Source organism: Acromyrmex echinatior, chromosome 8, assembly GCF_024713525.1.
Source record: "Acromyrmex echinatior isolate Ae372 chromosome 8, ASM2471352v2, whole genome shotgun sequence".
Classification (NCBI taxonomy): Eukaryota; Metazoa; Arthropoda; class Insecta; order Hymenoptera; family Formicidae; genus Acromyrmex; species Acromyrmex echinatior.
In genome coordinates, this window is record NC_141859.1 from 13,298,833 (window position 1) to 13,370,921 (window position 72,089).

At 34.6% G+C, this 72,089-nt stretch overlaps 5 protein-coding genes and 2 pseudogenes across 6 annotated transcripts; 2 read left to right on the forward strand and 5 right to left on the reverse strand.

Moving 5' to 3' along the window:
* Positions 1-17,081: 17,081 nt before the first annotated feature.
* On the reverse strand, positions 17,082-22,513 carry LOC105146658 (alpha-tocopherol transfer protein-like). 2 transcript variants are annotated; one of them, XM_011057063.2, is made up of 4 exons: positions 22,445-22,513; positions 19,395-19,698; positions 18,895-19,258; positions 17,082-17,715 (listed from the first exon to the last, which is right to left on the reverse strand). In XM_011057063.2, the coding sequence occupies exons 2-4, from the start codon at positions 19,676-19,678 to the stop codon at positions 17,458-17,460; spliced, it is 906 nt and encodes a 301-aa protein (XP_011055365.1). In that variant the 5' UTR covers positions 19,679-19,698; positions 22,445-22,513; the 3' UTR covers positions 17,082-17,457. The 2 variants fall into 2 exon arrangements, with proteins under 2 accessions (XP_011055365.1, XP_087264718.1); XM_087408592.1 differs by lacking the exon at positions 22,445-22,513 and having other exon boundaries at positions 19,395-19,716.
* A 16,301-nt stretch (positions 22,514-38,814) lies between these two features.
* Positions 38,815-40,363, reverse strand: LOC147908811 (uncharacterized). The gene has a single exon (XM_087408603.1). The coding sequence runs from the start codon at positions 39,926-39,928 to the stop codon at positions 39,284-39,286; it is 645 nt and encodes a 214-aa protein (XP_087264729.1). The 5' UTR covers positions 39,929-40,363; the 3' UTR covers positions 38,815-39,283.
* Positions 40,364-40,475: 112 nt separating this feature from the next.
* Positions 40,476-42,622, reverse strand: LOC147908812 (uncharacterized). The gene has a single exon (XM_087408604.1). It carries the CDS (start codon positions 42,378-42,380, stop codon positions 41,769-41,771), a length of 612 nt encoding a protein of 203 aa, XP_087264730.1. The 5' UTR covers positions 42,381-42,622; the 3' UTR covers positions 40,476-41,768.
* Positions 42,623-44,878: 2,256 nt separating this feature from the next.
* On the forward strand, positions 44,879-47,056 carry LOC147908813 (uncharacterized; annotated as a pseudogene).
* A 1,437-nt stretch (positions 47,057-48,493) lies between these two features.
* LOC147908814 (uncharacterized) lies at positions 48,494-51,155 on the reverse strand. The gene has a single exon (XM_087408591.1). The coding sequence runs from the start codon at positions 51,110-51,112 to the stop codon at positions 48,497-48,499; it is 2,616 nt and encodes an 871-aa protein (XP_087264717.1). The 5' UTR covers positions 51,113-51,155; the 3' UTR covers positions 48,494-48,496.
* LOC147908815 (uncharacterized) lies at positions 51,155-52,819 on the reverse strand. The gene is given in 3 exon segments (XM_087408758.1): positions 51,155-51,276; positions 51,279-51,502; positions 51,505-52,819. Coding segments are annotated over 3 exon segments (1,617 nt in total). The 3' UTR covers positions 51,155-51,198.
* A 3,755-nt stretch (positions 52,820-56,574) lies between these two features.
* Positions 56,575-59,954, forward strand: LOC147908816 (uncharacterized; annotated as a pseudogene).
* Positions 59,955-72,089: the final 12,135 nt, after the last annotated feature.

Sequence of the window (72,089 nt, forward strand, 5' to 3'; positions counted from 1 at the left end):
AATCATCGAAAGGTGATTTTACTCCATGATAACGCTCGACCGCATGTTGCTATAGCCGTGAAACAAACACTGATAGATCTCGAATGGGAGGTTCTCCCGCACTCAGCGTATTCTCCGGACTTAACACCAAGCGATTATCATCTGTTCCGATCGATGCAACATGCTCTAGAAGATACACACTTCCATAATTATAGCGAAGTCGAAAATTGGATTGCTGAATGGATTGACTCAAAAGACAGACTATTCTTTCGTCGTGGAATTCAACTTCTGCCTGAAAAGTGGCAAAAAGTCATAGCTTCCGAGAGAAAATACTTTGATTGAGGTATTCATATATTTTGTTATTGAAATAAGTGCTCAAATATAAAGAAAAAACAGCGGCTTTTAATGCAAACCCCTAATAATTTACGCTATCTATAAATTTAGTGTTCTCGACCGTCATCACGATAATTTTCGTTTAAAATTACCCGCGGTTCTTCCATAATTACCGAGTTTTCGACTAAATATTTCAAAATGAATTGCGCGTCGAACACTTTCGCATTATGTGCTATACAAATGATCTTTTTGAAACATTTTGTTGTTCGCGTTACGAGATTAACAAATTGTTTAACCGGATAATTTCGAAATATAAACTCGCGCACTCCGCACCGACGACATAACGCTGACATATCCTCTATCCCTGCACATGTTTCGTAAATCTGTTGCATTACGCAAAGAGTCGAAACATGAATTTGTACGTTTTCGGTTTCTTCACATGTCTGGTCCTGTTGCGTTTCGAAATCGTAGAACACGAATGCGACGCGATCTCTTTTGTATTTATAATTTGCTCTACCTTCGGACTCATTCTCGCTTCTGTGTGCAGTTTCTTCCTATACCGTTGTACTACTCGTACCTTCCTCCGGATTCTCGGTAACGACTTTACATCGAAGAGAGCGCATGAAGCAAAAATGATTCGAAGGCTGCTGCGATCGGCAAGTTTTACAATACGCTGTCTTGCATTCGTGCTTCGATTTTGACTTTAAAATCGTCCGCAATTGTAACAAATTTTTATCGATTCGCAAACGCTTGCAAGGAGATTGCTCGTAAGATCTTTCTGCGCGATGACGTTCGAAACATGAAGTAAAACATACGATTACACATTTCGCACCTAATTAGACTCGCGTCGGGGGATTCGCACGACGGAATGGCATAATAGCGTGGGCATTTTTTTGTGCAGCGGTGACCTCTATCTTTACGATAGCCCATGTTACACGTGACGCAATATCCCCCGCAAGAGCCAGCAGTGGCTTTTACATTTAATATCGGATTGTAATGACTACCTGAACCTACATTCGTAATACATTATATTTAATCTAATAGAGAGCTTACGCCTTAAAGAGGTAAGTAATGCACAACTGTCAAATAACGGATTCTCGCCGCGTCCGAAAGTGCTAAAATTGTACACCATTATAGCAATATTTTCAGCAGCCAGATACCGTTGAAAACGCTCAAATTCCGCATCCCTCCTCGGGAATTGTGATTCCAGTGTTTGTCGTTAGTTTTCTCGCTAATTCGGATTGTAACAAAGAATTCTGACGTCTTATATAGTTCCATTTTTCATGGAGTTCATCCATTCGTAAATTTCCATGTTCGCAATGCATTCGCGCCACTACAAGGGAACGTGGAAAACACAAATTATCTGAATTATTTAATTGCAAAATGGAGCGTTTTGCTACGTTTTCGCGCGTTAAACGATTTGACTTTGCACCGCAGGTGCCGCGACGTTGAAAACATGTATGTCGAAATTTTCAATATCGATTCCTCCAGTACTTTAACCTACCGAACTTACGAGTCCCCATATATCCTCGGAAGTTAAGTCGCGTACCGGATGAAGCGACAGTCCTGCCGGATACACTAGATTCGCTGAATCGGACAATATTTCAACGTAATTGCCCAATTCGTACGAACGTATCGCATATGCATAGATTTCGCAGAACGCGTTTTCTAATGATATTCGCGCTTTCGGATATTGGCCGTATCGCGAAACTTGCCTCTCTTCCGAGAATACCGAAATTTCTGAAGCGTCGCGAATTTTCCGCCCGTAAACTCTAAGAAATTAAATTGTTCACCAACCTCGTGGCGATAATGACTGTTGCTGCTGTTGCTGCTGATGTTGATGATGATCCTAGATAACATTATGACATCCATTGTATATACATTGCATATACATCAGAGGATATGACATATCTTATACATATACAATGAGATATAAGCGACGTACATTCGATATAGTAGATATATGTAAATTCAATGTATGCGCATTATATTATTATATATATCCATGCAATACATATGTGTATATTTGCCAAATATTTTATGTTTATGTGCACATACAGAGAAGTACATAGCAAATACCTTCCTTCATATACACAGTGCGACAAATATGTTCCCGAACACGAACCACATTTCAGCAACCAGTGGCGACATCTGTGCGTTCAAACATGCATTTTAAAGGTTGAACATTTTGCTATCATCTGTCAAAGTTTCATTCATTTTGGTTGACATATAACGAAGATATGACAGTTCATGTTAAACAAGATTTTGGTCGAGGTAGAAATTTTAATATGGAACAAAGAGCAGTGATTAAATTTAACGCAAAACTTGAAAAAGTGCATCAGAAACATTCCGATCGATGCAACAAGTTTATGGCAGTCAATGTCTAGGTCGTACAGCTGTTTTTGAGTGGCATAAGCGTTTTTTGGAAGGCAGAGAGACCCTTGATGATGACAAAAAATCAGGACGGCCAATTTTGGTTCGAACACCCGAAATGATCGAAAAAGTACGTGATTTTGTTGCAAACGATCGCAATGCATCACTAAAAATGATGGAGGAGGCTTTAAATATCAGTAGAGAAACGATTCGAACCATATTACATGAAGATTTGGGTAAAACGAAGGTTTGTGCGAAGTTTGTTCCATACACATTAAAAAGCGATCAAAAATCAGCGAGAATCAATTATTCCAGAGACATCGTTGCAGCAAATAAGCCGCAGAAAATAATTCAAACTTCCTAAAATCAATTGTTACGGGTGATGAAACATGGTGTTTTCAATATGATCCAGAAACTAAGCGTCAAAGTGCGGAATGGAAGTCAAAAAATTCACTACAAGCAAAAAAAGTACGAAAAGTTCCATCAAAAATCAAGACAATGCTCATCACATTCTTTGATAGCAAAGGTGTTATCCACAAAGAGTTTGTTCGAACTGGCCAAACAATTGGTGCATATTATCTCGAAGTTTTAAAGCGATTGATGGGCAGAATTCGCCCCAAATATCGTGATCCAGAAAATTGCTCTTTGTTGCATGATAATGCACCGAGTCACACTTCATTGATTGTCCGTCAATGTTTGGCTCGAAATCGTGTCTCTGTGTTAAATCATCCACCATATTCATCTGATTTGGCCCCCTGCGACTTCTCATTATTCCCAAAATTGAAATTGAAATTGAAAGGATGCTTTTTTGATGACATTCCGACCATCCAATCAGCTTCTACACAAGCACTAGAGGCAATTCCGCAAACTGAGCTAGAACATGCATTTGAATCACTATAACAAGTGTATTGAAGCCAGAGGAGAATATTTTGAATAATAAAACCAAAAAATATGCATATTTGTTGTTTCAATTATGACTTTCAGGCCCTGTCCGGGAACATATTTGTCGCACTGTGTATACAATGAATATTTATTTGGCATGTATGTGCATTACATATACGTATATCTGTGGATGTGGCTTACTCTATGTGTATGGGGAGATTTACAAATGATATTATATATATATATATATATATATATATATATATATATATAATATATATATTCTATTTATATATACATTGGATATTCTATATATATATATATATATATATATTTTTTTTTTTTTTCAATGATATGTTTGTACAATGTGTATCCATATACATTTGAATTTAAACAATACATTATAGATAATTTATAATATACAATGAATATTTATTTCCAGTGTATATAAATTGCATATACGAGGGGTATCCAGAAAATAAGTTCCGTTTTTTTTTACAAATAAAGTTTTTATTGAAAAAATCTAAAATTTACATGGATAATACTTGACAACTTCTAGTCTTTTTCTACATAATTCCCGTCAATCTCAATACATTTTGTATATCTGGAAACAAGCTTCGAAATCCCTTCTGCATAGAAACTTCCCGCCAGTTCTTTAGTCCAGTTAGTTACAGCTGTCTGAACTTCCTCATCGCTTTGGAAGCGTTTTCCGGCCAAGGACTCCTTCAGTTTCGTAAAAAGATGGTAGTCCGATGGTGCTAGATCCGGGCTATACGGTGGGTGGGTCAAAACATCCCAGGGGCGCAAACCTTGCGAAATTCGAGTTTTTCTGAAACGATCTCATGGATAAGACTTCGGGATATCTCTGGAAAAAGGTTGTGGAGTTCATCTAAAGTTCCGCAGTCCTATTCCGGACCGTCTGATTTCACCCTAAGAATGCGTTCTGAGTAAACGCATGCAGTGCATATGTAACATTTATCTCTGTTCATTGAATAATAAAGAAAGATAAAATGATACATTATGCACTTCTTGCGTAACTAAAAGATGTTCATTGATCTAGCAGTCTTATGTTATACAGCTTATGTCATTTTGTGTGTGATGGTTTAGGATGTAGTCACACAAACTCGCATAGCCGCAAAAACGTATGCACAAAGAAAATTACTCAATTACATTTTATGTGCGTCTTTATAGAAGAAATGCGATTGGATAAATTTCCTTATGCATATGTCTATGCGACTATAATATGCAAGTTTGTGTGGATATGTTAGTCGCAGCACAGATTCTCGCAAAAATAATGCAGAGTGCATAAGTGAATCAACCAATCGAAATTCTTTTCTGTGAAATGGGAGGAAAAGAAAGATTGTGATTCCCTTTGCGGCACAGCAGACTTTGTGTCCTATATATATGGCACTTTTTTAACCTCAGTTTTTTATGTTTTTTATAAAATTTCTAATATATTACTACAATGAAAAGAACATTATTAGTTTTGTAGAACATCAGTTGTTATAAAAAAACTGCCCAGCAAACGAGAATGGATTGAATATTGGGTTCAGATTTTCAGAAATATTGATTCATGAATGTTAAAATGAATGCTTTTCAATCCTGAATGTAATTTTATTCATTTATGGGAATTGCATGGAGCATATTTCTATATAAAAATAATATTAACTTTTTCTGTGCACAACACACAATTATGAATACTGTTCAATTCAAAATTTTGAATAGGAAATGCAGTTTTTCAATACAATTGCATCCAATTGAATCTAATTGAATCCAATTGAATCTAATTAAATCTAAAAAAAGTATTCGCTATTTATATATAAAATACGCATTCGGATAAAAAAAAATTTCAATCCATTTTAATCCATTCTCGTTTGCTGGGCGTAGAAACATTCCTATTATTGACGAAATATTTTAATAATAAATAAACTTGAAAAATTCATCCCTTTTAAATGTGATTGTATGTAATCAATAATCGCTAATTAGCCGAAAAAAAAGTCTGAGAAGTTTTTTTGGGTCGCTGATTACGAATCTGAAATCAAAATTAAAAAATTCCAAATGGCAGATCGAATCATTTTGGATCCGCCATTTTTAATTTCGAAAATCTGAGGTCAAATTCATAATTAGCGACTTCGAAAACCCCCGAGTACCCGGTTTCATCCTGATCAGGTCACTTCTTGCAAATCGGTCTGCCATTTTAAATTTTGAAAATCTGACGTCAGATTTGTAATCAGCTACTTCGAAAATTCCCGAGTAACAAATTTCAACTCAATCCTACGTAAAAAGAAATATGTGCTTTAAAGAGTTAATTAGCTTACATATTATTGTTATACGTTATGTAAGAATCTGTGCTTTATGGATTTTCTACAATAAGTAATTATCTAAGTTTTAAATACGATAGAGAACGCCAAAATCGGTCAAATTTTGCATGTTACAAATAATACATTATATATTTTTTTATTAAATCAATTTATTCCAGATATAATTGCGAGCAAAATATAACATTCGATTTCAACACAATCATTCTGAAACGCTAATAATCTCCCTAAATTAAATTAGAAACAAAATAAGAAAGAAAATAAGAAATTGATGGCGAAAAATATTACCTCAGCCAGGCTCCTGAGCGAGGATCCTCTCAGAATATAAGAAGAATAATTAACTATGATTGATCGATTTCTTTTGGCTTAAGGCTTAAATCTTATGTAATGATCTTATGTAATGATCTTATTATACAATCTCCCCTCTCTCATCATGTTTTGAACTTAATTACTTACAAGATGTCAGGTAACACGTATTTAAAGAAAAGAAAAAATATATGCCAAGTGTATAAAAAAAATATTGAATAAATTCTTCTTAATAAAAAATGAATATAAAATAAATGTAATTAGCCAAGTACGAGGGGTATCCAGAAAATAAGTTCCGTTTTTTTTTACAAATAAAGTTTTTATTGAAAAAATCTAAAATTTACATGGATAATACTTGACAACTTCTAGTCTTTTTCTACATAATTCCCGTCAATCTCAATACATTTTGTATATCTGGAAACAAGCTTCGAAATCCCTTCTGCATAGAAACTTCCCGCCAGTTCTTTAGTCCAGTTAGTTACAGCTGTCTGAACTTCCTCGTCGCTTTGGAAGCGTTTTCCGGCCAAGGACTCCTTCAGTTTCGTAAAAAGATGGTAGTCCGATGGTGCTAGATCCGGGCTATACGGTGGGTGGGTCAAAACATCCCAGGGGCGCAAACCTTGCGAAATTCGAGTTTTTCTGAAACGATCTCATGGATAAGACTTCGGGATATCTCTGGAAAAAGGTTGTGGAGTTCATCTAAAGTTAAACGACGATCATTGCGAATCGCATTTTCAATTTTTGTCGTCAACTCATCCGTGATAAGGGAGGGTCTGCCTCTCCCACTTTCGTCTTCAAGCGAATGTCTTCCTGCCTTAAATTCTCGGACCCATCTCCGCACCATAGATTCACTCATCACACTCTCTCCATATACAGAAACAAGCTGTTTGTGAATATCAACCGATTTAAAATCCTGAGCAAAAAGAAACTGAATGATGCCGCGCAAAACAACTCGAGAAGGAATCGGAATGGAGGTGGCGGGACGCGAAGTGGAGGACTCCATTTTGATAACCTCTCCTGACCGTGTTTCACGAACTACTGACGCCGAACACCGCTCATTCTATTCGGTAGCTTCCCCTCTTCAATGCTGTGTTGCCAGCTCGCTCATACATCGACCTTACTAAACGTATAATACAAACGGAACTTATTTTCTGGATACCCCTCGTATATACAGGGTTGGCCATATTCGACGGAAAGATGTTTTTTTTTTTCAATCATGGGAAAGAGATGTTAGATCGAGTAACGACGTTTCCCATGATTGAAAAAAAAAACATCTTTCCGTCGAATATGGCCAACCCTGTATATATATATATATATATATATGTACATATATAGGTTTAAATTATTCACGCTTCTTCTATAATATTATTATAAAGCTTTTATTATTCTCATGGGCATGATTACTCTATTTTTAATTTAATTATTTATTTAATTATTTATTACTTATGAAAAGAAAAGCATAAAATCACAACACAAGATATTGTTTGTGATATTTAATTATCATTACATTAATAAAACATTAGACATTTCGGCCACAATCTGGCCATCTTCAGAAAATTCAAAAATATTCTTAAAACGCAGAATTACATATATTTGATATTAAATTCAGCGGTCGTGTAATACAGCTATGTATAAACGTGTTCTTTCATCTTGTGAAGGTGCCATAACAATGTTGCAGCGCCAATTGTCATATTGCGAATTATGTAGAACAAGAATTTCCAGATTCTAATATAAAAAAATTTAACCTATCATTAATATCTTCTGTTGTATGAAAATTGAATCGTTATCTGTTTTACAGAAAAAATGATGAATATGCGTCATTTTCCGGACACAACATCGTCCTTCATCATGGAATTATCGCACTCTATAGTGTATATGAACAATGGGAGGTTGCGATAAGCGAGGTTCAATTTCCCTGTACCTTTTTACATGTCATAACGAAAATGTGATCAGATTCGTCGATGTTAAACCCGATGAGGGGACGAATGGTGCGTTTACGGCAAAAGCAATTGCATTTTCAAATAGAATTTACAACGATATCCATAAGCTTATTGATGCGATTAATACCGCGTGTAAAGTTGCCGAATCGCATTTTTATTTCGAACAGCAAAAAGCGTCTGGTGGCAAAGTCTTGATAAATATTAACTGTGATGAGAAGTGCAAAATGCTATATCATATAAATTTTTCCGATAATCTTCTACGAATGCTAGGTATAATCAATTTCCTCAAATAATTACCCATTTTATTACAATCTCGCGATACATAAACTTACTTTCAATGAAACAAAAGAGAAAACTTTTCCTATTCACGGATTTAATAAGGAGACAGGAAAACGATTTGCAGACGGTTATTGGAGTAGCGAACTATAGTTTGTGGCGCGGTATCTCCGATAAAATGTTCATTCATTGCGATATAACAGACGATATACGTATTCCTTTTCTCAGGATAGTTCCGATACGAGATACGCAGTCATAATTACGCATTTAGTGCAAATGGTGAAGCATTTTTCATTTCCAAATTATATTCCATTGCAACGAACGAATTTTAGAACGATCGAGATAGATATAAGAAATCATCTTGGAAAAAAAATTTCATTCAAATTCGAAACGATCGCTAACAGTGACGCTGCACTTTAAACGTAAGCAATAACTTTCTTTCTTCCGTGTACGCGAGTGTGACGGTAGTGACAGTCTAATTAGGAACTAGCGATGGAATATGAGTATTTTGATGCTCGGACAGCGATAGCCGAGGTGGAATGTTTTCGTCGGCTCGCCCTACTAGCGCGGACATGGAATCGGAAGCTTTCTCAGCGGATTATTTAGAAAAATACTACGCTTACGCTTACTGTACGTACATCGAGGCATTATTAAATTATGCTTCACCCGCAAAAACTTCCCATCTAATCTCTCGCTTATGGGATGCGGATTACATAGACGATACGTTAGACTAGTCAAATCCAAATATGTCGCTCGAGAGACATGCGCAACACATTCGAGGAAATCGCGCGCTAGATCTCATAGGTCACCTTCACTGCGATGTTTTCAATTAAGATAAATTTTTAATTAATGGAGTGGAAGTTAGAATGAGACTCGTAAGAAGTCTTCGTTCGAAAGATTCATTTTGCCTTATGGAGAATAAAACGATATCAAAAATACGTATTCTCGATACCAGTTTATTTGTAAGAACAAAAATAAGCTGTGGTGTGCCATTCGCACACGCTAGAATGCTGAGTAAAACTATCGCCAAGTATCCCCTTACGAGAGTCGAAGTTAAAACATTCACAATACATGCCGGCGTAGTGGGGGAATCGATAGACAATGCAATACTCGGACAGCCAAAATGAATAATAGTCGGCTTTGTCGATAACAAGGCATTTAATGGCGATAGAAAATTGAATCCGTTTAATTTCAAAAATTACAGAATAAATTTCTTTTTGCTGTACGCCGATGGCATGTGAATTCCCAGTAGGTCATTGCACCCAAATTTTTTGAAAGACGAGTCGCTCTATGTTGAAGTTTATCACACATTATTCTCGGGAACCGGCATTCACTTTCTGAATTAAATTCTACAAGTAGAGACGATTACACCAAGGGCTACACTTTTTTTGCTTTCGATCTTACTTCAGATCTATCCGCTAATTGCGCAGAGCATTGGAATCTCATGAAACACGGAAGCTTACGATTAAAAGTGAGATTCGGAAAAGCTCTTTCCATGACTATTAATTGCATCGTCTATGCCGAGTTTGATATCGTTTTAGAAATCGACTCCTCGCGTGTCAAGTCATTGTCGACTTTTCCGGTTAGTTCTATGAAAAAATTATTTTCTCCCTCTACATATTTTTTTCTCGTCTAATTGCACGCAAGATGACGAAAAAACTTCAGTCTTGCTCATGACACTGGCGCCGACGTTTCGTGATGTAAAAAAGAGTAGCGAAAATTCGAATATCATAATGGATATAGTCATCAATATACAAGGTTTTCGCGATATCAAAGAAAGCTTTATTCCGAAAGAAATCACGGTTCTTGCCATTAATACGCCGATCACCGGATACTGGATTATAATGCCGCCTTATCCATTTGACGATTTACCCGAGAGAGTAAGACAAGAAAACAACTGGCTTACATGAAATTATCACGGAATCAAATTGCTCGACGGAAATGTCAACCCTAAATACTTTACGATACAACTGCGAGACATTACACGCCGCGCACGCTACATTTATAACAGAGAACAAGGGAAGGCGCGTTATTTGAGTAATCTCCAGAAACGTATGTAATCTGGAAGGAATTTCTTCAGCTTTCAAACATCTACCAGATTTTGAAGAACGTGGACAGCGCTGCATGCATCACAGATTTCGAACCAACGTTGAATCACATTGCACTTTATGCAACGCTTACAAATTAAAACGTTGGTTAACTATACGAATTAACAACAATTCGAGCTACGATAGCCTTCCCTCAGAAAATTGGAACAAGAGTGATGTCGAGAGCGAAAAAACAAACAGCGAAAATTTTTAAATTCAATTTAAAAATCAGAAACACGATATATTTCGCAGAGCATCGAAGCGTGGAGGAAAAATATCGTAACAGAAAAGTCGGAGTAAAGCGAGGACGATCGAGCGACAGGCGAGGAGAAAAAAGATCTTCCAAAATTCGTCCCATCGACGGATAGAGATAAAACTAACACTAACGTTTTGCAAACATCAAATTTTGAAAACTATAACGCACATACCGGCAAAAGAGATAAATTCTGAATTTGCACAAGCATTTCCTTTCTCATGCGCTCCGAAGAGAAATGAATTCACTGAAAGTTTTAAATTACAACTCAGTGTCCAATATGCAGGAGTCTATCCAGTCGACCGACTGCCGAGAGTGGATGAGGTCGACTGCCATTGTCGCTAACACAGACTATCGACCTGGCCAGCACTGAGTCATCTTCTACATTGACGAACACGGTACAAGAACATATTTCGATAGCTACGACTTGCCGCTCTTGGACTCAAGATTCCTCTTACGACTTTGCTCCATCACGTATCGCTGGAATACGACCACGCTGCAAGGAACTTTCTCAAACTTGCGGCCAATACTGCTGTGTATTTCTATATTTTGTGTGTAATGTTATAATCTTAGCCAGTTTCTTAATCTTTATCTATGATTGTAAACGTAATGACCGATTGATCGTACAGTTATTTCATAAATTTTTTCTTCGTTATAAACATTAATGCCATCATGTTCAAGCGTCTACTCTTTTAAAAAGTAAAATATAAAATAAATACTTTATGTTTTGAGAGTACAAATTAGTTCGGTCCGTTTCTCAAAAGATGGCTCCGGCTGTTGTAAATGGTTCATAGTGACAGCTGATTTTGACGTTTTCAGAGAGGTTAGGCATCTGTTAATAATATTCAGTTTATATCGCTTTGAGTTTCATACAAAAACCTTGATTTTTACTGTGTTTGAAATGTCCAATTTTGTGTTAACCAAGCAACATTTGCGGGAGGTTCTAATTTTCTGCTTTAATTGGAAGAAAAGTGCAGCTGAAACCCATCGAATGTTTGTCGAAGTTTATGATGATACTGCTCCAACTGATAAATCATGTAAGGAATGGTTTCGACGTTTCAAGGATGGAGATTTCAGCGTTGAAGACAAGCCTCGCTCTGGACAGCCAAAAAAATTCGAAGACAAAGAATTAGAGGCATTATTCGAAGAAGATCAGAGTCAAACGCAAGAGGAGCTTGCAGAATCATTGGGAGTAACTCAACAAACCGTTTCTGCACGATTGAGAGCCATGGGAATAATTCAAAAACAAGGAAATTGGGTGCCTTATGAACTGAAACCGAGAGACGTTGAAAGGCGATTTTTCACTTGCGAACAGCTGATTCAAAGACAACAAAAAAAAAGTTTTTTGCATCGGATTGTGATTGGAGATGAGAAGTGGATATTCTACGACAATCCCAAGAAGAAAAAATACTACGCTAAGCCCGATCAATCGTTGTCATCGACCTCAACATCAACACCAAAGCCGAACATTCATGGTTCGAAGATCATGCTCTGTATCTGGTGGAACCAAAAGAGTGTTGTTTACTATGAGCTGCTGAAACCTGGCGATTCCATCACGGGCGATCGGTATCGGCTACAATTGATTCGTTTGAGCCGTGCATTGCGAGAAAAACGGCCGGAATACGAGCAAAGACATGATAAAGTTATTTTTCTTCATGACAACGCTCGGCCTCATGTCGCAAAAGTTGTAAAAAAATATTTGGAAACGCTCAAATGGGATGTTTTACCGCACCCGCCGTATTCTCCGGACATTGCTTCTTCTGATTACTGATTGTTCCGAAGGATGCAGCACGATTTGGCAAGTCACCGGTTCACTTCTTTCGCAGAAATCGAAAATTGACTCCAAAATTGCTTCGCCTCCAAAGATGAGTCATTTTTTTCGAGTTGGAATTCGAAAATTGCCTGAGAGATGGGAAAAAGTAGTAGCCAGGGATGGACAATACTTTAATTAATCTGTTCATTCATTTTATTTTGAAATAAATGCATTTTTAAACACAAAAAATGGACCGAACTAATTTGTACTCCCAATATCATTTTTTTTCTAAATAAATGTTTTAGATCATGTAAATTTCATTTGTTTCTTACTTCTAATCTCATTTCCCTTTTTCCCCATTAGTCACCTTTTCTCGCCAGATTTAGAGGATGTTCATTAAAAACAAAATATAGAAAAAATTTTCTTTTAAAGTAATGTTCGAATCAACGTATCGATTATGACGTCGCGATTATGTCGACGCAAATTTGTTCATTGCTGTTTTATCCTCCTTTTTCCCTAATGAAAGTAAGAGTCTCCCGAAAATACTCGTAAAAGTCCTTATCATAAATAATAACAAAAAATCTTTTCGCTAAAACGTCAGTACGTCGGAGACATTGAGCCGCTGCAGGAAAAAATGACCTACAAAAAAAATGTCTATTCATATCCGATGCCCGCACTTTCCCCTTCTCCCCGTAACGAAAAAATGTCTCGGACCCGATTTTTCCTGGTGTCAGGGTATTCATCTCTGCCGACACCCCCACTCTTCTCCAGTCAATTATTGACAGAGCCAATTAGCGCATAGGCAACCATGGACCGAGCCAATCAAATAGCACCATTTAATTACCTCATTACTCATACTCGGTCGTCGACTAATTAGAGCGCGCCATTTTCCAGACAGGCCACGCTCTCGGCGCCGGTGGAGTGATGGAAGTTTGTTTTGACGGTCCATGGCTGTCCATATACTACTATCGGATTGTCGATGACGAAAGCGACAGTGATGAAATAGACGAAGTGGTTGAGGACTATACAACACAACAAAGATAATAATAATCAAGACGTTTTAAAACATAAGATTTTCCTCAAATCACTAAAGATTCGAGTATTAATGATCAGTATACAATATACCCAATGCACTCGAAAAGAACCGATAACGAATCTGCATTCAAGTTTTATCAAATGTTGAAAATTGAAGATGTTCCAATGGATAATCATTATAAATATCTGGATGTCATGTGTTTCCCTGATTTATGTCCCGAACGTGTCAATGGACAACGGGAAGATAGAAACTTTGTATACCAGATTATTTATTTGTCAAAACGCGATTGATGTTGAAACACAGTACATTCAGTTTGAAACTACAGTATCTGTTCTTCCTTCTCAATAATGTTAACTACTAACAATTGAAAAATGATATCTATTATACTATGATGGTTACTAATCCAAGAGAGAGATACACTGCTGATAGATACTTGAATGAATTAAAAGACGAACAATTGGAATCGAATTTAATGAATATTTTTGCAAAACTGAGAAATACGGATTAATTTTGGCAACAACCGTCCAATAATGCATGACTCTGCATTATGGTCTGGCGTGATTTTTAATTTTGAGTTCTAGTGAATGGAAATGGTCTGATTTGGATGAATATTTACAAGACATGAATCCTAATAAACAGAAGTTGGGCATCAGCGAATTAATCGCATACGATCCTATAAATACGTCTAAATTCATGTATATAAAATTTAAAGCCATGATTGATTTTATTTGTTCGTTTGATAACCCAATAGGAGAAATCATTCACTATTTCTGGTGACTGGAATATCAGTAGAGGTATTCAACACGTGCATTGTATGATTTGGATAAAAGATGCTCTAGAAAAATCGCCAGATGAAGAAGTTGTTGCGATCATTCGAAAATACATACGAAATTCCAAATGAAAACGTTTCGCCAACGTACGAAATGATTACAAGCGAGATCAGAATCATAAACATAACTCGTATTGCATGCGTACGAAAAAAACCGAAACAAATATTTACAGAAAATGTCGGTTCGATTTTCCTCGGCCAGTTACTGACCATTTCGTTTTAAGAGACGTCATCACTTCGATAGGGTAATTAAATTTAAAGTTAAGTAAGTGCAGATTGTATAATCTTTCTCATAAGAAGTTGGAAAGGTTTATCAATGATTATAATCCGGCTATCAAGTTAGCCTGGGAGGGGCTATCGGCAATTTATTGGAGAAAAATCGAAGTTTTTAAACTCATACTTAACAAAATACACGACAAAGTCGGAGAAATGTAATATAGACTTTGCAATGATATTTCTGAAATGTTACATATTTAGTTACAAAAAAATAGTTTAAATTTACAACCGAGTTTTCTTGCATCATGCATATATTTCTATCCTTAATAATTTACAATAATTTTAAATCACAGGTTGTCTTAGGTCTACTTCTTCTATGATGTAAATAATTTCTTAATCACTGCCTTTAATTTTTATTGTTAATGCTTATAATAATATATAAACCGATGCATAGGTTTGTATTCCCGCGTATTTGTTTATCGTTCCGTTTATATCTTTTACTGTGACTCATTCGATTGTTGATCGTTGTCATGTTCGATATCATGACTTTAATAAAAATATAGACATCCAACAGAATTATTTTTAATTTGTAATTATAACGTTTCATGGTTTGATAGGTGAGTGGCTTGCCTTTTCAATTTTTCATATTTTTTTCATTTTTTTGTATTTTATACTAAAATGACGATTTGATTTTTCGATATAGAATTCATCTTTGATTTGTTACCACTTGTTTTGCCAATCAGGTGCCATAACGAATGGAAGTAGATTGAGTTGTCATTCTCTCGTCTAGCCATGTAAGATTCCACTTTGTGAGTAATAATTTGAAGATGACTCGATTGGAAGCCAAAAACGTCTGATCTCATCGAATTTTAATAAATCTTTTTCTCGCACGACTTACCGCGATAAAACTCTCATTAGCTCTTTTCTTTGTTTGTATTTTTGATAATCTTTTCCCAATAATCTAATATAATAGCTCTTCTCAATAGTTCGCGAAAAAACAATACGACTGAATATATAACCAAATACTTTCATTAATAGTCCATTTATATAAGGGATACGTCATATACCTAAGGCCGGAATCAAAATTAAATCACTTCCTCTTAGCGAAGAAACAAAAACATTATTAAAATGGTAATTTATTATTATAATATTATACTTTACACTATCTCTTATAAATTCTTGCCAAACAAACAGAACATTGAAAAGTTACCGAATTATTTGTTGCAACTCTATACACATTACTTAAACTATATTATACATTAAATTATATAAATTATATTAAATTATATAAATTTATATTTCAGTATAACATAAAAACATCAGAACATGAAGAAAATCCAGGAATTCCGAAGTGATGAGGTTTTTTCCACATCTCTATACAGCGCACCACTGTACTGTGCACCGTTAGCGGCATAACATCCATCTAATACAGTCATGAACGTGAAAATAACTTAGAAGATAACGCGCAATATCAAAACAGGAGTGGAAGGTATTAACTGGAAAAGATCACATCATACATTGATTAATTTTTTTTGCTGAGTGCCGCCATTGTATCAATATCGATTCAACATCAATTTGATAACCCATTTTTCATTGGGATAAGAATGTTTACGATCATTTCATGTGAGAATAAAGACTTTCTTAAGACTTTCTTATATTTAAAACTCTATCTCATACTGAACTTTATTAAAATAATAAAAGAAAATAACAGTAAAGCATTTTTATCCACATAATCAATAAAATATTGCTACTAAATTTTAGGATTAAATTATTATTTTAATTATTGTAGAAGAATACAAATATGTATAACATATGTATAATAAAACCTGATAACAAAACTAAATAAATGAGAAATTATAAGACTAATATAATTAAATTTGTGACTTGTATGGTATTATGATATGCATATATATGATATGATATGCATCTAGTATATGCTTAATTTAATCTAATCAATAAATTGTTACTATAACTACTTCTATCATATTTACCATATTCACGGTATAATATATGGAGTACCCCACATTCAAAATTTAGCGTAATGTGGAAATCCACACCTAAGAAATCGAAGAATTGGATTAAAAATCAAATATGACTCAAAAGCGATTAAACTTGCTCAACTTGACCGTACTACATATCCATAAGGATGTAGCGAAGAACGCATAGACGATAACTTTGCAATGAATACATTTATTAGCAAGTATCGTTGAAGAATGGCAATAAATTTTGCAATTGTGAATGACATTAAGATTTCAAAGAATAAATAAAAACAAAAAGATCATTATTTCATAATTTGATCATCTATTTCGCCCTGCTCCTCTCCCCCCCCCCCTTCGGGCAAAATTTCCACATCCACAGACAACCAAAATCTGAATATATTATATTTAATATTATATATTATGTTAACAAATATAAATTAATTCCTAAAGACTCCTTGATGATACAATGGATAAAACAAGGCAGTAGGAGTTAAGAACGGTAATTCTTGTGTACAAACCAATACGGTTAACAAAACAATTTTATTAATAATTAACCTGCTTATATGTTTCGGCTCACTTTTGAATCATCCTCAGAGACAATATGATGTACTTATAAATTTTTTTTTACAAACTAATTCATTTTAATGAGTCACTTCCATCTATTCACGAAAACTATAATATAAAAACAAACTAATAACAATCTAAAATGTACTAAAATTATTAAAAGCAATTTGTTGAAAGCAAAACGATTTATTGTAAAATAAACAAATGTTTGTAATTTTAACGTATGTGAAACAGATTTACTTGTTTTTATTTTCGAAAACGATGTTGTTATCATATTCTAAAAATTAAATACATCGCGATGTATTATTGCAAAAAGTCTGATTATTAATTCAATCAGTCAATCTCGAGCTTTTTAAAACTTCCTTCAACGCCAAATAAATCCGTTGCTGTCTTTGCTTTACCCGGTCGTAACGATTCGTTGACGCGATGATTAGATTCATCCTCTTGGAACCAAGCAATGTGATCTTCTAATTTTTTCATTTGCTTACTATGTAACTCCTGTATAGGACCAGCTTGACCACCTGCTTCATTTGGAAGAACTTCTAGCGGTATGAATTTCGCCAGAGTGTCGCTCGTAGTATGCATATGAAACTACAATTTGAAACATAGTTTAATGATTTTGATGCTTTCTGCATTAAATTACATTCTACTTCAAGTAATTTTTTCCAAGAAATTAAATGAATAATATATATGAGGCATTCTCTGTCGAATCATCTACCTTTTGTCCATTTCAATTTTTAAGATAAAATTTTTTTAAAATTTTCGTTGAAATGTCTACTTTTCAATGCCGTATGGCCTTTTTGTAAATTTAAAATAGCGAACCCAAAATGGTGATTAGAAGGAAAAATGACATTGGAAAAACTCGAAGCAGCGTATTGTTGATCAAGCAGTGGAAAATTACTAAAACTATTTCTGAACATAGTTCAATTGCACACTCACATCGATCTGTTCCTAGTAATTTTCCATTGCTTCACCAATGAGATTATACTATTTTAAATTAATGATACGGGCAATTGATATACACTCAAAAAAAATTCAACCAACATGCATTTTCTCGTGCCTAGTATTACCCATGACCGAGTTTTTATCCCGTTGGGGTGCTTGATTTATATGAGTCCTCTTTTCTGTTACATTCGCGGTCCTAACACTGTTTAGACAAAATCTATTGTGTCTTTACCTTAGCGAGAAAATTAGTATGCACGTACGCGCGCACATAAGGATAAGACCTCTGCTACGTGAATAAATCATCTATCCAGATTATTTATTGTGAAGAAACGTGCAAGATATGATATGATGTGTAATGCTAAGCACGGGAAAATGCATGTCGATACAATTTTTCTAATATCATTTTTTATTCTAGTCGCCATTTTGGGTTCGTTATTTTGAATTTACAAGAAAGCCATATGGTATCGAAAAGCAGATATTTCAACGAAAATTTTGGGCCCTTTTAAAAAATTTTATCTCAAAAATTGAAATGAGCTGAGGAATGACTGATTTGACAGAGAATGCTTCATATGTGTATTATAAACATTGCAGAAAAGTAAAATATGATGGTTATATCTTATGCCTGTTTCTATCAATGTAGATTAAATTTAATTTTGGTTTAACTTTCTTTTTATCTTTTTCTAATTTTAAGATTTAGAAAAAAATAAGCAATTTATATATCATAGAAAGGAATTTGATTTTTTCACTTTTTCATTTTTAATACATAATATTTTATCATTTTTAATATATAATATTGAAGAACAATTGAATATATCATAATCTTACCATATCCAAGAGCTGTTTTTTCATGAAAGGTCTCATCATATTCAAAATGACATCTACTACTGGTGAAGCATTCATGAAATGCATGCCTTTCAATCTGACAGGCAATCCTTCTTGCAAATAATAGAGAAATTTCTTTAGGCCCATAGGGCTTAAACGGCCGACATGTCCGAAAGAAATGTTTTTCATATCGATTAATAATATATGGCCATTGCAAGTGCCTTCGGTATAGAGCCATAGATCGAGTACCATATTAAATAATTTCAATACATCGTTGTAAACAAAATGCGATGGTTCAATATCTAGAAATCTTCCATAAAGGATTTTATAGCCTTCGCTAGTAGTTCCTTCCAAAATTTGGTCTGTTCTGTCGATAATAAAATCATTTCTACTTTATACACGAAATTTTTTTGCGTGAAATATTGTTGCATCTTTCACAAGGAATGCAACGAAAGTAATGAATTAAGAAATAATAAAAGAAAAAAAATCATAAACATACTTACACCGTTTCAGTTGCTTTTTTGAGCTCTTTGTTGTTAATGGGATCTCGATTAGAGAAAAACTCAGGTACGTGAGTCCTGACTGTGAAAAAGGTGTCGATAGTAGTTTTCGTCGGTTCGAGTCGATAATAATTACTATGCAAGAACAATGCTAATTCGCTGTCTGATATTTTGGGCAGATGAGGTTGCTTTTCGCACCATTCTCTCAATATTTGTATATCTGACTCTTTTAATTCGGGATTCTTCTTCAGTTCTTCCTCAAACGATATTAACTTTATTGAAGTCATTGTTCTTTAAATTTAAACTCCTATAGAAGTAAAAAGATCTTAACATTAATAATTTTAATGAAATCCATCAACAACTACATTATATCGTAGCAAAAACGTGTGTGAAGATGGCATCTCATCTTTTGGCACCGCAAGTTTTGATAAAAGTTCCAATGACACCTGCTATAGTTCCTGATAGATTTTATAAATAGTTAATGATAGGCTGAGAAGTGTAGGTTGGTTAGTCGTAGGAAACATACTATTAAAAATAGAGTGCCAATAATTACGTGAATTCCATGGAAGCCGGTTGCGATAAAGAAAGTTGACTTAGCTAAAAAAAATAACACTTGAAAATTTGCGATTGCACTCCAAGATTCGAAAAAAACAATTGAAAACTATGAAATTTTATAGTTCTCGATGAGTTCTACAGTTCTTGATAGGTTTTAACAATTATTAGTTCCGATCTATAAGTTATTTTAAATAATAATTAAACCCGCGCGCTAGCACCGCACCACAAGAGTAAAGTACCTTTTAACAGCTAGTTCCAGCCGATTTGTTGGCATTTTCCTATAGTTCTACAATAGTTCCGAAAATTTTTTTTCGCTCAGAGTTCTGCTCTTTAAGTATTTTTTAATAATAGTTAAACCCGCGTGCTGATACTGCACCACAAGAGTTAAGTACTTTTTAACAACCAGTTCCAGCCGACTTGTTGTTGGCAAAAAAGTTGACAAAAATATTTAATTTGTATTAATTATTATTTTTTCAGTTTGATTGTGTTGCAAATACGAAAATAACTGATGCTCATTAACACATTAAAAGAACTTGTACTTAAAAATTGTAAAAGTATATTTTCTCCAAATTTGATCGCAATTGCCGCTTCTCTTACATACAATCAGTTAATATCTTTATATTACTTATAGAAGTTCGAACTAATGGGAAAAACGCTGAAAAATCAGTTGAAACTGGCTATTAAGGAGGTTTTAAGACAAATGTAATATATTGTATTAAGAATAATTTGAGAAAATTGCAGATTATTCTAAATTACATTTAAAAGTAATACAAAGAAATTAGAGACAGTTGATCATCAGAGTAATTTTATCAAAAGTAATTTTTTAATAAAAAGTATTTTTTAAATTTGTACTCTAATAGAAATATATGAAAATGTATTATAAAATAAAGATAAAAATCTCAATTTTTTTATATAAGTATTTTATAAATACAAAAAAATTTATGCAAAGTTATATTGAAATAAAGACAGTAATTGTTTAGTAAATAAATAAAATATTTATTTGTTATAAACTAATTGGTGAATCTTAATGAAACTTTACATAAATCATTTTAATACTTGAAATATTTATATAAAAAAATTTAGATTCTTTTTTATTTTTTAAATTTCTGTTCATAACAATAAAACTAATAATATAAATGATTTATAAAAATATATTGTTCAATAAAAACAATGTTATCAATACAACTCACTATATGTAATTTGTTTAAAGCGTAAATATTAATATATATGTTTTATGCTTACAACCTTTTTAAGAAGTACTTTACTCTTGTGCCAGCATGCGGGTTTAATTAATTATTAAAAAATATTTAAAGAGCAAAAAACTCTGAGCGAAATCTATAAAAATCGTTGGAACTATTGTAGAACTATAGGAAAATGCCAACAATTGGCTGGAATTGGCTGTTAAAAGATACTTTATTCTTGTGGTGCGGTGCCAGTGCGCGGATTTAATTATTATTTAAAATAACTTAGAGACCGGAACCATTGTTAAAACCTATCAGGAACTGTAGAACTCTTCGAGAACTATAAAATTTCATAGTTTTCAATTGATTTTTTCGAATCTTGCGGTGTCACCAGAAGTTAGCACCGCAAATTTTCAAGTGTTTTTTTTAGCTAAATCAACGGAACTATTTATAAAATCTATCAGGAACTATAGAATTATTGCAGGTGCCATTGGAATTCTTATCAAAACTTGCGGTGCCAAAAGATGAGGTGCCAACTTCACACAGCAGCAAAGCTAAAAGTATCACGTTGAATGTAATAAAAAAATTATTTGAGTGGATTAACAAATTATTAATATTGGATTAGCAAATAAGTTCATTTGGTTTTGTTAGCTTAAAATTGCATATACAATATTTTTGTTAAAAATGATTGAAATTAAAGCTTGAAATCTTTATTTTCGGAAGATTTCTATAATTTTTGAGTTTATGTGAATTTTATCATTTTTACATATAAAAGACTACAACTGGAAAAGAAAAAAATTTTTCTTCTCACTTTCTAGATCTGTTAGGTGCCAAAAAAATTTGCGAAAATTTTCGACTATTAATAGTGTAAACTTTTCTTTATAATTTTGTTTTTTTTTTAATGTCCTACGATTTTTTATTTTTGCGTTATTCGTAGATTAAATAAAAAAGCATTCTGACTTTAATTGCTTATTAGTCCTTTAAAAAACATTATATCGCAATTAAAAAATAAATTTTTAAAGATGATTCTTTGCTCAAATGATATAATTGCTAATTTAAAAAAAATAGAATATATAAAACTATTTCATTCCACCTTAAAAAACAAAATTAACTTATTTATCAACCCAATATTTTATAAGCTTATTACTAATAAACTTATTTTGCATAAAATACAATTATCAATAATTATATTAAAGTACAATTAATAAATTGTAAACAGTGACAATTAATAAATTATATTATATGTATATTATAAACGTGCGTTATATCACATTATAGCACAGACTACATATGCACATTTCAATGAATTCCATTTACCTTGGATATATATGACTACTTATGTGGAAAGATTCTGCTTAGTAAATCGGTATGATGTCTTGAAAAATACTGAGAGAGATTTGGAGTCTCTCACATATAATATACTTTTTAAGCTATACCGACAGCGAAGCGGCAATGTAGTATTGCGTGACAACTGAGTACGTTTTAACGCATGTAACGTCTCATTTTCGTGATGAATAGGAAATGTACGCTGAAATTATATTTTATAGACACAATACACAATTTTCGCAATCAGCAAAAATGAGACATGCAATCTGGTATGAATGTCTAGTATATAAATTTAGTACGAGCATTTTTAGACATTACGCGTAATAAAAATTAAATAACAAATAAATAAATAAATAAGATAGTTTAACGTACAGCTGATATAAAATAAACAAATTGTAAGGAAGTTGTTTATTATTATTAGGTGTTGGAATTAATTCGTAGCGTTTTACAAGTGATGGGAAGTACTTTCATTAATGTATTTTTTAATGCTCATGTGAAATAAATAACATTCTTTCATTAAAAACGCTACGAATTAATTCCAACATCTAATATAATTTCAATTACTATGCCAATGTAAATCAGAATTAATAATTTTTTATTACATATATTCATAATTAATTGTCAAATACTTAAAAAGAATTAATTGTCAAATACTTAGTATAGAAATTATCTACATTACTAAACATTGAGAAATGAATAATTCATATAAAAACAGAGTTTCTAAAATACTGATTTTACACAAACAAATTATACATTTAGTGATTATCTATTATATAGATACGTGACTATACGCATTTTTAAAAGCATTTGTACAAAAGAGAACTCATATTTTTACAAATCTGTTAAACTTATTAGAGTGACTATAAGAAAAAAGAATGCCATGTAAAAATAGTATATTTATCATTGGCGTGCAGAAAATTACGTTACGCTAATAAATAGTAAGATATATTTAAAAAAAGAGTCTAGTTATAGTTACCAAATGTTAGATAAAATAATTTTAACCAAACGTTCAGGTAATATAACTAAACATAATTTTACCTTTAAAAATATTTAGTACTACCAAACGATATTAATAACAACGACAGTTATTAAATATTCATAAAGATAAAATTATGGTTGTAAAATTATTGGTTGTATTAACTGAACATTTTTGGTTGAAATTATTTCACTTTAAATTTAATGGTTATAACCAAACTTTTTTAATATTTAGATAAACTTAAAAAAAATTCATTGTCAATTTGTGATATATTTGGAACTTAGTCGGTACGACTTATAACTGCAACTAAGCGCATTTATTGTTTTTAACAAATACACAGGCCTGCATGGTTTTTGTTGATTGGGACTAACAAGTTTTTTTTACGTAATTTTTTGCGCTAAATTTGGTTGCAGAATTGCTTTATCAGTCAAGATTTCGAGATATCTTAACCTAAAACTGCCAAAAAAACTGTTTTCAACCGTTTTATTTAAAATTAAGTTAAAAATTGAGAAAATTTTTCATAAATCAATTAAAAGCAATTAATTTAACTGGTCGGGAAGTCACCCACTTTGCCTTAGACCTACGAGGTACAATTTACCGAACTTCGAATTGGTATATTTTCGGAAGAAAAAATTGCTTTGAAATAGTTCAAAATGGATTTTAAGGGGGCCGTATAGTAGTAAATGATACGTTGATGGATTTGACAAAAAAATTTTCTCAATTTTTTATTTAATTTTGGTATTTAATATGATTGAAAAACGGCTTTTTTAGCAGTTTTAGATCAAAATATCTCGAAATCTTGACGTGATAGAGCAATTCTGCAGCCGAATTGGGATTCAGCGCAAAAAATTACGTAAGAAAACATTATTAAATTCCAATGAACTTTTAGCACCTTTAATTTTGCAGGCCTGTATAATTATAGATCGTAAAGAATAGTTTATATTGCAAATACATTAATTATATTTAACAATAAATAACGATTAAGAAATATTTGTTATTATACTACGCAATATGTGCACAGTGATGTGCTTACAACTATCATTTATATAATATACATGTCTGTTCTTGAGAACTTAAGCTTTTAGTTATTTAATATATGCTATATAGTATAAAGATTATGCGTTTCGCGGGTTCCCTCCGTATCCAGATGCCAATCCAATGGCATTCCAAGAATGGATCTGGACACGGAGGAAATCTGCGAAACACATAATCTTTATATAGAAAACATCCATGGAAGCCTCAAGAATATTATGCTATACAGTGTTACGCCTAAGTCCCAGGATCCTTTATTTCGAGGAAGTTTTCGGGGTAAAGAGAAGGCTACAAAAGAATGTAATTGAAACCGTTCTTGGGGTTTATCGTTCTGTGGCGCGTGCCACAAGTCGGAATCTCAGGTACGAGTCAACGCAGATGAGTTGCGCTATTACACCGGCTGAGATAGACCATTGATCCTTTACTTTAGACCAGGGAATTTAATTCTTCTCAGGAATCGAACCTGCAAAAATAAGAGAAATAAAATCGAGGGTAGCTAAGTAAATCTACTCTTAATTCATAATATTATCTACAAGTTTATTATTAAGGATAAACTTAAAGCATATACTAATGGAGCGAGCATCACCTATGTTTTACATAGTGAACTGACGAACTGGTAAATAAGACAAAGAAGATATTTGATAATGAATCTTTCTCTCTCTCTCTCTCTCTCTCTCTCTCTCTCTCTCTCACACACACACACACACACACACACACACACACTCTCCCTCAATTTGTAATTGGCTTCACTCCTTAGGTCTCACTCCTTCGGTGCTAATGACAATAACAAAAAACGATTCTTGCACGTGCGACGTCATAAAATCTTACAAAATGTCTTTTGATTCCCACGTGTAAAGCGACAAAGACGATAATAAATTATATCGGGACATATCATTTCGCAGATAAATTAACAAAAAATAAACAAATATTTATTTTAATATCAATAACAAAACCTAATCTACTTGTTAGGAACGCTCCTTGATAGTGACAAAAAAAATCAACCAAATATTCCCCTCTTTGTCTTATTTGCTTGCATCACCATTCAGTACAGTTTGCTTGCTCCATTAGTACATGCTCTAATAAGTAAACCTACTTTTTTGTTACTCGCCAAATTTAATGAAATTTGGTAGAGCAGACAAAAATATATAGGCACATATTATTACATATTCGCAATGGTATAGGTTTGAGAGTGGAAATTACTCTAGTGTTAAGCATGAGCATTTAATTTCTTGCATTTTAGCTTACTCTATTAGAGCTATTGCTAAATTTTAGAGATGATAAGAACAAATCCAGCGTAAAAAATGTAGAATTCAAAATAGCAGACTCTATATGGTAATGTACCTGCTGAAAGAGAAACAATCTTATCTCGCTCTTTACCGAACTTAAGAATAATCAACGAGGAGGTGGAGAGAATCTATTTCCATTTTATCTTTTTTTTTTTGCTTTTTTTATTTTTTCTTTTGTTTCTATATTTTTTATATTTTTATAATTTTTGTAATATTTGTAATTTTGTAGTGCGATTTTAATATTTATTCTATGTATTTTTTACAGAAATAATATTAAAAAAAAACTCTTGTATGCACAAAGATTTTGTACATCAAGTTCACTTTATGACTGCTACATTATCACATATTAAAGCACAAAAACTTTCGTAATGTTTGAAAGAGTAATGAGAGTCTATGGGATTATCAAAATGAAGTGGCTTCTCTTCTAAATATCCACTTTTTGTACCACGAATATTTAAATTTATAAAACGAGGAGAAGATAATTAATTATGTATATAAGCGATTGAAGTTTGATAACGTTGTTTCATAAGTGTAAGTTCATGTCGTAATTATACAAAATACATCTGAAAAATATTTAATGAAATTTATTCACATTTTGAAGCCGAATCAGAGATTGAATCGAGAGATTGAATCATCTTAATTGTTCCTGCCGGAATTGTTAAAATTTTAATATTTTCTGATAATTTGTCCATTGCCTCAAATGATTTTGAAATTTTGATTTCTCCATGAATCTAAAAGTAAAGCACTATTATTGTTGCAATTAGGGAGATAAACATTTGTGAACTATATTTTTACAAAATTCATCGACATTTTATCTGAATTTGAAAGTAAATACCACAACATTGGAGTGGTCAAAATTCAAAAACATTTCAGGCAATATAAATTATCAAAAAATATTAAAATTTTAACAATTCTTGCAAGAACAATTGGGATGATTTAACCTCTCGATGTATTCGGTTTCAGAATTTAAAAAAATTTTATTAAACATTTTTCAGATACGGTTACTTTGTATAATTACGTGTGAACTCACACTTACGAAACAACGTTATCAAATTTCAATCGCTTATACGTAATCAGTTATTATCTTCTCCTCGTTTTATAAATTTATTTAAATATTTGTGATACAAAAGTAGATATTTAGAAGAAAAGTCACTTTATGTTGATAATCCCGTAGATTAATGTTACAAAAATTGTTCAAAAATTGTTACAAAAATCTTTTTCAGCAGGTCTATGTTGAGTCTGCCATTTTAAATTCTACATTTTTTACAACTTTTACACTGGATTTATTTTCAGGAAACATGATAACCTCTTATTTAAAAGCAGTAGCTCTAATAGAGTAAGCCAAAATGCAAGAAATTAGGTGTTTGTGCTTATCATTATATAAAGATAATTTCCATCCTCAAATCTGCATCATTGCTGCAATATAAAAAAAATACATTTCTATTATTTTTATCTGCTCTACAAATGTATCAAATTTCATTAAGATATTTCTCCAAGAATTGAGTTTCTACAGATTTCTTTGAAATTCGGATATTGTATTTAAAATAATTTTATCTATATGTGGTTAAAATTTTCATTTTCTACCTTAGCGGTGAAATGGATATATTCACTTTCAAAGTTTTAGCTTTTAACATGTAAACTCCTATATTAAGCCTTGCCGAAATAACGTTTTAATATTTTGCGACGAAAATTTTCTATAGATTTTTTTTTTTTTAATAAATATGTGATGTAGAAATATTATAGGAACCTTATACAAAAAATGGAGAGTCCTAGCGGTGCCGTTTCTGAACTAGAGTAATTTAAATTTGTAATTTGATGAAATTTTCCTTTTCGCACATCGAGCGGCGAGACAAGGACATGCTGTTGCCTACATTTCAACTTCAGTGCAGACTAGTGTTTGTGTACATGTGTACTGTGTGTGTACGTTCACCTCAAAAATTTCTCTGGAAGAGCACGCGGAGAGGCATATTCGTAGGTTGTACGCGATTAATTATCTAGCACGATTGTAACCGGAGAAATACCTTAAATTCGGCGTGATGGAAAGGTAGGTTTACTTGTTAGTTCTTTGATGATGATTTCGATATTTTACTTTAAATAATTTGTACGCGTCACAGCCGCAATGCTGATCTGTTGGTTAGATATTAGCATGAAATAAGAATAAGAAGACTTAACTAGATAGGATAGAGAGAAAAAAGTTGGTCACAAAAAATGTTCCGTGTACTACCAGGTTTGCCAAACGGAATAACTTATAACACTTTGTCATCATATTGAATATTTATGTATACAGTATATACTTGTGACTGCGTTATATACGTATGTGTGTTAAATAGATACGTGTCTCCTGAAAAGTAAACAGAGTTTAAATAATTGTATTCACAATATATTTATTAAAGTAAATTAGTTTAGTTACATTTTATTTGTAATCGTGATGTAAGATTTAGCTTTTGATATTTATTTAGATTAGTCTTCTCATCTCAAATGTACTCATTCGACATGTTTTCTAAAAGAATTCGGCAGAAAAACGGTCTGTCTTGCGTAAATTATTAAGCATTAAAGTTCGCGACTTTAGAGGTTGAGATATCTGCCCTAACGACTCAATATAGCGTTATGTGTATATACTTTGGTTACAAATTTTTTGCTTTAAAAATAGAAAAATTATATGTATAGAGATAAATAATGAAAAATTACAAACTAACACAAAACTAATAAGTTTTTCATAGACTCCTTGAGCAATTGAACAATCTAGAAATATGATAATAACATAAAATACAGGCGGAAATTAACGCTGTTTATCAATTAACGCAATTTTTCTTAACATTAAATATACAATGTATACAATGTATACAATGTATAAACTTTGATCTTGAACATTTTCACTCATGATTTGAGTCTTCATCAGCAATCTTTCCCCCTAATACAACGGTTGGATTATTGCATTACAAAATAATATCTCTAATGTTTTTCCTCTCAAAAAATTGAACCGTTATGAGGTAAGTCACACACTAAAGTTAGAAACCTGAGTGTCAATGAGAACTCAAACTAAAATTATATAAATGATTAAATTATCGTATGTATAAATTTAAAAATTAATAATCACCTCACCTCCCACGGTCGACGCCTCAATGCTGAACAATAAATGTGTTATATGCAACATTTTATGCATTGTTAATAAGTTAAAAAGTTAAAAATTATCATCAAAATTTTAAAATACTAATTGAGAGAACAATTTGTGTCATTTCGATCGTCGGTTGAATAATGATTGCTAAATAAGTAATAGCGGTCAATTTGAAGACAAACAAATTATAGTTTATGATATGTATTATGAACAACCTTACAGTTTATTAAGCATCTCAGTGTAAGCATGATTTAAGGTAACAGTATTATGTTGTAAATTTAGCTTTGGTCTGTCGATTAATATGCATCATCTCCGATATCAGTCTTTTGTTATAATAATTCTCCACATCCAGAATCTCCACATTTTGCTAATCAAAGTCATGATCACTTTGCAACCTATGATCTATAATCACCGAATGAATAGATGTTTGACTATAGATATACTTTTGGTATTCAGAAAGTCTGGTTTTTAATTTCCTTCCTGTTTATCTCACATAGAAAGCATCGCAATCACAACAATGATCTTGTAGACTACATTCCGACTTCTATCGTACTTTATATTATTATCATTATTTCTATATAGATAAATATTGAATGTCAAAAATCTATCTATTTTGATAATATATACATATTAGACTGTCAAGAAAAAAAAATTTTTTTTTTAATTTAAATGTAATTACAGTTTTTTTTTTGTATTAAATTTGAGCCAATATTATGCCTGTTATTTCTCCTCAAACATGGTGCCGAAGGTGAAGGATGTGTCTCCGTCACTGATGTGCAAGATATTTTCCATCCCGGTCATATAAAATATAAAAATCTGATAGCATTTAATTTTATATACATATAGTTATCATTTGATAAGAAAGGCAAAAATAAATTGAGAAAATGGTAGTTTGTCAAATAAAAATCATTGATTTCGCTCTAAAAATTGGCTGAATTTTTTGCAATAAAAATAAAAGTATATAACAGATTGTTTTTACTTTTCAACGTACGATAAAGGGATATTTCCTCAACATGCAATTCAAAGCGGAAAATGATCGGTCTATTAGTTTCGTAAATATCATGCAATACCAGTCGCAAAAAAGCTGTTTCGAGAAAAATTCATTTAAAGTTTCAGTGCGCTTATATACCTGCGCGCCGAATTAGTCTATTGCTTATAATTTCGCTAATTTTACGAATTTCGATTTGAAATTTGCTGCACATATTTTTAACATTTCATACTATAATATTCCATTTAAAAAATTGATTATTTTTTATCCAAAAAATAAGATTCCTCTCTTAAACCGGATTTTCAAAGTGGTACTGTATGTTTTTTTGGTCATTGAACATAATGCAATAATTCATTTAACTCTACGATATACACCTTAAAAAATACAGCCTAATTAATGTGAAAAAATGAAAATTTCGAGTTCATGGTTAATTTAGCAAAATTCCAAGTGTTCAAATGTATTGTTACTCTTCTCAAATTGTAGATCTGTTCACCCAGAACAAGATCCAGTTGAAAGTTTTCCCGGGACCTCTTACAGGGCCTTTAAAAATTGCATTTAACTAAATTAAAATGTTTTTAAGAATCGAAGAATTTTTTTACATGTTCTAAAGTATATCGCTTTGTGGTTTTGACATCCTCAAATCAAATGCCTCAATTTGACAATAAAAAACTCTTTATTAGAAAATGAAATAAGTACTTAACATAAAAAAATATGATTTAATTAATTGAAGTAAGCTACATATTATTGTATATAGTTTATTTCAATTAATTAAATTATATTTTTTTGTATTATATATTCATTTCCACTTGGAATTTTCCCGGGACCTCCTACAAGACCTTTAAAAGTTGCATTTAAGTGAATTATAAAATGTTTTTTTAACTACAGAAAAAATTTTTTACAAATTCTAAAGTACAATATATTGCTTTATGGTTTTGACATCCTTAAATAAAATGCCTCAATTTGACAATAAAAAACTCTTTATTAAAAAATAAAATGAATACATAATTAAAAAAATATACTACATAATATGTAGTTTATTTTAATTAATTAAATCATGTTTTTTGTATTATATACTCATTTTATTTTCTAATAAAGAGTTAAATTGAGACATTTGATTTGAGGATGTCAAAACCACAAAGCGATTTACTTTAGAACTTTTTTAAGGAGAGAAAAAAAATTTTTTCTGTCCTTAAAAACGTCCAATTAAATGCAACTTTTAAAGCTCCTGTAGGAGGTCCCGGGAAAATTCCAACTAGATCTTGTTCTTGGTAAACAGATCTATAATTTGAGAAGAGTAACGACCTATTTGAATGCTTGGGATCTTGGTAAAATTGAACTTAAACTCGAAATTTGGTTATTTTTTTCACATTAATCAACTACATTTTTTTTAAGGCGTATATCGAAAGGGTTAAATGAACTATTGCATCATGTTTAACAATCAAAAAACCATACAATACTGCATTTTAAATCCGGATTTAGTCAGTTTTGCATCAATTCAAATATATATTAAGAAAAATTGAAACTTTGATTTAAAAATTGTTCACTAGCGACTTTTAAATTTTAATATTTTTTGATAAAAACATAGAGGTGTTTTTTTGGCATGAAATGGAAGCTTTTAAGTTAAGTGGCTGATTAAAAAAAAATTTTTTTTTCTTGACAGTCTAATACATATATACAGGATGTTTCAAAAATAGGATAGGAACCGCATTGGAGACGTAGAATGGTTAAGAGGAACAAAAAAGTTTTATAGCATTTTGAGATATTCGCTATAATTAATTTTCGAATTAAAAAAGGAAACGTCTAAGCCAATGCATGATAAGACCGCACCGCGAGAATTCGTAGCACGGTCCATCACGCCTCACTTGACAGCGGCGACAGCTCGATACCCTGTACACATATACATATATCTTTATGGTTTTTACAAATATTGGTATCATTTCGGAAGTGTAATGTACATATCAGGACCCGGTATTTTTTTGTATGAAAAGCCATTTGCCAGAACCGGTTTATTCAAAAATATGTAATGTATAATATAAAACCAGAACCAAATTTGTTTATATACATTGAACATTAGTAGTGTTACGACTAATGCTGCTATTGAGATTTTCTCCGTTTTTGAGTCAATGTATTTAAACAATTTACTCGGGGATCGGAGATTAAGTTGTGCGGTTAAGAATGCGGTTCACTGGAAAGTACCGATTTGTTTTGATCTAGCAATTGCGCAAGTTTTTGGAAATAGAGGAAAGAATCTTGGTTTGAAATAAAGGCCGATTTAATTTGGAACCTTAATCTCTTTTCTCTTTGTCTTCATTCGCTTTTGGTAAGCATGGGGGTAACGCAAAAAAGAATTATAATAATAATGTTCCGGAGAACCGTCGTAAAACGGGGGCCACGCTATTGGCAGCGACAACCTCTCAGATACTCATATATGTATATGTACTTGTATGTAACCGAAGATTAGAGATTTAGAGATTCCGTCGATAAATTCGATTCAATATTTTCGTTTATTAAAATAAATAAATGTGATAAGTAAAACAATGCGAAAAAGATAGTTCTCATCTTGGCTGTTCTCATCAGCTGTTTCTGTTTTTGACAGCTCCTTTTATATTTTGAAAATGAGTATGGGAGTGTCCTTTCAGAACCAGCAAGGCTCCGTGTAAGCCCTACTCCCCACTCTACAAGTTTATTCTTAATAAGTAATAGTTGAGTTTTAACAATTTGTAGTAATAAAAATTCGGTTTTCCTTTATGCGAGGTGAATTCACTACATTCATATTTAAAATTAATTTAACTTTATTAGAAAAAGAAAAAGGGAAAAAAAGATATTCGTTCTCGCATTCAGGAAGATTTCTATTTTACTGCTAATTACTTAATCGTTAAACGCTAATATAATATACATTATTAGTGTTAATGTACGCTTTTATATTTGTTACTTTATAGGAGGGTTTCTTTGAGAAAGATCGTGTGATATTCTTAGACATTCTTTAGAATAATCTGTAGATAATTTGTACGCAAAAGACCCTTTCAACGCTCCATACGTAGTAGTATGGGGATTTAAATCTGGGCTGTTAGGAGGTCAGAAATGGGAGCCGAAGCGAGCAGCCTCGGAGAGCATCTGTCGTATCTTTAATGTGTATGATTTATATCGAAGGTTCTCCTCAGCAATTCGACACATTGTTGACTCGCTTACACCAACAATCGATGCTAATTTTCGCAACGATTGCCCTGGGTCATCTGAAATCAGCGCTTGAACCCTTCCAACGACTGCAAGGGTCCTCGCAGTGCGTTCTTTCGATTGACTCTTCCTCGCTAGCATACTGGAACCTTTGTTGGACTGTTCTAAAGCCGTATATATTGCCACAACGTCATAAACGGTTGATCTCGGGATTCAAAGAACCGAATTGTTTCCGTTGAGCGCCCAGCACGAAGATCTTCGATGATCGCGGCTCTTCGATTATACTTCGTACTTAGTTTCAACATCGTGGCCATTTTAAGAATATGACTGTTTACTAGAAGCATCAGGCTTTCTTGGACGCCAACAACAATCTCTGGCGGAGGCACAATATAACGGAAAATTGAAATTGAAATTTCCGGATTTTGATCCTGTAGGGGAGACCGGGGCTAATACTCATTTTTCAGTTTCAAATTTTTACAGACAAAATTAAGAGACTTATCGAAAAAATGAATTCTACACTAGTTACTACATACATTTGACTACCTAATAATATTTTAATTATAAAGGAAAACTGATATGAAAAAAATACATTTTTCTAATGCATTCCATCTGATTCAACTAGCCCCGGGACCATGGTAATTCGACTAAGATTATTAAAATAAAGATTAATATATTTTAAGTTACATCTTTGGCTACATATTAATAAAACTTTTATAAAAATATATTTTAAACACAAACATTCGCGCTTCGCAGGACAAACAATATTTCTTTTTACAAAATTTATTCATTTCGTGCATAAACACATCAAATAAGCCTAGTTTTCAAGATTGGACATGAGAGAACTAAACTAATGTTATAACATTTACCATTGAGGAAAATCTCTTTAAAGGAATAAAATTTTGAGTAAGTATTAGGTTGGTGCATATGAAATGTCGGATTTTTAAGTGAATATATAAAACTGCATTTTTTTTTTCAAAAGCTGTTTATTTAATCAAAATATGCTCCATTTGTTTCAATACACTTTTCCCAATGAGATTTTAATGCATAGATGCCTGTCTTAAAGAAATTCTGATCTTTAGAATCAATAAACTCTGATATGGAATTTTTCAGTCTTCATTTTTTGTTTTCATTTTCATACCGTTTAACCCGTAAAAACTGTTCTAAATGTTTAAAAAAATGAAAGTCGGTTGGCGAAAGATCCGGTGAATAAACTGGGTGCTGCAAAATTTCATATTTTAATTCATTTAATCTCGCAATTGTTTTGTACGTATGCGGCCGAGCGTTGTCGTGGAGAAGTATTGGGCCATGCCGATTAACAAGTGATAGGCGTATAATTTTCAATTTTTCATGCATTTCATCAATGTACTGGCAGTACTTTTCGACTGTAATTGTCTCCCCAGTTCGAAGGAATGAGTAATGAATTACTCCAGTCACATTCCACCAAACTGTTATTAAAATTTTCCGTGGATGAAGTGATGGCCTTGGAGTATGAGCACAAGCCTCATTCCTATCAAGCCACCGAGCACACTTTTCCTATTGTCGTAAAGAACCCATTTTTCATCACAAGTAATAATCCGATCGAAAAATGGTTCTCGACGAAATCGGATTAGTAATGATGAGCATACGTTCAATCGATCCAGCTTATTTCGCTCGATTAGTTCGTGCGGTACCCATTTATCCATTTTTTTCACCTTGCCAATTTCAGAAAGGTGTCGCAATATCGTTGTATGGTCAACTTTCATTCTGATAGCAAGTTCCCTTGTAGATACAGTTGGATTCGTTTCCACCAATGCTTTCAGAGCATCATTTTTCACAGATATTTTGGGTCTTCCACGCGATTCATTTTGTAGGGAAAAATCACCAGACCGAAATTTTTCAAACCAACGCTGCACTTTTCGATCGTTAACAGTATTTTCCCCAAATGCCTAGTTTATATTGCGTGCAGCTTTTGCAGCATTATTACCAAGTTTATACTCATATAAAAAATTACATGAATATTGAATTCATATCCTTACGAAATTCAAAACAAATAACAAAATGGAACACTTTTGAGAAAATCTTCTTTGTTGAAATGTGACTCTGGCAATGGACAATACGACTATAAACGAGGTTATGCCAAAAACAAAAGCATAACGAAAACAGGGAGACAAACGTTCATATGTAAAGAAAATCCGACATTTCATATGCACCAACCTAATATTATAAGAGTCGTTACTAAATGAGTCATACAGTTCTATACTGTAGTTAGTCTACTATCCTCATCCGTTCATTTTTTAAAAACATTAACAACATACGATACAGAGACACATAAACAAAAAAAAATTGGACTTTATTAAGTAAGAACTACACTTACTATCTAAGTAGAAATCAAATATCTCAGACAACCGTGTACAATAGTAAAACAAAAATTTTAAAAATAAAAATATTTACTTAGGTGTACGATTTTTTAAAATTGTGGCATAACTTTTATCATAGATATGTTCGCAACAAGATGTTACAGCGGACTTAGCGACAGTGTGCTCAGACACGTTTATGCATGTCTCGCGTGTTTTATTTTTAATGTAGCCTCGATTATTCTACTTATCCCTATATTCAACTGACCTCGTTCTCTCCTATATCAATTTAGTTAATTAATTCATACAATTTCAGTTAATGTTGTATGTTTCTCAACATATGTGTGTGATCATTTAATTTCAGATTAAAAATGATTCATTCTTGCTTCCCCAAATATTACTGAAAGTTTTAAATACTAATGTTTTAAATGATCATTTATGTTATGTTTTGAGATTATGATTAAAAAATTTAATGAAATAACGAGCATATACATTTTATGGTATTTTTATTTCAATATTTATATAATGTCAATGGCATGTGTGATAATATAATGTCAGAATATATAATAAATATGGAAAAAAATATTCCTTTAAAATATTTCGTCGACAATGTAATGTAAAAAACATATGTGGTCCAATTTCTTTGATGTAATGATAAAAAGAACCGATAAAACTGTCGATGATTACCTTACGTTGATTTTTATCAAAATTGAGAGTTTTAATCATACATCATTTTATTTTTTAACAATGTAAATTAAAGTATTCGTTAACTCTTAATAAATTAATTAAGTATTATCAAAGAAACGTTTTACAAGATTATATAATACATTTGATAGTTTGGAATCATAAACATATAATAAGAATAAACAAATGAAAATTATGTCATATTTCTAATATCTATGGGATATGAACACTACGGCTAAATATACATATCAAAACATATCATTTATGTGGGAAAGAGAAAATAATTAAAAATGATTTTCTCAACAATGTAAAGACACAAGTAGGAATAATAGGCGGGTTCTAACTCAGGTCCTCTGAGGGGAGCGCGGGGCGCGGGGATACTCATAGGCGCGGGGCAGTAAGCGCGGGGAGTACTGGTAGGCGCGGGGAAGGGAGGGGAGGCGCTGGAAGTCCCAGCGCTATCGATGTTTACGTCCCGGTGCTATCGATGTTTACTGATGTGTCGCCATGTGCGGTGTCACGTATTATTGGGACCGCCGCCACCCATCATCGCAGACGCTGCCACCACTGCCGCCACCCCCGCCACAGGCACCAGTGCCACCACCACCGCCGCGTCCCCAAATTAAAAAAAAATGATAGCCATCGTTTTTCTGTAAAACAAAAGCGTTACATTAGCATGTAACATATAAGAAGAGAAATTCACATATATAAATTTATGATACTTACAATTCCAGTCTTCCGGCTCCGGATCAGGCTCGTACGGTCGGAGACCAAATAACTCTGCTAGGAAGAAATCCCTTTCTTCCCACATGTCTATTTGATTCTCCCGGTCGCACTCTCTTTCATTTCTTTTCATTCGCCAAGTGGCTATATTAATAAAGTCTCTTTTTGATTTGAACAAAATATGGAGATACAGGCTGAAAAAAAATGAACAAAATGAATTTAAAAGGAAAAAAGAAAAAATAGAAAATAAATCTATTTGTTATACTTACTGAGGGGATAATTTGCACCCCCATCTCGTCCCGTAATTGTAGCCGGACTTGCGGCTCGTTGTCGACCATAAGGTACTGAAAAGTAAAAAAAGATGCAAAATCATTAAAAAATGAAGCGCAAAAAATCACTAAAAAAAATGTTTGATAAAAAAAAACAACTTACCCCTTCCATGATACTCGTATCTATTAGGTGTTGGAATTAATTCGTAGCGTTTTACAAGTGATGGGAAGTACTTTCATTAATGTATTTTTTAATGCTCATGTGAAATAAATAACATTCTTTCATTAAAAACGCTACGAATTAATTCCAACACCTAATAATTCGAATTAGATCTCGTAAGTTGCTCATCGTTGAAAAAATAATCTAAAAAAATCGACAAAATTTTTTTAAAAATTCACAATATTATCACTTAATAAATAAACATACATTTAGCGTAAATAGTAGAATACTTTTACACTTTGGAGGGGAAAAAAAAATCACTCACATTATATATTATCACGTTAACTTTTCACCAAAACTTTCACTCGCATGCAAATTCAGCAAAAGACTGACGCTGAAAATCGATCTTCGGTGTGGTGTGGTATGGTCATGTACTTTGGGACCACCGCTGCCGCAGACCCCCCGCATCCATCCAAAGTGCTGTCATGTGGTATCATGTACTATTGGGACCGCAACCTCCGCAGACCCTGCGTCTATACAAAAAAAAAAAAATGTGTTTCAGGCAGTCACTGCGGAGTCCATCCCTAAATGCGTAGCAATATTATAACGCGAACAAGAAATATTAAAGAAAAAAAAGGAAGAAAAAAAAACCTATATAATAAAAAAAAACCTATATAATAAAAAAATTCTTACCTTCTCCACACCCTCTCCCTCTCCGTCCTCCTCCTCATCCTCCGCTGAATTCTTAGTCCTCTTCCTCTTCCTCTTCTTCTTCCTCCACCGTTTTCTCATCCTTCTCTTCTTCCTCCACCGCCTTTTCCTCCTCCTCTTCTTCCTCCTCTTATTCCTCCTCTTATTCCTCCTCCTCTTCCTCCTCCTCCTCATCTTCCACTGAATTCTTATTCCTCTTCCTCTTCGTCCAAACCCTCATCGAAATTGTAGATGAGACAATTGAACACAATTCTATTAATGCTTACTCGCTTGAGATCGTCCGCCTCATCAGCAGCCTCGATAAGGCGATAGAACAGTCCTAATTCATCTACGCGTATTAGAGTGAGATCAATTATAATATTATTATGAATCTCCTCTAAGAAATAGGAGGAGACGCTCTCTTCTTCAGTTTCTCCTTCTTCCTCTTCCACTTCCTCTTCTTCCACTTCCTCTTCTTTCACTTCCTCTTCTTCTTCCACAGCCTCATCGAGATTGTCGAAGAGGTATTTGAGCGCAATTTTATTAACGCGCACATGCCTGAGATCGTCCACCTCATCAGCAATTTCAATGATCCGATGGAACAGTTCTAATTGATGTACGTGTAGTTGAGTGAGATCTATGATATCACTTTGACTCTCCTCTGAGAAAGAGGAGGAGGAGGAGGAGGAGGAGGAGGAGGAGGAAACGCTCTCCTCTTTAGTTTCTTCTTCCACTTCCTCTTTAGTTTCTTCTTCTACTTTCTCTTTCATTTCCTCTTCCTTCACAGCCTTATCGAGATTGTCGATGAGGTGTTTGAACGCAACTCTATTGATGCACACATGCCTGTGATCATCCACCTTGGCAATGAGGCGATTGAACACTCCTAATTGATCTATATTTAATTTAGTGAGATCAATGATATTATTCTCAATATCCTCTAAGAAAGAGGAGGAGGAGGAGGCAGTTTCCTCAACTTTTTGTTGTTTTTGCATGTTATAACTGCACAATAAAAAATTATCATTTCACTTAATCACAGAAAATGTGCAACAATATTCTATCATTAACACTAAAATAGTAGAATATTGTTGCACATTGGGGGGAAAAAAATATCACTCACGTCTTAACACGTCTTGCGCGCGGAAAAAGCAGAACAAAGACTGATGTTGAGAATCGATCTTCGCCATTGAGAAGCGAGCCTGCCTAGAATCTATAGGGGTGGGAGGCAGTTGTATATAAAACACTTTAGACCATAAGTGCCGTCACGAAAAGTTATCGCTATAGCGCGTCGAGATATAGGATGAATGGATGGATAGATGGATAGGAAGTAAAGAAAGTACATATATATAATGATATGAACAAAAAAATTTTTTATTCACATATTATTACATCATTTCTTTTTTTTACGTATTAAAAACTAAAGCCAATAGCTCGCAATCGACGAGCTGATTTTGTTTGTTAAAAATATCACTATCGCGTATAGCGTTTTTGGACGCGATGTTGGAGAATCGCGTATACTTGACATCAACTGTATCGACGAGTCGGGTTAATCGTTCGAACGTTACATCGATACATTCGTCAAACTCAAACATACGTCGTAGCGTCGTTTCGGTCATCATCATGCGTACGGATGAAGAATTGAGACGTACGAGCGTAGCATCGTTCAGCATGCAAACGCTGACGGTTAACGGTCCAACACTTATAAAATTGTCTTTATATTCATTTCGCAGCATCTTGTAAACATTCCATCGCTGCTCGTAGAAACCTTTCCACGTTTCGAGAGACAGCAGCAGTTCATGTCCGCGATGATCTCCCAGGGCGATCTCCACGTAACTCGGTGGACCAACGTTGATTCCAATTTCCAAAAATTTATAGCCCGTAGTCGTCAGATCGTAACGTCTACCCAATAAACGCATCTTACGATGCTCCATGCTGTGTATACTAGGTGGGGTGAAAAGTAACCTCCTTGGGAATGAAAAAAATTTTTTTCTTATGCAGAATCTCGCCCAAAATATGGCGTGTTCGCTCAGTACTAATCTTTGTAGCATCTGCTAGCTCGCGCACCTTCACTTTCCGGTCAGCCAACACCATTTCATGTATTTTTTTGACATTTTCCTCGGTAACCGCATCGGAGGGCCTGAAGCTGCGGACTTCATCGGTAGTGGAGTTGCGGCCACCACGAAACTCTCGAAACCAATATTTGACGGTGTAATCTGACGGAGTATTAGCCACATAATATTTATCCAACTTTTCTTTTGTTTCCTTCGCCGTTTTGCCTCTCAAAAAATAATGTTTTATGAGAGAACGAAAATCGTTTTCGCAAACACGTCAACAACAATCAGCTCTCAAAACAAAACTAAGGGCAGTATCGCACTGCCACTTGGCATGTCTGCCTAAATATGAACGGACTACAAGGCACCATAAACTTTTTTGCAGTAGTGGCGCATTCTGGCGGTCAAGGAGGTTACTTTTCACCCCATCTAGTATATACATAATGTTAAAAAAAAACGTTTCTTTTGCATATAGAATGTTAAAACTTACATGTTACTGCAGTTCTTCTTTGTTTCGTACGATGAGTTGCTGTCTTTAGCGTAGTATATTTTTTTTTTCAATCGTTCGTACAAGCGAGTATCGCAAGACTAATTGCACCGCGTAAATTGCGATATATATAAAACTTCTAGAATCGAAGAGGGGATAACTCTCCCCTCTTTTTCTAAGAATTGCGAACCTGTTGCAACACGTTTTATCGAGTCTTTCTACGTTCTTTTTATTTTTTATTTTTTGTTCGCGAGTTTATCAATGCTTATACTTTATGATTTATATTTCGATGGCATCGATGACGTTGGTGATGAGCACGTTGGTGACTTTGACACCTTTTCTCCAGGATATTCCCAATATCTCGCTTTTTCCTTCGAAGGCGGTGGACTTGGCGGACTTGGCGACAATGGACAGTACCCCTTTCGCTCGATTGATTTTCGACGTATATATTCCTTTATTCGGTCCATGTCTTAACGCTCGTAACTGAAGCTTACGATTGAATGAAAAAAAAGTCTAATATACTGCCTATATACATTGCATATATGTACTGTCAGATGTACTGTCTGATCGGACACATTTTATCAAGTTTTATCTTTTTATGTATTTTTCTTTGTCACGAATTTATACATACGTTTATACATACGTTTATACATACATATGTTTATACATACATACATATGTACATACATACGTACTACGTACATACGTTTATACATACGTTTATACATTACAAAGGAAGGGAAAAGAAATACATAATAAATACGTTAACGTATTTTTATTTAAAAAATTCTTTTGCAACCACCAATTATATATTTTCAATACATTTTGTAACGCGCAATTCTTAACATGTTGTCCATATCGTATAATATTAGTAACATCTAGATTAGATAAAGATTCCATGTCTTCGTAAACTGCGTCAAAGGCCTCGATGTACATACGTTCTCGCTCATCGTCCAGAAGCAAGTTCTGCAGCCACGTTCGTTTCTCGCGTCCCTTGACATACACGACAGCATCGTCTTCAAATACAGCCATCGTAATTCGACGTTTCGCCTCGTTGTACGGGATCGTCCCGTCCTTCCATTGCAATCCATGGTGATAAGCAATCAACCAGGAGGCGCAAGACCTGTCGGATCTTGTCAAAAATTTCCATGGTATGGGGCTCGTAAAAATGTAATGCGTGAGAACGGTCCCCTGTTTCAACACCGCTACTTCCTTCACGATAAATTTCTTGTTAACGATGAATCCTTGCAGATCTACGAACGTTGGCACGAGCATGTTGTCGAGAAGACTGCGGTCGATTGTGGTCGATTGCGACGTATCGTAGATCTTATATCATATCAGAGGTGCATCTTAGGTGATTTTGCGCACAACATTGTTCAATGGATTATACTGAACCACGCGATCGTGTATGATGAGACAATAGGCTGTTGTATTTGCGGGTACATCCTCTTTACATTCAAAGTCTAATCGCACGTCCACGGTGCCACTCTTGACTGATTCGTTCTGTCGAGAGCAATCGATGATCACGAATGGACCATTACGTAAAAAAGTTGTAAAGGTGAGACTCGGCTCGAGATACTCGTATCCGTAGTAGCCCTTGCAGAAACGCGCGTACAAGTCGTACAGAATCGCACATCTGTTTTTGTCAAAATCCAGATTCAAGTCATCGTACGGATAACATTCCGAATTCAGGTAAAGTTTCGCATTGGTTAATTTGCAGTCGTCGAATCGACTTACATCGGACATGACGTTTTTTCGACCTGTTTGCATAGCGAAAATAACGTAGCGCGGCTTCTCAAGCTGAGTAGCTGTCTTGATGGCCCACGAATGCTTGGTTGTGCTCTGCAAGAGCGGAAATTCGTACAGATCCCACGAACGAAAAGCCATGCTCAGATATCGTCCGCTCTCCAAAGCGCGCAGCATCGACAGCTTATTTATCTCGCTCAATAACACGTGCGGCATTCGCCACTGTACTTTGAATAATTCGAGCGTTGGCTCTACCGCCGGATCTCCCGTCAGACAATTGTTGTCGTTGCGCGCTCGTATTAAAATCAACTCGTGACGAGCATTGATCACCACGCGTTTGTAATCTTCGCAAAATCCCAGCAGTACGTAGAGCGGTACACAGAAATTAAAATATCCGGCTGCAGTAGTCTGCGCATCCCAGCCGGCATTCCGTAGAATCACGCTTCTATCGGATGACACTGTTACATAGTTATTGAGCCTGCTAATTATATCCACATTTCTATTACGATCAATCTCCACACCATTGAATTCATATCGAATCTCATCGAATATGAACGCGACGCAATTATTTCCCAATGTCACATGAGCACTTTATTCTTCGTCAGTTTTCCCTCGACATATAGAAAGCTTTCGTACGGCAGTGTATACAGATCCTGTTGCTGTATGGGTATTCTTATTTCGTCGCTGTACCCAAACGTGGTGTTGGCGAACGGGTTGTACGTGTGAGTCTCAATCTTGACGATGCGATCATCGAAGATCGGCTCGTCTTTAATGTTTAAGATATCAGTCATCTCAAATGTTGCGCACCGCGAATCCCAAAGACTTTAAAAATGTAACGTTCGTCGCGTTGAGTTTCTTCTTCCTGATGCAACTGGATGAGCGAGCGTTATCGAGCTGTGGCGTCACCGACCTTGTAAAGGATACGTTATCTCTCTGCGTACGCTCCGTTCCGTTCAGCACGAGCATTTCACGCTCACGTTATTACTGTCGCCGTCGTACGTGCAATCTAACGGTGATCTCTTCTCCTCGAAAATCGAGCAATCGTCCGTTTTGATCGACGATCGTTAGATCTGTAATGCTCCGTGCGATGATCGGCAGGTAAATGATTTGCGTCGGCCTCTCTGATATCTTATATCCTGGCGCCACGCTCGGCGAAAATTCATGTATCGTGTGCACGCTTTTGCCGTTGTTGTATGCACCCGCGGTCACGTTGCACTCTACGCGGATAACGTTTACATTCATTATGTTGATCGACACGTCCGATTCGTGCCACCTTCGCGACTGCAGTATACGCTTCGACGAGAATCCCAGCAGCGATCCAATGCTGTTGGACTTGTCAAAGTTTATTCTGTACGCACATCTAATCTCACTTTCCCCCTTTTAAGTTTGGCGGAGCAATCGGGTTCTTCATCCTATCATTATCCACATCAGTTTATTGTTTTGTCTCCCCCCACCCATAACTTTTTTGGCTCGCGGTGGGGACTTTTCGAAAACGCGCGTTTTTAAAAAACATTTTATCGAAAAAATTTGTACAAAACCCTGGGAATTGGGAAAAATTTCCAAATCCCCTTTTTGGGGAAAAAAATTTTTTTGTTCGAAAATTTTTTCACTTTTTGGTATCGGTGAAGCCCCCAAAATCGAAAAAACCCGGCTCGTAAATTTCCCCACTAAAAATATGGGGGGGGGGAAAACCCCGGGGGCGGTGCTTTTTCCGCTCAGAACGAACGACATAGGAAAAAACGTTGCAAAAAACTAAGTTTCCGCCTCTCAAAATTTTTAAAAATTCACGCGGGTCACCTTTTTTCCCAAAAACCCCAGAACTCTGTCCGAAAACTCTGACGTACCCCCAAAACGTCGATTTTACTCTTTTCCCCCCATAGGGGCCCCCTTCTCAAATATCGCCCCTTTTTTTTGTTTTTCAAGTTACCGAAAAAGAAAAAAACATGACGCGATTGTTCCCTTCGCACGCAAAACCCGGGTACCGGCCCCCCCTCCATCGCCCCGTTCACGATACCCTTTCGTTTGGGCCACCCCGCTGTGGGGCGGGTTTTTCGCATCCCTCTAAGTTGGTAAAACCAACTCCGCACTCGTTAATTGTCTTGGGATTGCCCAACGGGGTTTTTTTAAAAGTCTTTTTTTCATTTTTTTTTTTCTTTCCTACGCCCTTCCTGTTTTGGGGCCCCGGAAGCCCGCCCCTTTTTTTTACGGAGCAAACAGTCCCGCCCCCTTTCTCGCGCTGGACTTTGACTCTTCGAGCGCGCGCCGGTTTTTTCTACTTTTTTCCGTTTTTGCCAGCGGCCCTTTTCCCCCGACCCGGAACGGGTGACCCCCCCTTTTTAAAACGGTAACGCAAACCCCCTCGTTTCGCCATCGGAAGTATCCGCTTTTTCGTCGCCTTTTTTTTCGTCGTTTTCTTCTTCGGTTTCATGCCCATGCCGATCTTGGTCTTGGCTTTCATCGCTGCCCAGACGGCAGCTGCGGCGGCTCTCTCGCTCAGAGCCGAATCTCTCGCGATGACGCGTCCTAGCGCTTTATCAGCGAGTACCTCGTCCGCCATGTGTCTATCGGTGAGATCGTTGCTTCGAGAATACGTAATGTCGTGTTCTCGGCACGCCGCGTCCAGCGGATTTATGCCCGCGTCACCTCTGGTTAATCGTTTCGTAAGTTGAGTGCCCGGACCGCAAAACTGATAACCCGGAATATGTAACTCGAAAGGAAGCGCGTTTATCGCTCGATTTAGCAGACTGCCGCGCGACGCCGACATTCGCTACAATCCTTTATCTTCGGTGTAGGGCCGTCGATATGCGTCCGCTGCCACGGCTGATTGTAGTGTTCGTCGCAGCGACGATAAGTTCGAACCTCCGAATCTGCCTTCACGTGTTCCGGAAGCTTGTCCCAGACGTGTTCGATGTATTCACCGTACACGCGTAAGAGTACGTCCTTAGGTATATATTGTAACTGCTCGGCGCTCAAATCTCGAATATCGGAAGGATGACACAGCGCGAGATACATTTTGCTACTGCGCGATTCGCGGATTCGCGCACCTTTAAATAATCGTTTGAGAGCGCGTAATCTTTAGTGTGAGCATGAAATTCGTGCTGCAACCGCTGACGATACGTGTCACAAACTGTGACGTGAAATCGCAAATGATGGGAGGCAGTGCGGAGAAGCGCAAGCACGGCGAAATGCTGCCGAGTACTATACGCGCGATCATTTGCGGCCCGTCGAATTGTAGTAAAACCAACGTTCTTATAAGTTTGCTCGAGAGTCCAAATGGCGTACGTTTCGAGAACGTGTACGTCTACTCGAAATCACTGCAACAGCCAAAGTATCGATATCTCGAAAATTTATTTACATCTATCGATGAAATCGGCTACTTTACCTTTTCCAACAATAGCGACATCGTTCCACCGAACGAGGCGCGCCCAAATTCTATTTTTATCTTTGATGACGTGCATGCGACAAGCAGGATGTGGTGAGAGAATATTTTTCGATGGGTCGCCACGCGAACGTTGACTGCTTCTATCTTTGTCAGACGTACGCGAGGATACCTAAACATCTGATACGTGACAACGCGAACCTGCTGATCCTGTTCAAACAGGATTGTACTAACTTGAAACACGTTTACAATGATCACGTGAACACCGACATGTCTTACGACGAATTTTGCACGTTGTGCAGTGACTATTGGCAAAAAAAATATGGATTTTTAGTAATAGACAAGGATAGTGCACTTAAAGACGGGAGATACAGAAAGGGATTTAACGAGTTCTCAATACTGTAACGTGACTAGTCGTTGTTGATACTTCGCCAGAGACGAATATGGCTGATGTGCGCGAGCGTGAAAAAATCGCGAGAGAGATCGAGAAGACGAGCGAGTCGATCCGCAAGAAACATCGCGCTCTGAAAACCGATAGAATCGAGGGAGACATGGCACTGGACAGACATTTTAAGCCTATTATCAAACCGCTGCGACAAATCGTTAACAGCCCCGGTGTGCACGCGATAAAGAGACAGTCGCGCGACGATGACGCAGCGTCTGCCTCCAAACGCGAGAGGAAGGAAGAAGAAGAGAAGGAGGAGGAAGAGGGAGAGAAAGAGAGTGAGACGTTCGAGCGTTCCGCGATTTCGGATAAATCCGATGATCGATCGCACGATCGTGTACAGCCGATAACCTCCACTCCGCGTACGATGATCGTACCAACGATAGAATCGTTGGATAACGTTTTCGAAACGACGGACGACTCGCTAGCAACAAAGGTTCAAAATCAGTTGCAAACGTCGGAAGGTCGAGAGGCGTTGCAAGCCGGCTTGGGTCCGCTGGGTCAAAAGTACGTCGAGGCTGTCCTGAGGGGAGCGCGAGATAAACAGAAGAGTGGTATAGATTATGTATACGGCGTTTACCTACACAAGGATGGATTGATGTTTGGCAATAAACGTTTCGACGTGGATGATGCTGACAACATAATTATCGACGGCGTACGATACGCCGGTTCACCCGGTCTTTACGAGTTAATTTTCAAGAGAATTCCCGACGATCTCCTTTACACGGAAGACGATATGAACAAATACAAGAGCATGCTGCTGGCGACGAATGCGCACAAGCATCATTCGCAGGGCCGATTATTGAGCAACAGGGGATACAAGTACAAATACGTAATCGCGCCGTTGATGTCGATCACACTCAAGAAACAGAAGAAGAAATCTGGAAAGGGATTTCCTCACGCAATGACATTAAATGACAATGCGATCGATTACGTGCACTGGGACGATCCCTGGTGGATCGTCTACGATTGCTCGACGCTTCGCACCGAGCGGGCAACAACGCTCACGACAACGAGATGCTGTCGATTATCGAAGAACTTCGCGAAGCCGGTCTTATTATAAATTAAATTGTGTATCGACGAAACGAGTCAGTCGAATGGCGTCAGCGAGAAAAAATACTTTTGATCTTTGTATTACACGTCGAATCATGAAAAAGAAATCCAGCGAAAAGAGAAAAATTAGCTCGGAGAGACATCGACTCGTCGAGGAATTGCACGCTCCGGCGAGAAGAAATTTTCCACGAAGACGCGTCATAGTTCGAGGATATGACGATTTATGGCAGGCTGATATTGTCGAGATGCATCCGTACTCGAGTTTCAACAGAGGCCACCACTATATATTCACCGTCATCGATGTGTTGAGCAAGTATGCGTGGGCCGTACCGCTCAAGAGCAAGGGTGGAAGCGAGACAGCTGATGCTATTGTTGAGATAATTCGAGCAAGTGGAAGATGTCCTAAAAATTTACAAACGGATATGGGGAAGGAGTTTTACAACGTTGGTGTGCAGAAAATCTTGAAAAAACACAACGTTAATCACTATTCCACGTATTCGACATTGAAAGCGTCGGTAGTCGAGCGGTTCAATCGTACACTTAAAAGTGACATGTGGAAGATGTTTACACTCAACGGCAATTACAAGTGGATCGATGAGCTGCCGCGTCTCGTATCAGATTACAATGCGCGCAAGCATCGCACTATCGGCATGCGACCCGCCAACGTAACTCCCGCGATCGCCGAAAGACTCTTGGACACGGTGTACAACGTGATAAAAATCGCTGGTCCAGCAAAATTCAAAGTGGGAGATTCGGTACGCGTGAGCAAGTACAAGACGATTTTTGAGAAGGGTTATACACCAAATTGGACCACCGAGGTGTTTATGATCGTTAAAGTGCAGCGTACCAATCCCGTAACCTATCTACTCGAAGACTATCGCGGAAAATCCATCGCTGGTGCGTTCTACGAGCACGAGTTGCATCGCGCTACTCATCCGGACGTGTATCTCGTGGAGAAAGTACTGCACAGGAAGGGAGACAAGGTGTACGTCAAGTGGCTGGGATTCGATGGATCGCACAATTCATGGATACACAAAAACAATGCCATTTGATAAAATTTTTTTTTTTCGCATATTTTTTCTACATGTAAAAAAATATATCAATATAAGTATATAAAAAATATAAGTATATAAACGTTTTTTTTTTATTACTTCCCATTCATCATCATCATCTTCGTTTTGAAGTATACAAAATGTATAATTATTTATAACAATTTATGTATGGAGCAGCATAAATGATAAAAAACATAACACATAAAATAAGTAAAGTAAATTAGAATACTAGTATATATATATAATACGTATATAAATGTTAAAAACATGCGATATGTATTATATGAAAGTACAATAATCGTAATACATAAAAAATAATACTTGTATAAATGTAAAAAAAGTGTAAAGTACAATAGTAATATATATAATAGCAACATATAATATACACAATACATATATTGTATTACAAAGGTATCCGCCAATGTCCCCATGGTAACGTCTCCGTCGAGTCCGCTACGACGTATCGTTTGTCGTCGTATGGACTCAGAGCGATTTTCGATTCGGATATCGTGTACACCTCGTGTAATTTAGATCGTATATACGATTGACGGCGAGTCATTTCAATTTCTTCGTTCAAACATCGCGTGTAATCGTCGAACGTTATCGTTCGCGCTACGACGTTATTCTTTACGCCTTTCGCCTTTTTAATGTCCTTCTTGCCATCCACTCTCGCCGCGTACATCTTCGCTCTAAGTCCAACAAATTCGATCATTAATACACCGTTGTTTTCATCCTTCATCAGGCCGAGTACTTTTTTCTTCGCGAGAGGCATATCGTACACGTTGTCTGCAGAATAATCGCTCGTGTCGAATCTAGCGACATCACGTTTCATAGTCTCGTAAACATTGTCGCATTCTATATAGTAAATGAGACTATCCGTGTCGGTATACATGATCTTGCATTTGTCGCGATACATCGGTGACATGTACTCGTGATGAAATTCGTACAAACAGACTTTCAATATGTCAAGTATGCACATACCCACGTAAATCGGCTTGTTGAATTTTACCTCGAGTTTGCGCATTTCGACTGCAATCAAATTTTCCGCAAAGACGCTGCGGCTGTGAAAATTCGGTTTCGCGATCATTGCCTCCGCGCCGTACCGTCCGTCCCATTTTGTTATTAATTTGACATCAACGTGGTTGCGCACATTCTCCATAGTTTTGCCGAATATTGCGTTGTTCATTAATTTATATAAATTTTTTTCGAAATCATTTTTCGCGGACGTTCTAAATTGTGTATTGAGTTTAATATAATCGTGAAGCCATGGAGATTGCGCGAATTGTAATACTCGATGGATCTTTGTTACGCGAAGACCGTGACGAGTACATTGCTGCAGGTTGCGGTAATGGATGACGTAACGCTGTTTATCGTACAACGTCGCTAGAAGTTTATCTTCGCGCTTGCCAGGCGGTTTATCGCGCGTTGGACAAAAAGGTAGGTCAGTGTGTCGGTCGTGTAGATGCTGCGGATATTCGAGATCAACCTCGAGAATATAACCGGTAGGTGAATCCGGAGCGATCGCGCTCACGTCAAAGTTCGCAACGTCTTCGACCCACCGAAATTCGGTGTATGGTAAAGGTTGACACATCGCCCACCCGTACAGATTATTCACATCGTAGTACATCAAGTACGACGGTTTCGATGGATCGAACGAACACATGTACTTGTTATTAGCCTGCGCGTATCTGCCGGAGCATTGACTGAGGCCACCGCGTATACTGCGCTCGATGAACATGACCATATCAATGTCAGTGAACAACTCGAATCTTATGCGTGTAAATTTCAGCATGGCGTCCCACGTGAAACCTGGCAATGTATAGTAATGCGCGGGATCGAGACAGTAATTCGCGATGCAGCTATTGCGGAAATTTTCGAAAATGTCTGCTAATAACAAGACATCAGTTTTCAAGTACAGATCACTGTACTCGCCGAGCGTTCGAATGGAGAATCGCTTCCAGATGTTCGCGGCGTGAGCGTAATCGCTCTCGGATACTGTATTGCCTGTCAACAAACTGAAAAATAATTCGTGCGGTGGTAAGCGTGTGTCCTGCAATTTTTCAACACAATCAATGTACTCGTACGGAAAGACACCTTTTCGTGTGAGTAATTCAAATTCTTCATCCGATAATGTTGGAAATTCGGAACGTACAATTTTTAATTTATCTTTATCGAGATACGACGCCAATTTATCAAGGCTTGCATTTAAAAATTTGAAAGAATCAATGAATCTTAATTTTATGCATTTTTTCTGAAAATTCTTTTCATTTGCGTTTTTGGTGCTATCGACATGTTTAGTGAATGAAATATATTTTTCTTTAGTTATCGGTAGTATATCTACATGTCCATCGTACGCGGCAGCAATTTCCTTAATTATAAAATGTGCGTCGTAGCCCGATAAATTGTGAAAAACGATCGGAATATAAAATGAATTTTTATAATTTAAATTACAATTCGAATGCGCTGGACCACGATATCTACCGGTGAGATGACAATGATCGCGGACCCTCGTATCGTCCGGCGCGAACGGTTTCTCACAAATATGACAACGCGTCGCGCTACGGTATGCCTCCAATTGTTCTTTCAATAACGTTTCCATGGGTACGTTGGCGGATACTATATTTTTCACTCGATGCGCCAAATCGTTGAGTTGTCGCGCGAACCACGCTATACAGTCTTCATCGCGATGGAAGTGATACGACGATAACGCGTCATCGTACGCACATCGCACGTAGTAGCCTATGCTAAACGCGTCATGCTGTTGATACGCGTACGATGATGCGTCTTCCTTGTCAGATTTCGTCTTGCGTAAGACGCATTCCAGATCGGCGTAGACGATGAACGGCACTCGTTCTCGATTGTTATAGTTGTCGAATTCGAGCCACCTGTCGTCCTCGCTCGGCAGTCGGATAGCGGAGTCGTTCATCTTCTCGCAATCCATTACGTGCGACTGCAATTTTTCGTTGGCACTGAAATAGTGCAAGCATCTGAAAAAAGAAAAAATTATAACTATTATCATTATTTTATTAGTAAGATGAAAAATTATAATAATTTTTTTTCATGTATACTTACCGATCGCAGAAAAATTTCCTGTTCTTTTTCCCACTAATCTGCGAGCTCACGAGACGGAATAGGTTTTTTATCCACGCAAAATGTCCAATACCGTTGCGTGGATCTTGCACGTACAACATGTTGACGTGTTTCTTCTTCTTTTCATTGGTGAGTCGCAGAGGAAGAATCTGTTTATTCTCGATGCCGTACACATTGATCGACACCGCGTTTAACCGTTCAAATTTATAAATATCTTTTAAAGTCACTGGAAACTCAATGTTTGCGAGATTCAGTACTGTCGTATAATGCGGATACGGCGATTCCCGATCCATATTCTTTTCAGCCGGATACAGCGCGGCGACCACGCGAAGCACGCATTGTCCGTTGAACGCACACTGATCACCGCTCGTTTCGTCGCTATTTCTCGTGGCACTTTGATGTGACATCCCGCGTGCATTGGATTATGCTTATTCACATTCACTATCAAATTGAGGATTCGCGACAATGCCCATCCGCTGTCACGTTCCTGGAATTCTTCGAGCGATGCTAGGATAGGCTCGATGACACGCTGCTCGTACCACTCGCGCAAATCGGTGTATCGATATATCTCGTTGTTCTTTGTAATTATGCTCTTATGAGCACGTTTATCCTTCGTCGCGAACTCACCGTTGAACGCGGTGTTCACTTTTACGCTACCGTGTCTTTCTACAGCGTCTCGTACACGCTCGAACACTATTTCTCTCGCATCTTCCAAAAACCGCCGCGGCTCAATGTGATTAGAGTTTATCACAGCACCTGTCGATATACGGCTTTCAAACGCGGCGTCGATCTCTCGCCAGACGAGAGATCTTTCGTCGCGACTCGCGTACTCGCCACTCGCGTACTCGCCATCAACGTGCACGAAACGTCGCTTCAATTCCAACTTTGCACCCGCGAGTCGCGCGATTCTCGTCACCGCAGATTGTCTGTATCCAATGGTGAGACGCGGACGCTTGGCACGACAAAGTTCTTCGAGCTGCTCGATGCATTCGTCGCATCGTTGCAGCCATGAGAAACACTCCACCAGAGTAGCGACCTGGCTGCACTGTTCCAACAGTTCGCTCGTAGTTTTCCATGTTTTTTTAATGTGTGCAAAGTGGACACATGAGAATATAATGTACAAAGGTAGTCTGCAATTGGTGCACGACCAACCGTCTAGCCTACCGAAAGAACCGGTCTCATGCACCCTGACGTGATACATTCCTCCATCGTTAATGTCAGCTATACGAATCATGCATGATGTGCATACGGTTAAAGAACCACCCGTTGTATAATAATTGTGGATCACACAGTGCTTAGTACGGGCATTCAATGTACGAATTTCTGGAGACGACACGAATTTTTCTATGCGATCCATTTCATATTCGCTCATATCACTAGTACATCCACTATCGTCGGACAGTACTTCTTCGTCGGACGACTCTTGGTTCATTATATTCTCAAAGTCTATTTCCACTTCATCTAACACTTCGTCTCTAATATTCGCGAACTGTTCCTCATCCACATTTCTAATATATTCTGCTACGTCGACTCTGTCCTCAATGTTACCGATATTCTCGAACTCTACATCGTCCATTATGTCCTCAAATTCTATTTCCAATGCTTCAAATAACTTGTCTGCATTTACATCATCCATGTTCTCAACGTCTGCATGATATCAGCCATACTTTTCACATTACACTTATTGCGATTCGGTAATTTTTAAAAACGTCAACTGAGATGCCGCGCGCTTATGATCCATTATATATTCTACTTGCGACTTCTTTGTCCCTTTGTCTACCCTCCCTATTGAGTTGCAGCATCGGCGATGTGTCACCGATCTCTTCTTACAAAAATATCGTTATCAGTTTCTCTCTTAACGCATCGCGATGTGTTACCTGATCTCACGGTTCTTCCTAGATAAATATCATTATCAACGTTTCTTACTTTGAAAGAAAGAACTGTGAGAATGCAGTATGATTTCATTATCATCATCTATCCCTCATTGAAGGCGCTTTATGTAGCAGCCGATACATCGATGATGTGCCACCGATCTTCTAGACAAACCACGTTATAGTGGACGCATTTTTGGAGTGTTGGGGCGGTGATCTCACAACGCATTTTTTTTGTTTTTTGGGATAGACGCGGGGTTCGCAGCGACAGTTCGAAACGCACTTAGGGTGGACGCGGGGTCCGCGGCGGCGGTGGTGGCACTGATGCCTGCGGCGGGGTGGCGGCGGTGGCGGCAGCGTCTGCGGTGATGGGTGGCGGCGGTCCCAATAATACGTGACACCATAACATAGCGATACGTATCATCATATCAGTAAACACTGATAGCGCCGGGACTTCCCGCGCCTCCCCCTCCCTTCCCCGCGCCTACCAGTACCCCCCGCGCCCCGCGCTCCCCTCAGAGGACCTGAGTTAGAACCCGCCTATTATTCCTACTGACACATATCGAGTCCAATTTCTTTGATGTAACGATAAAAATCAGAACTAGTCCAGTAAAACTATTGGCATTAGGATTAGTATTTAGCAAAATTGTGAGTTTTATTGATATAATTTTCACTGCGTAAATTGAAGTATATATTAGCCCATAAGTCAGTTAAATATTATTGAAGGCAAAGTTTTATACGATCATTTACACTTGGAAGCCTAGATTCATAAATATAATAACAGGGAGAACAAATAAACATTATGTCATTTTTAATATATATTGAATATTATATATTGATTATATATTGAATTATATATGAGATTAAGCATAAATATCAAAACATACATATGTATAACATACATATCAAAACACATGATTTATGTGGGAGAGAGAAAATAATTAAAAAAGATTTTCTCAATGATGTAAAGATACAAAATTGTGAGTTTTGGATGAGGAATCCCAATACAGAAAGAGATTGGTATCAGAGATGCTACACAGGAAACAGACACATGGCCTCAACCTGCAGACAGACTTGGAGGAGTTTCCCAAGGCCTACTTTCCAACTGTAGATTACTATAAATAGGACTATAAATATCGGAGCGTTGTTATTGCCAATTAATCAGTGTACATTTTTCGTTACATTAAGATTAAACTATTAAAGATTCAGTTTTGATGTTCGTCTGGACTATAATATCGTAGTTTTTTTTCCTTTTTTTCTCTTTTTCTTGGCGATTAACATTCTAAATGTATTAAAAATTATTCATTAATTTCAACATAATTGACACTGATTCGCTGAATGGTCAAAGACTAGTTTTTGATTAAACCTATAGAATTTAAATGTTTGCGATATGGTGAATTTTTGTTTTAGTGAGCTACCTTCTATTGTTTTAGAATAAATCGCTTTGCTTCTCCAAAAAATTTAATTTTTAATAATTTTAATACATTTGTTATTAGAATTCGTTTTTATATTATAATTTATTAAATGAAGGTGGCTAATTGAAATGAATTAGTTTCTAAGAAAAATTTTTTTTTTGTAATTACAACATCATATTTTTTCTGAGGATGGCACAAAAGTGAGCCGATACATGTAAGCAGATTAATTATTAATAAAGTTGTTTTGTTTACCATTTGGTTTGCACAAGAATTATCGTACTTAACTCCTATTACCCTGTACCCACCCTGTTGTATCAACCATTTTGTATCATTAAGGGGTCTTTAGGAATTAATTTATATTTAGTAATACATTAGCTGTGAAAATATATCCTTCTCAATTTTCGTTTTTTCAATTTATTGGATCTGTATTTGTTAGAAACAGTTAGATTGCTTAAATTGTGGATTAAGTTACTTATTAAGTTAATGAAAAGTGCTTTGCACGTTAAATTTATTAAATATTGTATTGTAAACAATATCCTACCATCTCACTTGTATCGTTTATATAATGTTGATTTGAAGCTTTTCAATTATGAATCGTCAATAAAATTCCATCATATTAGATGTCAGTTTGTTAACAATGTTCTGAAATTGGAATTAAATGATACCTATAAAGAAATAGACTTTATTCGGACACAGTTGTTCCGACTCATATACGATATATCCCGTTGCTTACCTATTAACATCTGTAATTCTTTTTTTAGTAGATAAGAAAGATCTTCCTATTTCCTTTATGTACGTGAAAAAAGTAAGGTTAATACTAAGTGTAACTGATTATTGTTAAAACAGAACAAGGAATTGTTAAAAAATCGTTTTAAAGATATCAAATCTATTTGTTATTATCAGAAAACGAAGACTGACGGAAATGTTGAACCTCGTAATAATAAGAAATTAAAAAATGATTATTCATTGTCTTTGCACCCTCAATTCTATTAACAAAATGAATTAATAAAATATATATTTAACCTCAGGCCTTTCTTTCATCGATCCCTTCTCATTCCTCTCACCAAGAAATGGGTGGTTCGTGTCATCCGTCTCTATACCTCAAAATATACAAAGTTTTCTACAGCTGGGAGAGAAGCCTTGTTGTCTGAAAATAAATTGCTGCTGATATTTGATTTCATTAAGCGTATTGAAAATAATAAATATAAATATAAATATAAATCTATCGATAAGCGGTTTCCAATCATTCCCTTCCCATATGAAACAATCTCGCGTCTCCCATATATCCTAATGAAATGGATAAACAATTATTAGATTTAGTTAAAGAAACTAGGATTTTTATTAAAAAAGTGAATAATAATATCATTTTTACTTGAGCTGATAAGGATGTCATCGTGGCTTTGATAAAATTTATATTTCAAAAGTGACTGACAAGGAAAGTTTTACAACTGTCCGAAACCGATTTGATTCTCCATATAAATATGTTGTAAAACACGAAAATCTAAGAGACACGTATTTTTTTATACATGCGCTAACTCATGTTTAAGGGATGAAACACCTCTTTGAAAAAAAAACTTTTTTCTTTCGAGCTGAATATCGTCGGAAATATAAAAGATAGAAAAAATTTTTTTAAACAAAAGTTGTACGACTTCAAGAGTACTTTAAAGTTAAAAAGAAAACAAATTTTTTTAATTTTTTTTTGTTTAACAAAATACCCCATCACCCATATTTTCTTAAATTTTCAATTTTTTTTACAAAATTAAAGATTATTTTTTTACAAATTCATCCATGTGCAATAAAGTTACATTATGACATATCATTTTCGAAAATTAATTATTAACATTTCTGTATATACGCTATTCATGCTCATATACGTAAATAATTGTCATTGGATAATAAGATATATGAAAAGATGTCTTAAGTAAAATTTGTAGTTTTTTACACCTGTGTGTATTTAGATTTTGTAAATATATATTTTTAAGATATATATATATATATATATATATATATATATATATATACACACATATTAACCCTGTTATTATTTCTTTTAATTTCTTCCATGAATAAAAATTAAAAACTATTTTATTCCAAATCCATTCTTCTATAATAAAATTATTGTAAGATTGATATTTTTAAAAAATAAATTTTTAAAAAATTGTTGCATTTTAAATTATATTGAATTGTTAGAAAATCTCACGTCTGAAAAATTCGTAATGTGTAAAAAACTATACAAATTTTACTTAAAACATCTTTTCATATACCTTATTGTTCAAATTGGAACATCTGAACTGGAAACATCTGAAGATCTATCTGTGGTTCGGGAAACAGTTAAAAAAAGAATTATATTGCAAATAATTTGTAAATTAAGTATATAAGATGAAAATAGGGTTAAAGTATACAAAGTAAACAAACATATATGTAAATAGGAAATTATTTATTAATAACATTTACAATTACATAGTTACATTTTCATAAGAAATTGTTTTAAAAATTCGTTTGTTTCTCTTTGAATCGAATTGTTTTCTTTTTGTTAATTGTTCCATCCTTTTATTTGTTCTTCCTCAACTGCAACCAATTTTTTTCTCACATTGTAAATCTCCTTTGAATCTCGCCTTTTTTGGCTACTTTTTTACAACGTCCGGAAATTGAATCTGACATTTCTGTTGAACTCGGCTTATCGTTTAAATATTTATTTTTTAAACGTGCAAACGTAGAATTACTATTATTGACATCGATATCTAATTCTATAAATGAACCAGCAGCAATCGGATTAGACAATGGCGAAGATCTTGCATTCGAATGTGGATACGGAGTAGAAGGAGTGCAGTTCATTGAGAGGCTACTTAGAGAAGGCGTGGATCAGCTGAAATTTATTGAAATGCTGCTTGGTCTTGACACAGTTATAAATGTCTAGTCTGTGACTTAACTGAACGAATTAGATATTGTCGAATTGAAATTTATGAAAAAAAAATTTCCGCTCAATAGCATGACGCAACATGTTGAGGGAGCGATGCGGAAGTACGCCATTCGGCAGATACTTCCATAGTGCTCTTTACTGCTGAACGCCCATTGATAATAAGTGATTAGATAATAACTGGGCGATAATTTATGATATAAGTTTATGTACATACATTCAAGATAAGTATAACAAATGGGCAATATAAAAATATTCACGTAGTAGTTTTATGTTCAGTCAGTGCAGTAGTTTTGTCATAATCATATCTGTGCAATTTATTAAATTATTTTTATATTATGATTCAAAGCCAAGTTTAATCTTTGGAAATTTTATGAATCCATTTAATGTTGTTAGACTTTTATTAACATCTATAAGTTCAATATATCTAACAGAAACTGAAGCAGAAATAGAATTAAAAGAAAATATACAAAAATTATTGCTAAATAGCATTTTTCATAATGGGTTGGAAGTAACAGAAGAAACCTATCTCGAATCTCTCTTATCAAGAACCTTATAAACTATATAATTCTGAAATAATTGAAGATGCATAGGGTGAAGATAATTTAAATTCTCATCATCAATGTTCAAATAATAACGCAGACTTTGATAGTTTTTATAAAAGATGAGCTGTTGAGTATTAACGGAATTGGAACATTAATGAAAAAAATAAAAACAAAAGGAATTGTCCGCTAAAATCAGTGCAAAATAAATTTAAAAGATTTTTATCTGAACGTCAATTAAAACTATGGGAAGAACAATTACATTCAGATGGAAATCGTATAGAAAAGTTATCTTACATCTTCAAATTTACACATAATATATTTACTGCAGCTGTTGAATTAGAATTCATAGTTCATGATATCTATAAAGGGCTTTACAAGCTGAAGAAGAAATAGGAAATTTAAATCCTATATTTAAAGCAGCTCACAGTTAAGTATCAACATTCACAAAGTCGAATTGATTCGAGAAAAATTACGAAATTTGTAACTAAAAGAACAATAGAAGATTCTGTTGAGTTGCAAAATACAGCTAATGATTTTCTGAAAACAGTGAAACCACTTATCGAATAGTTCGAATCTGTTTTTAATTCTGATCAAAATAGTTTCAATTGGAAATTCATTCTGGAAAGTCATTGGCTAATGAAGGAGTAAAGAAAGTAGAGTGTGTTGTGCAATCCATATTATCAACAACACACTCATACACCATACAATCAATAATATCGTGTAATGGAAATTTGCTGTCATCTTTATTTATTGTATTGAAAGAAACTAATGATATATTTGGACCAAGAGTACAAGAAATCTTATTTACATCAATAAATGTTATTATAAAAGTATCGAAATCTGGTAAAATGACTTCAAGTAATTAAATAAATGTCCTTTTACAATACATTTTCAGATACAATTCCATTATTAAAAAGTAAATATAAATTTGCATAAACGGAATAATATAATGAAATTATAAGTCTTATTTCAGTGATATATTTTATATTTTATTTAAGAATTTCATAACAGTCATAAAATAGTTATTAATTTAACATTTATATTTCTTACAGACCATTTTAAAATGTGTTAGAAAAAGCTTATTTTCCAAACATTGGTTTTAATAGCGTTCTTTTTATCGATTCTTGGACTAAACATTGTCCCAATATTATTTAATTTAACACCTGCAGAAAAACATATTACTACTATGATTATACCGAAAGGCACTACAGGAAAATACAACCTTTAAATGTTTACGAATTTAGAATTTGGAAAAATTTTGCTAAAAGATTTTTAGATTCTGTTTTATTATAAGAAAGTAATATAAATTTACATGAACGAAATAATATAATAAAATTATAATCTCTGATACATAATCAATTGTCATCCACGCGATATCACAACTTATTTAAATATTCGTGGTTTAAAAGTGATTATACAAACGAAACACCAGAAGAATTTGAAAATCCAATAGAATTTAGTTTTGACAAAAGTTCAATAACATGTGATATCCAGCTGTTGAATTAGAATTCGAAGGTTGCAGTAATATAGCTGTAGTAAAATGTTCATGGTGCAAAAAGTCATTATGTTTAAAACATTTTTTCATTGGGTATCATTATTGTAATGAGTATAATGAATAAACAAAAAATATAAATTTATTGTGTATAAATATTTAGAAATTATTTCATTATTAAATATAATATGTACGTTTTGAAATTATTACGTAAACGACAAATAAATAAGATATTAAAGCGTAAAACTGAAAATAACTTTAAGAGAATAATCTTAAGATATTATAAGGAAATAATATACAGAGATGAATAAAAAAATTTTATTTACTTTAAGGAAAAATAATAAAATTTATTATAACTCTTAATTATTTATAATTTGTAATGTTACAAATATCAATCATGTCAATTTCCTTATTCGTTATTTATGTATAATATTTTATCGTTCTGACGACAATTACTTACTTATGGATGTATAAGCATAGACCGCATATATACGGAAGCGTTAATAATTAATTCTCGAAAATGATATGTCGTAATGTACCTTTATTACACATAGTTGAATTTGTAAAAAAATAATCTTTATTTGTTAAAAAAAAATTGAAAATTTAACAAAATTACGGATGGTGGGAGTATTTTGTTAAACAAAGAAATAAAAAAAATTGTGTTCTTTTTAACTTTAAAGTACTCTTGAAGCCGTTTTGTTTAAAAAATTTTTTTCTATCTTTTATACTTTCGATGATATTCGGCTCGAAAGAAAAATATCGTTTTCTTCAAAGAGGAGTTTCATCTCTTAAGAGGATGCTGGAGTGTCCTGTTTTATCATTAAATTTTAAAAACGCCTTTTTCGTAACTGTGTTTATGGATTGAAAAATCCTCCTCCACAATTAAAAAAGTATCGACAACAACGCAAGTCGCCAGCTACATTTGAATACGAAAAACGAAAGAAAATTAAAGACTTACAGTTTTGTTATCGGCTTCTGTAGTCAACACATCACAATATGTGTTGCATATAAGAGTTTCAGATCTTGCACGTTCATGAAAAGTAGCTGGCGAATTGCGGAAAACCTAAACGAACAATCCTATGCTTTTAGAAACGCGGTAGGAGTTTTAGTATAAGAGAAAGGCGTGTACAAAAATTTCGTTTGTATATTACAAGTGAAATTGACGTGTAGCCATGAAACTGAGCAGTATTTTAGTTCCGCGATATTCCGACAGCGGCGCTGTCATGAAAAGTGCGTTGCTGAACCATAGAAATGATCTGAATTATCGACCTACTCAGGCCCATATCAATAAATGTGCCCTCGTCAAAGTTTTTTCTTTTGAGAGGAAAAATAATAAAATAAATATGATATTAGTTATTTCAATTTTGTTGAAATAATTTCTTCCTAAACAAGAAACATACCATATTATTTACATATGAATACAAATGAAGATAATTATTTTAATTACACTGTTCTGTCTTTTACATACATTTTATTTAGTAAATTATTGATGCATATATATAAAATAACATATATATATATATATATATGTGTGTGTGTGTGTGTGTATATGTATGTACATATATATGTATGTGTGTATATGTGTATATATTAGGTGTTGGAATTAATTCGTAGCGTTTTTTAATGAAAGAATGTTATTTATTTCACATGAGCATTAAAAAATACATTAATGAAAGTACTTCCCATCACTTGTAAAACGCTACGAATTAATTCCAACACCTAATATATATATATTATATATAATAGCATAAATACACACGCGTGTGCGTATGTATGCGTGTGCGCGCGCGCTCGCGTATGTGTGCGTGTACATATACTTGTATACAACACATGTTTAAATTTTATTTACTGAATTATTTACACATGCATATATGAAGGTTCGGAACGTGATGTGTTTCGGTTGAGCTTTCTTTCTGCTCGGAACGACAAGCGGCAATCTCGTAGCAGACGTAGCATATAAATGAAATTTTCGAATACACTTTGCTCTTATACTAAAGCTCGTAACTCGTTTCTGCAAGCATAGTATTGTTCTTTGAGGTTTTCTGTAAATCGCCAGCTACTTATGCAAGGTCTGAAATTATTATATACAGCACATTTTTGACTTGACTCGAATGTCGAGTCTTAATAAGAAGCGCCATTCCTCCTATCGGTCGCGCGCAAACGAAGTAGTATTGCTATTCAACTATAGAAATGGATTGAACCATTGTAAATAAACCAGCAATATATTATCAGCCGGAAACGCCATAATAATATATTTTTGTATATATAGAAATATATATCAGGATCGTTGTTTAGAGAAGGAATCGTGCGTCCTTACTGCATCGACGATGATGCCAGAATCGATAGAAATCACATTCTTGAATTGTAGAATGAATTATTGAAACAGAAGTACGACAGAGTGAGACAAAGAAAAAACAAAAAAGGATAGAAACTCCGATTGTAATCGGTGAGACTCCGCATGCTGAGCTGGGCTCGTCGAACGAAACAGCGAGTCTATCCTTCAGAGTCTCTCTCTCTCTCTCTCCCCCCTCCCTCTTCCTCCCCCCTCCTCTACTCTCTCTCTCCTCTCCTCTCTTCTCCTTTCATATTCTCTCCTCTCCTCTCCTCTCCTCTCCTCTCCTCTAATGACCGAAAATATTTTCTTGATGATCTCGGCCGCTTGGCGTGTATCATAAGGAGGAAAGAGACATTCTAGATAATACATAATTTTTATTAAATTATATTAACACTTTGCCCTACGATTTAAGTTTCGATGGCGCATGTCATAATTAACAGCCTGGAACGTGTTGTTTATGTTTGGCCCAATAGACGTACCACGGCTCTCATCAATGATATTTATGTTTGGCCCGATTTCTTTACCACGAGTCTCACACGATATTATAAGTGAAAGAGTTAATCATATACCTTTCTCATTAATATATAATAGCAAAAATGATTTCAAAACGTGATAGTTAACGAGATATAGTTTATGATTTTCCGTGTAATTTATGTACCACGTTCATAGAGGCGGTCTGCAAAAACTCAGTGTGGTCTCATTAGGTGCGAGATCAGAATGTTGAGGATCCTATGTTCAATCCTGCTTTTTCCTTTTTTTCTTAATTTTTTTTTTAAATAAATAACGTTATTAATGAACATATTACTCTAAATATATTTTTATAAAATTATAGAAATTATATGTATACTTCAGTGTGCTCAGAACTAGTTACACATTTCGAGCCAATTTCTGAAGTGCTGCCTATTTTTCCTTTACAACCGCTCAACAGTCGACGGCTGAACTACTGGATCGCGCGCGGACGTGCATCTCAGGAGCGTCACAGTATAAGAAACATGCTGCTATCATACCTTCCAACATGAAAATTATCATAAAAATATTTTCCTTCCTACATAATTATTATTTTCTTAATAATAGTGATTGAACATTAATAAGTATATACATTTTACTAAATATTATGTACTTTTAAAATATTTACTTTATTATTTTTATACATTACGTTATACATTTTGATACATTCAGTTTTCTTTCAAAGAGCTACTGACCACGCTTATGTGCCACAAAATGTAATATCTTTTAATATAGAATACTGATAATATCAATTTAAGACTAATAAGAGTCGATACAGAACGAGATGCGTAATTTTAAATTGGAATGACTCAACTTCAATAACTCCGTGATGTTTTCTTTATTCAACATGTGAATAAAGAAGGCATGTTGAATAAAGAAGACATCACAGAAGACTAAGGAAAGTAAAGGATTGATAATTTGCTAGAAGATACGGAGCATATTTCTTAGTGCAACGCTCCTGAGATACACAACCGCGCGCGATCCGATGCAGCTCAGCCATCGAGCATTGAGCGGCGGCGGCGGGGGGAAAGAAGGCGATGCTTCAAAAGTCGATCCAAAATTTAACATGTATTCCAATAACTATAGGAAGAATACCGAATCACTTTAATAGATAAATAAAAAATTATTTGTATGTTGCATATAAAGGCACATATAAAAGCTTTTTGATTTGTTAATTATAAAATTATATTGACATCATCCTTATAATTATATTAATCATCCTTATAATTATATTAATCGCACTTTTGCGATTTGATTGATTATCAGAATTTTCTTTCGGATGATAATTATAAAAAAAACATTTCACAGAAAATACTGATCGACGTAACATTATTACAGAAACATGATTTTTTTTGGATTTTTTCTAAAGATAAATTAAAACGTTTAGAAATACACATATAATTTCAATAATTAAATAAAAATATATTTAGCCTGTAATATATGTTTGTTAACAATGTCACTTATTTAAAAAAAAAAAAAATTATGAAAAAAGAAAAAAGGAATTGATCATGAGATCTCTAACATTCAGATCTCGCATCTTACGCGTGAGACCACGCCGAGGTCTTGCAATCATTTCTATGATATATAAGTCTCATGGAAAATCATAGAAATATCAATATCCCATAAATTATCGTGTTTTGAAATTATTTTTCTATTATACATAAATTGGAGGGATATAGGATTAGCATAATTTATTAAAACTTATATGTTATCTATAATGTTCCTTCTTTTCTTAATTATACACATTGAGCGGCCGAAATTTTCCAGAAAGCATTTTCGGTCGCTAGAAACAAGCGACCGTAGAGAGATGGGGGGGGGAGGTGAGGAGAGGAGAGGAGAGGAGAGGAGAGGAGTGGAGAGGAGAGGAGGACAGAGACAGACTCATTGTTTTGCTAGACGAGCTCAGTTCGGCGTGTCCGCGCGGAGACTCACCGATTACAATCGGAGCTTCTATCTTTTTGTTTTTTCTCTGTCTCGCTCTATCGAAATAACAGAAATTGAAAGAATTTTAAATCACGAACACGGTTGCCAGTTCTCCGTTTTTTTTTTGACAGACTTCGGTTTCTTGGACTAATATTCAATACTCCAGCAGATGTGAAAATCTCCAATTTTTGTCATCTGCTGGAGTATTAAATATTAGTCCAAGCAACCGAAGTCTGGCAAAAAAAAAACGGGGAGTTGGCAACCGTGTTTGTGAATTAAAATTCTTTCATTTTCTTTTTATTAAATTATATTAATCATATCTTTCTCATTAACTTAACAAAAATGCAAATGCAAAAATGATTTCAAAACATAAACATTGATGAGATATACAATAGTTTAAGACTTTCCGTATATGTACCGTATTCGTCGAGATGATCCGCAAGAACTCAGCGTGTTCTCGGGCGTTAGGTGCAAGATCAGAATATTGAAGATCTTATGTTCGATCCTGCTTTTTTGTTTTTTTCATAATTTTTTTTTAATAAATAACGTTATTAATAAACCTATTACTCCAAATATACTTTTTATAAAATTACAGAAATTATATACGTGTACTTCAATGTGCTCGAAATTAGTTGCGCATTTCGGATCGATTTCTGAAATGCTGCCTACTTTTCCTTCACAATCACTCGACGCTTGACGGCCGAACCGCTCACGCGTGGACGTGTATCTCAAGAGTGTCATAGTATAAGAAACATGCTGCGACCATACCTTCCAGCAAATTGTCATGAAAATATTTTCCTTCCTACATAATAACATTACAATCCGAAGCGCCACTATGGTCTAAATTAAGATGTTGAACTAATATATATATTATTCAAACGAATGAATTAATTTCAGAAATAATAATTACGTGTCGATATGGTTGTCGACATTAACGCAATTAATCTGAAATATAATAATCCTCCCAAAATTCCCCAAATTAATCTTAAAAAACTGTAATAAACTTATTGCGAAAAAATATTGCCTCGGCCGGGAGTCGAACCCGTCTTCCTACATAATATTGTATTTTCTTAATAATGGTGATTGAACATTGTGCGAGAGCGAATCAGAGCGAGAGCACTGACGTGAAATTTTTAAAGTGATGTGGCGTTTGTCTAACAATATTTCTCGCTGATTCAAATCCGGCTCGAAGGACCAGAAAATGTGCGAGAATGCACCGCGCGGAGAGATTCGAGTGAGAGAACGGTACACGGTTGATATGATACACGACAGTAAAGAGAACTTCGTTTCTTTGTAATTTAACAAAAGAATTTTCTTTAATATGATCAGTTACAGAGTCAGAAAATATAATTAATTAAATATTAGATTAACAGAATATCAAATGCGGTCATCTTTTCCAAATTGTAGTTGGAATCACGGTGATGGAAAATCTCGGCGATTTTCTCGGCACTTTTGAAAAGATTCGTTTTATAGCGGTTTTCACTAAGCGGTTAGCACGGCGGTTTTACGAAGCGATATAGTAGCGAGACTATGACTCTAAGAACTCTAAGAACTTTTAGAAGTAAGAACTCTAAGAAGTCTAAGAACTCTAAGCAGTGTAAACGGTCTAAGCGATGTAAACTATCTAAGCAATCTGCCTCGGAGGAACGGCGAGATCGAGGCATTTATTGCTTTCGGTCTGGGCTTTCTTCTTGGGAGAAATCCAATAAAATTTTGCCACAATCGTAATTATCACGTGGCATTGGTCGTACAAAATTGATTGGCGCTTTGGATTCTTTTCTAACGACGTTTAACGTAACAGTCATGCGCGACAGAAAATCCGTACGCGGGATTGGTGACAGCGCGTGACGTATTCGTCTGAGCGCGGCGCTCGCGTGCGCGAATTGAATTGTTCTAGAACTTTCGATTGTCCGTTGCCGGTGCCTGTTTGCGTGTACCAAATTGTTTTGAAAAGACTAGAGAACGACGAATCCCTGACTTTGACGAGGCTTAATGTCAGACTCGAGATGAAATCACGAGATCGCCTTGTGCGTGCGTTCAATAACAATTCCTGTCGGTCGATCGAAGGAGTTCTTACCCTTTTTTTTTTCGAATTACCGATCTCAAACAAACATCATATTAATAACTTAATGCATTTTACTAAATGTACTTTTAAAATATTGCTTTATTATTTTTATGATACATTCAGTTTCAAAGAGTTACTGATCACATTTTTATGCCACAGAATGTAATACAAAATTTTACTTTACCGCATCATACATCTGGGCATCTATTTGTATTTTTTTTTAGTGGAATAAACCTGGAGAATACATTTAAATGACGTATCAATAATAGAACTTCAAAGATAATAGAGAGTCTTTTTACAATAACGTGGATTTAGATACGGTGAACGCCTTTTCTTAATTAATCGCTAAGGAAAAGATAATGCGATCATGATATCGATTATGTATCTTTTTTCTTAGAGTGATAAATAACAATTTTTTGTATGTATGTGTATATATATATATATATATATACATATATATACATACATATATCATTTTGCGTGACGCTGTATGTGTAGAAAACAACGGCGTTATACGAGTCAATCAGCTGTAACCAGTATGACCCGCGTTCACAGTATCATTGCCGCACAACAGTACTGTCAATGTAGTGTAGTGTAGTAGTGTTCTACACACAACCATATATATATATATGTGTGTGTGTGCGTGTGTGTGTGTGTGTGTGTGTGTGTGTGTGTGTGTGTATATGTATATATATATATATATTTATACAGTGTTTTTGTCCACAAAATAGAAAAAATAGTAGCAGAATATTGTCTGCTCTCCTTTGATAAGAGAAGGTTATGGGTGCTTTATAACAAGCGACTCAGTACAATACAGTACAATATCTCATCCTTGTATTATCGAATAAGATTGTAATGATGCATCGTGTCGCACTGTGTCTCTTGTTGGAAGGCACTCTAGAAGGCCAAAATTGGTTATTGTGATGTGTGTTTTTTGTTGGCACCCTATAAAGCCAGAATGAGAAAGGTTAGCATCTTTATGTTATTCGTGAAAATATCACTTTTATATATCATACAAGTGATATGATTAAATTTATTGTTATAACAATAAATTGCGCTTTGCCTAATTATGATCCAATGTCAGAGGCATTCATCTATTTTTAATTTACTGTCAGAGGCGTTAATCGTGAGCTGGCTAGCTATAATAAAATGTCACAGCCATAAATCATATTTTGGCTAGTTATAGACAAATATCAGAGGCGTTCATCGTGGGCTGACTATTTTTAATTTACTGCCAGAGGCGTTAATCGTGAGCTGGCTAGCTATAACAAAATGTCACAGCCATAAATCATATTTTGGCTAGTTATAGACAAATGTCAGAGGTGTTCATCGTGGGCTGACTATTTTTAATTTACTGCCAGAGGCGTTAATCGTGAGCTGGCTAGCTATAACAAAATGTCACAGCCATAAATCAGATTTTGGCTAGTTATAGACAAATGTCAGAGGCGTTCATCGTGGGCTGACTATTTTTAATTTACTGCCAGAGGCGTTAATCGTGAACTGGCTAGCTATAACAAAATGTCACAGCCGTAAATCGTGCTTTGGCTAGTTATAGACAAATGTTAGAGGCGTTCATCGTGGGCTGACTATATTTAATTCACTGTCAGAGGCGTTAATCGTGAGCTGGCTAGCTATAACAAAATGCCACAGCCGTAAATCGTGCTTTGGCTAATTACAGATAAATGTCAGAGGCGTTTATCGTAGACTGACTATTTTTAATTTATTGGCAGAAGCATTTCGATTATTAAATTTGGTGAAATACAATTACGGAACCAATTTATAGAATTTTGCTTCTGCAATTAAAGAAATGCAAATAGATGCATTGTCATGATGGAATCAAAATGCTAATTGCTTGACATAACCGAAACAAAGAAACTAATGAAGAAAAAAACTGAATATCAGTAAATAGCTTCTTTGAAACCTTACAACTTTTGTCTGAAGCGTTTTTTCTAAAAACGTTATGTAATAGCCTTAGCACAAGGATGGTCGTAATTGAATCGTAGAACGTGAATCATAGGGCAACGCATCATATTTTGGCGTACTATGCATGCCGATACAAATTCACATTCCTTTACGATTAGTTATAGTCACTTTTATATTCAGCTCCTAAATCCGGTCTTTTTGGACACCCTATATAATATATATGTTATACATATATGTATATATATATATATATGTATATATATATATATATATATATATATATACAACATATAATACATTACACAGTCAATAGTCACATGCATAATTTTTGTACGATGCTGTACGTTTATGAAATGTAGGTAAGTATATCATATTCAAAGTGTTTTAGCAAATATATACACTTACAGGTCAATGTACATTGACTAACAGCAAGTTACAATAAGTATATTTTTACTAAATGAACACTCTGACTGTGACTTAAATATATTTTCGGATGCAACCATGTATTTGAAATACATGTATACACGTGTAATGTAATAGCACTTTTTCCTTTATTCCCAATGTCATTTTAACTTAGGATGTAACATATATTGTTAGTACGTAAATACGTTGCACATACATATGTAACTATTCCATCTCTTTTTATTATTTAATGGGCCTTTTACAATTATAAGCCATAAATCAGCCATAAATAAGAAGTCAAACGCTAAAAATTGGCTGTGATTGATCAATTTTTAGTTTCTAACTTCTAATTTGTAACTAATGTGTTATTGTAGAAGGCCCATAATAAAAAGAGATAGAAGTTACTCATACTTAGCTTTTCATGCAGATACAATATAGACACAGTCTATTAGTGAATATTAGAATTATATTTTATGTGCATTATGATGTGTACACACATTATAAAATATATTTCTAATTCATATTCACATACGTGTGTAATTACTTCATCTCTTTTTGTTACGTATAACAAATAGGTGTACTGATGTCCTCTTTTTTCTACGTTTAATAAAAAGAAATATATTTTTTATGATCAAATATAATGATATATACTTTTATATTTTCAATATCAGAATATACAACGAACATAAATCAAAGCTAACGATAGTCAAACGCAGATGATCAGACGTAACATCTTAAAAAAAAAAATCAAATTACGAATCCTCTGATAAATCCTCATTTTATGTGTGTGTGTGTATATATATATATATATATATATATATATATATATATATACACGCTCTGTATATATATATATATATATATATATATATATTTTATATATGTATACAATTTTAATATTGCACATTTAAACATAGAGAATGCATAAACAGCTTAGCATTGATAACTTCTACCTGCAACGTATGTATATTCACACATTATAGTACATATATGCAATATTGTACATATTGCCTATGTATGTATTATATTTAAGTACATCACTAATATTTTAACATGATTAACTTCTACATATTTTTATTAAACATAGCACAAAATGGTATAGCTATGTATATTGTATGTGTAATATATCTATATATAGCTAATACATATTACATCCTGACCTAAAATGACATTGTACGACAGGAAAAATGCTATTATATAGGCCCATGTGTCAATGTACACTGTCAATACTGAAAATCTATAGTTACGTATTTTCAATACTCGCAGTGAATATCGAAATACAGTTTTAGTATCACTTTTTCCTATGATCAATATCATTTAGGGTTTAGTCAAGATGTAACATATATTATTGTCAATATATGGAACGTGTTTCATATATATATATATACATATATATATATATATATATATATATATTAGGTGTTGGAATTAATTCGTAGCGTTTTACAAGTGATGGGAAGTACTTTCATTAATGTATTTTTTAATGCTCATGTGAAATAAATAACATTCTTTCATTAAAAACGCTACGAATTAATTCCAACACCTAATATAAATGAATACGACATTGCACATACATAATGTAACTCTTTTTACTCTGTCTAATAAAAAGAGATAGATATTTATAGTACTTATACATTACTAATATGTCGACTATATATCTAATATAGAAAATTGTATGTACATTATATTATGATAATTCTAACATTGTTGTAACATATAACAAAACATTATTAGTGAATATAAATTATAATTATATTTTATATGTATTATAATGTACATATACACAATAACGTATCCAAAATAAAATTTTAATATTGCATATATCATTAATTCACTAACATGTCTTCACTAATATATCAATAATAGTGTTTGAGATCAGTAATTCGAAAAAAAAAGGTAAGAATTCCTTCGGTCGACCGACAGTAATTGTTATTGAACGCACGCACAAGGCGAGCTCGTGATTTCATCTCAAGCCTGACATTAAGCCTCGTCAAAGTCAGGGATTCATTGTTCTTTAGTCTTTTCAAAACAATTCGGTACACGCAAACAGGCACCGGCAACGGAACATCGAAAGTTCTAGAACAATTCGATTCGCGCACGCTAGCGCCGCGCTTCGACGAATACGTCACGCGCTGTCATCAATCCCGCGTACGGATTTTCTGTCGCGCATGACTGTTACGTTGAACGTCGCTAGAAAAGAATCAAGAGCGCCAATCAATTTTGTACAACCAATGCCACGTGATAATTACGATTGTGGCTAAATTTAATTGGATTTCTCCCAAGAAGAAAGCCCGGACCGGAAGCAATAAATGCTTCGATCTCGCCGGTCCTCAGGGCAGATTGGGCAGATTGCTTAAATAGTTTACACCGCTTATACCGTTTACACCGCTTAGAGTTCTTACTTCTAAAAGTTCTTCGAGTTCTTAGAATCACAGTCTCGCTACTATACCGCTTCGTAAAATCGCCGTGCTAACCGCTTAGTGGAATCGCGATAAAACGAATCTTTCCGAGAAAATCGCCGAGATTTCCCATCACCACAATTCCGAATACAATTTTGGAAAAGGTGACTGCATTTGATATTTTGTTAATCTAATATTTAATTAATTATATTTTTTGACTCTGTAACTGATTATATTAAAGAAAATTCTTTTGTTAAATTAAATGAAACGGAGTTCTCTTCACTGTCGTGCATCACATCACCTTGTGCCGTTCTCTCACTCGAATCTTTCCGCGCGGTGCATTCTCGCACAAATAGTATAATATTTTTTGTGTTATTGTGTATATACACATATATTATAATACACATAAAATGTAATTCGTATTCATGAATGTCGTTTTATATACAACGTTAGAATTACATTTTATATATCATTGTACACATTATAATATAAAATTTAATATTACCGTAACAAAGAGGGGGGGATGTGGTGGGAAATGGACATAGAGAATATCTGCATGATATATATATTATATATATCCATATATATATATATATCTATATATATATTATATGTCTATATATATATATATTTATGATATTCATTTATTATAATATATTCTCGTACCTAAAATGGCAATGGATTAAGAAAAAGTGTATTACGGGCTGGTATCGATATATTTATTAATTAAAAATCTATTTTCTGTATATTACAAGATTTTAGTACTGGTGATATATATTAGAACCGGCCTACATGCATTGTATAAATACAACGAAATAGTGTATACTTCACTCTACATTTCAAGGTCCGATTCTACAAATATCATTACTTCAATTATGTTTTATATTTTTTTTCATTCTAAATTGGAAAATTTTCCAAATAATCTACAGTTTGTGGAACCTACCCTAATACCGTCCCACCCCCCCCCTGTTAAGATGGTAATGTAGGAAACGGAATAAAAATATCGATAATTAATCGATCGAATTTCCTGCATGATCATATTAACTTCAGAGGGCGTAAGCAGCTTATACATTGGAAATGAAAACCTGTAATATCGACCTTGATCAACTTCG

Coding starts and splice junctions, on each gene's coding strand:
- LOC105146658 (XM_011057063.2), bottom strand. CDS start 19,678: ATGACTTCAATAAAGTTAATATCGTTTGAGGAAGAACTGAAGAAGAAT. Junction 19,259..19,394: donor AAAAAAGCAACTGAAACGGT/GTAAGTATGTTT, acceptor TATTATCGACAG/AACAGACCAAATTTTGGAAG. Junction 17,716..18,894: donor AAAAACAGCTCTTGGATATG/GTAAGATTATGA, acceptor TTCAAATTGTAG/TTTCATATGCATACTACGAG.
- LOC147908811 (XM_087408603.1), bottom strand. CDS start 39,928: ATGCTACAAAGATTAGTACTGAGCGAACACGCCATATTTTGGGCGAGA.
- LOC147908812 (XM_087408604.1), bottom strand. CDS start 42,380: ATGCCGCACGTGTTATTGAGCGAGATAAATAAGCTGTCGATGCTGCGC.
- LOC147908814 (XM_087408591.1), bottom strand. CDS start 51,112: ATGATAATAGTTATAATTTTTTCTTTTTTCAGATGCTTGCACTATTTC.